We start from the raw sequence: 58,539 nt of genomic DNA, 5'->3' as shown, positions 1-58,539 counted from the left end.
CTGGGTCGCTGCATCTTGATCACCAACATGAGCAGGATTCCTGAGATTAGGATTGTCCATAGAGCAGCATCTGTATTTACAAAGGCAGTCGTATGTGGAGTGCAATGGAGTCAGTTAATGGTTTCTGTGGGGGTGTGTGGTGGGGGGAATGGGGGAGCTGGTAGTGAGTTTGGGAATCTGATGGCTTGTGGGAAAAAGCTGTCAGATGGGAGGAGGTGGGGTGCCCCCGGCCTCTCGGCCTGGGGCTCGGTCACTCAGGCACAGCTGGCTGCCGGCGGAGCTCACGGGCGCGTCACTGCAACTCCCCCTGGCTTCTGCTCCGCGGCTGCTGAGTGAGCCCTCATCTGGGACTCTCCTCAGCTCTTACTGGGACAGTGGCGCGGCTGCCCCTCTGTTGGTCTTCCTTGGTCTCTTGTGTTCTGGGGGCCTCTGGATGTCTGGAGTTTTGATCTCCTCCCTACCTGCTTCATACCCTGGAGGACGGGGCTGTGGCCCCCCCACACTCCCTAGCAGATCGTTACATGGAGAAACCTTTGGAATGCAAGCATGCTGATCCACACAGGTATGCACACAGGTGTACACACGGGTATTCACAGACGCGGACTACAGCTTTCTTGGCTGCTGCCTCAAAGCACATTGTGTGCTGTCTATCTTGCGTGCTGCACAATATCGTTTATTATTTAGTATCTAATGATATATATTGCTAGCTAGTTTGTGATGGTGCCGTTTTTTTTATTATGTTGCTCTTTGTTGTTTGCTTTCTCTTCTGTTTTTTTTCTCCATACAGTTGACCCTGCCTCACACCTTCTGCCACCCTCTGCAATGACTTTTTATATTTCTTTGTAAATAAGATTTCCTCCCTGCAGTCTGTCATTCCACCTCCACTTTTCAACCCCTGTGTTTCTCCCTCGTGCCACTCTGCCTTTAACCAGTTTGAGCTAATCTCTCTTTCTCAGCTGCATGAAACAGTCTGCAAGGTCAAGTCTACCAACTGTTCCACTGACGCTATTCCCTCTCGTCTTCTGAAGCAGGTCCTGGACTCAGTTGGACCTGTCCTTCTGGTCCTGATCAATGCCTGTCTCAGCTCTGGTTGTTTCCCAACACTTTTTAAGCATGCAGTTGTTCAACCTCTTCTCAAAAAGCCTAATCTGGATCCATTTATACTCTCCAATTATAGGCCCATTTCCAATCTGCCCTTTCTGTCCAAAGTACTGGAACGAGTTGTCCTCAGGCAGCTCCAGTCATTTTTAGACAACAACAGTCTCTATGAGAAGTTTCAGTCTGGTTTTAGAGCTCGTCACAGCACTGAAACCGCCTTACTGAGAGTTTTTAATGATTTGCTTTTAACTGTAGACTCTGGTTGTGCTGCTGTCCTAGTAACCTTAGACCTGACAGCAGCCTTCGACACTGTTGATCACAACATACTGTTATCCCGCCTAGAACACTGTGTCGGTTTGAAAGGTACTGTTTTAAAGTTTTTCCAGTCCTATCTGGATAACAGGAGTTTTTCTGTTCACCTCGATGAACTGTCATCTCCCAGAGCTCCTTTAACTTGTGGTGTACCTCAGGGGTCCATTCTAGGCCCCCTGCTGTTTATTCTGTATTTGCTCCCTCTGGGCGATGTGCTGCGCAAACATAATGTGTCCTTCCACACCTTTGCTGATGACATTCAGATCTACCTCCCTCTGAGGTTAGACTGTAAGGACTCTCTGCAGCCGTTATTCTCCTGTTTGTCTGACATTAAGACTTGGATGGCTCTTAACTTTCTACATCTAAATGAAAGTAAAACTGAAGTCATTGTGTTTGGGCTTCCTAAAGACCCTGACCTTTCCTTTGATTTTATGGGACCCCTAACTTCCGAATGTACTTCCTCCATTAAGAGCCTCGGTGTTACTTTTGACAGTGCTTTTAAATTTGATAAACAAATCAGCTCCGTAGTCAAGGGATCTTTTTATCATCTACGGATTTTAGCTAAAGTCAAGTCCTACCTGTCCAGGAACGATCTAGAAAGGGTGGTCCATGCTTTTATTACTTCACGGCTGGACTACTGTAACTCCCTTTATGCTGGTTTAGATCGTTCCTGTCTGCATCGCCTCCAACTGGTGCAGAACGCTGCTGCTCGCATGCTGACCGGTTCCAAAAAGAGAGACCACATCACTCCGGTCCTCTGCTCTCTCCACTGGCTCCCAGTTGCTTTTAGGATTGATTTTAAAATTTTACTGCTGGTTTTTAAGGTTCTTAACGGTACTGCACCTCCTTACCTGGCAGAGCTTCTTAGCATTTACCGCCCCAGGAGATCTTTGAGGTCAGCAGACCTGATGCTTTTAGATGTTCCCAGGTACAGACTAAAGACTAGGGGAGAGAGGGCTTTTGCTGTGGCTGCACCCAGACTGTGGAACAGTTTACCTCCTCACATCAGATTCTCCACAAGCCTTGGAACTTTTAAAACTGCTCTTAAAACTCACCTCTTCTCATTGGCTTTTAGCAAGGTTTAACTTATTGTTTTAATTTATTGTTTTATCAGTGAGGTGTTTTATGTACTTGTATTTTATTGTATTTTATATTTGTATTTTATTGTACAGCACTTTGGTCAGCCTCGGTTGTTTTTAAATGTGCTTTATAAATAAACTTGACTTGACTTGACTTGACTTGACCCAGGTGTTTTGTTTTGTTTTTTGTTTGTTTGTTTTTTTTTCTTTCTCCCCCCCCCCCCCCCCCCTTCTCACCGTCTCTTCTCCCCTTTGGTTTTCTTTCTCTCCCTCTCTTTCTTTCATTCTTTCTCCCTGTCCTATCCCCCAGTCATGTCTGTCCCGTTTGTAGCAACTGAAATTAAAATAAATTCATAATTATAATAAAGGTCAATCAAATGGACCAATATGGCAAGGCCATGATGATCCACTTGGTAAAATAAATCCGCTTGGCATCTTTCTTGGCCTTAAGCGGAGGAGATTATCCCCACTGCGAGAGTCACCACATTCCCAAACCAGAAACCGTGGATGGACAGATCGATCCGCACTGCAGTAAACGCCAGGACCGCCTCCTACAGCGCGGGTCTCGCCACTGGCGATATGAGCGCCTACAAAGCGGCCTCATACGGTGTGCGGCGTGCGGTGAGAGATGCCAAACGCCGGTACCGGGAACGTGTGGAGTCCCACTTCCACCAGGGTGACACACGGAGTATGTGGCACGGACTACGCACCATTACGGACTACAAAGCCAGGGACACTGCGCTGATCAACGCTGACTCTGCATTCACCAACGAGCTGAATCAGTTCTACGCCCGGTTCGAGGTTAGCCAGGCGGCTAATGCTATCTACCGCCTGACTACCGAGGACAGTGACGTCATCAGCGAGAGACCGGTGACCAGCATCGCGGAGCATGACGTCCGAGCGGCACTGAGGAGAGTGAACACAAGGAAAGCGGCGGGGCCAGACGGCATCACCGGCCGTCTGCTGCACTGCTGTGCTGACCAGCTAGCAGGTGTGTTCACTTACATCTTCAACGAGTCCCTGGCGAAGTCTGTGGTCCCCACATGCTTCAAAAGATCCACCATCATCCCTGTGCCCAAGAACAGCAAACCCTCATCCCTGAACGATTACCGGCCAGTTGCACTGACCTCGGTAGTAATGAAGGTGTTTGAGAGGCTGCTGAAGAACATCATCTCCTCCTCCATCCCAGACACCACAGATCCGCTGCAGTTCGCCTACAGATCCAACAGATCCACAGAGGATGCCATCGCCCACGTCCTACACACCACTCTCAGCCACGTGGACAAGAAACAGGGTAACTATGTGCGAATGCTGTTTGTTGATTACAGTTCAGCGTTTAACACAATAGTGCCCTGCAGACTGTTCACAAAGCTGAGGGATCTGGGACTTAACAGCCGTCTGTGTGCATGGGTGTTGGACTTCCTCACTGGCAGAACTCAGGTGGTGAGGGTGGGCAGGTGCTTCTCCAACAGCATCACCATCAACACAGGAGCACCTCAGGGATGTGTCCTCTTGCCACTGCTCTACTCCCTCTACACTTCAGACTGTGTGGCCACCCATGGCTCCAACACCATTGTGAAGTTTGCTGACGACACAGTGGTGTTGGGTGCCATCTCCAACAACGATGAGGCGGCCTACATGGATGAAGTGAAGAATCTGGCATCGTGGTGCCAGGACAACCACCTCCAGCTGAACGTCGGCAAGACCAAGGAGCTGGTGGTCTACTTCAGAAGGGGTCAGCACAGAGACTACAATCCCATTATCATCAATGGAGCTCCAGTGGAGAGGGTGCAGTCCTTCAAGTATCTTGGTGTCCACATCTCCTCAGACCTGACATGGGCTGCCCACATTCAGGTCCAGACCAAAAAGGCTAGGCAGCGCCTGTATCACCTACGGCAACTGAGGAAGTTCAGGGTCTCTCCAAAGATCCTCAGGATTTTCTATACAGGCGCTGTGGAGAGCATCCTCACACAGAACATCACATCCTGGTTTGGGAACAGCTGTGTGAAGGACCAAAAAGCTCTCCAGAGAGTGATCCGTACAGCAGAACGCTGCTGCAGGATTGCTCTCCCCCCGCTTCAGGACACCTACACCAGGAGATGCCGGACTAGAGCAGCGCAGATACTGAAGGACCCGTCCCATCCTGGCAACAAACTGTTCCAACTTCTGCAATCTGGTAGAAGGTTCCGCATCTTCCGGGCAAGGACAGAGAGACTCAAGAGGAGCTTCTATCCCGAATGCAGCTGGTCAGAACGCTCTCTATGGTGCCCCTGCAGAACACGGTGAGGGTGGGAGGAGGAAGGTTGGCCCGCTTCAGGCATCTCAGGAAGTGGAGACACTGCTAGGCCTTTTTGGTGATAGGGGTGGTGTTGGTGGTCCAGGTGAGGTCATCTGAAATGTGAACTCCCAGGAACTTGGTGCAGTTAACAGTCTCTACTGTGGAACCGTGGATGCTGAGTGGTGTGTGGGTGGAGCGAGTCTTCCTGAAGTCGACAATCATCTCCTTGGTTTTGTCCACATTCAGTGACAGGTTTCGCTGCGCCAGAACACCAGCTTCTGAACCTCACCTCTGTACGCCAACTCCTCGTTGCTGCTGATGAGTCCAACCACGATTGTGTCGTCAGTGAACTTGATGATGTGGTTAGAACTGTGTAAGGCAGTCGTGTGTCAGGAGACTGAACAACCAAAGGCTGACACAGCCCTGAGGAGCTCCTGTGCTGAGCCTGATGGTGCTGGAGATGTTGCCTAATCGGACAGACTGAGGGCTCTCTGACAGGAAATCTAGTATCCAGTTGCAGAGAGAGGTGCTCAGTCCCAACTTGCTGAGATTGTCAAACAGTTTTTGGGGGATAATGGTGTTGAATGCTGAGCTAAAGTCTATGAACAGCATTCTGACATCGGTGTCTTTCTTGTCCAGGTTAGAGAGGGAGAGGTAAGGTGTAGTGGAAATGGCATCCTCAGTTGACCAGTTAAGCCAGTATGCAAACTGCAGCAGATCCAGTGTGCAGGGGAGGTTGTTTTCCACATGTGCCATGACAAGTCTCTTGAAGCACTTCATGATGATAGGGGTCAGGGCGATGGGACGGTAGTCATTCAGACAGGATACTGAGGATTGCTTTGGCACCGGGATGATGGTGGTGGACTTGAAGCATGCTGGGACGATCATCTGGCTCAGCAATAAGTTGAAAATGTCTATGAAGATATTGGCCAGCTGATCAGTGCAGTCTCTCAGCAGACGACCTAGGATGTTGTCTGGTCCAGCAGCTTTCCGTGGGTTGACCTTGGTGAGAGACCGCCTCACGTCGGCTGCGGGCAGTGAGATGGTCTGGTCGGTGGTGGGGGGCGTGGCTTTCTTTGCTTGAGTGTTGTTCAGTGCATCAAACAGTGCGTAGAATTTGTTCAGTTCCTCAGGAAGTGTGATATCTACATCACAGCCTTTTGGTGCAGGCTTGTACTGTTTGACGGCCTGAATGCCCTGCCACAAACTGTATCTTTTGTGCATGTGCACTCTTTGCTTTTTAGATGGCGCGAGAGAGGTTGGCTGTGACTTTCTGACCAACAGACCCCAGCATTTTAGGTCAGGCCATAACTACTCTACCACCATCACACTCAACACAGAGCACTACGCTCCCATTGCTGTAGATATACTCATAGGACGGCTAAAGAAGATGCAAGTTTAGTGATCTGTTTACCTCACACCGATACATTAGCATATATATATAAATATAGCACTTCTGTATATATTTAGCAAATCTGTATATTTGTTCATAGTACATCTGTATATCTGCCCGTCTGCATAGCAATGTAGAACATCTATATACTATACAGATTATCTGCATTTCTGTATATCTGTACATATGTATACACAGTGCATCTGTACATTTGTCTGTAGTTCATCTGTATATTTGGTCTCTCTGTCCATAATCTCTTCATAACTATTCCACCCTTTATAGTACCCTTATCGGTATACAGTGGGGCAAAAAAGTATTTAGTCAGCCACCGATTGTGCAAGTTCCCCCACCTAAAATGATGACAGAGGTCAGTAATTTGCACCAGAGGTACACTTCAACTGTGAGAGACACAATGTGAAAAAAAAATCCATGAATCCACATGGTAGGATTTGTAAAGAATTTATTCGTAAATCAGGGTGGAAAATAAGTATTTGGTCAATAACAAAAATACAACTCAATACTTTGTAACATAACCTTTGTTGGTAATAACAGAGGTCAAACGTTTACTATAGGTCTTTACCAGGTTTGCACACACAGTAGCTGGTATTTTGGCCCATTCCTCCATGCAGATCTTCTCGAGAGCAGTGATGTTTTGGGGCTGTCGCCGAGCAACACGGACTTTCAACTCCCGTCACAGATTTTCTATGGGGTTGAGGTCTGGAGACTGGCTAGGCCACTCCAGGACTTTCAAATGCTTCTTACGGAGCCACTCCTTTGTTGCCCGGGCGGTGTGTTTTGGATCATTGTCATGTTGGAAGACCCAGCCTTGTTTCATCTTCAAAGTTCTCACTGATGGAAGGAGGTTTTGGCTCAAAATCTCACGATACATGGCCCCATTCATTCTGTCCTTAACACGGATCAGTCGTCCTGTCCCCTTGGCAGAAAAACAGCCCCATAGCATGATGTTTCCACCCCCATGCTTCACAGTAGGTATGGTGTTCTTGGGATGCAACTCACTATTCTTCTTCCTCCAAACACAACGAGTTGAGTTTATACCAAAAAGTTCTACTTTGGTTTCATCTGACCACATGACATTCTCCCAATCCTCTGCTGTATCATCCATGTGCTCTCTGGCAAACTTCAGACGGGCCTGGACATGCACTGGCTTCAGCAGCGGAACACGTCTGGCACTGCGGGATTTGATTCCCTGCCGTTGTAGTGTGTTACTGATGGTGACCTTTGTTACTTTGGTCCCAGCTCTCTGCGGGTCATTCACCAGGTCCCCCCGTGTGGTTCTGGGATCTTTGCTCACCGTTCTCGTGATCATTTTGACCCCACGGGATGAGATCTTGCGTGGAGCCCCAGATCGAGGGAGATTATCAGTGGTCTTGTATGTCTTCCATTTTCTGATGATTGCTCCCACAGTTGATTTTTTCACACCAAGCTGCTTGCCTATTGTAGATTCACTCTTCCCAGTCTGGTCCAGGTCTACAATACTTTTCCTGGTGTCCTTCGAAAGCTCTTTGGTCTTGGCCATGGCGGAGTTTGGAGTCTGACTGTTTGAGGCTGTGGACAGGTGTCTTTTATACAGATGATGAGTTCAAACAGGTGCCATTCATACAGGTAATGAGTGGGGGACAGAAAAGCTTCTTACAGAAGACGTTACAGGTCTGTGAGAGCCAGAGATTTTCCTTGTTTGAGGTGACCAAATACTTATTTTCCACCCTAATTTACGAATAAATTCTTTACAAATCCTACCATGTGAATTCATGGATTTTTTTTTCACATTCTGTCTCTCACAGTTGAAGTGTACCTCTGGTGCAAATTACTGACCTCTGTCATCATTTTAAGTGGGGGAACTTGCACAATCGGTGGCTGACTAAATACTTTTTTGCCCCACTGTATATCAGTACATTTGCCCGTAGTACATCTGTATATATGCTCTCTACATCTGTATATTTGCTTAACTTATCTGTATATAATCTGCTCTAATTGCACTTACTAAATTCAAATTTTATTTGTCATACACACAACCATACACAGTACGATATGTGGTGAAATGCTTATTGCTGTGCAATGCCCTCAACGCTCTCGTACTACACTTGCACTTCTGATTAGATGCAAACTGTATTTTGTTGCCCTGTATTTATATATATATGTAATGACAATAAAGTTGATTCCTATCCTAATCTCTTCTTTTTGTACTGAAAATCCTCCATACTCAGAATCAGAATTGTGTTTATTGGCCAAGTATATGCGCAAACATATACAAGGAATTTCGTTCCAGTAGAAGCTTGTCTCTCAAGCACAACAATGATGTATATCACAACAATATGTAAAGGACACATTGTATACACACACACACACACACATGGATAGATAGATAGATAGATAGATAGATAGATAGATAGATAGATAGATAGATAGATAGATAGATAGATAGATAGATAGATAGATAGATAGATAGATAGATAGATAGATAGATAGATAGATAGATAGATAGATAGATAGATAGATAGATAGATATCGCTAAATTCAGCGATTACTTTCCATTCTGCTCCCTCTGTTTGTTTGTTTGTTGTTCTTTGCTGATCATTTTGCAGTCAATGTTCAGTTTATACACTCTGCCCAGAAAGAAACTTTAATAATTCTCTCCTCTGTGTGACACCTCAGTAATTAGACACTTTTTTAAGCCATCAGTTAGGACAGAACCAGCTGAGATTAATTTGCACAAAGTGTCAGGATTGATTTCTAATAACTGATAGATTTCACCTGGTGCCATGGCTTTCCATGGCTTTTCCGCCTCCCTTTCTTCATGTGTTCAATACTTTTCCTTGTGTCCATCCATCCATCCATCTTCTTCTACTTATCCAGGGCCGGGTCGCAGGGGCAGCAGCCCAAGCAGAGAAGCCGAGTCCTCCCTCTCCCCGGCCATCTCCTTCAGCTTGTCCAGGGGAACACCAAGGCGTTCCCAGGCAGCTGAGAGATATAATCTCTCCAGCGTGTCCTGGGTCTGCCCCAGGGCCTCCTCCCGGTGGGACAAGCCTGGAACTCCTCACCCATGAGGCGCCCAGGAGGCATCCTTGTCAGATGCCCGAACCACCTCAACTGGCTCCTTTTCTACTCTGAGCCCCTCCCAGATGGCTAAACTTCTTATCCTACCTCTAAAGGAGAGGCCAGCCACCCTTCAAAGGAATGCCGCTTGTATCTGCAATTTCTTTCTTTCGGTCACTACCCACAGCTTGTGACCATAGGTGAGGCTATGGATGTAGATCGACCAGTAAATTGAGAGCTTCACTTTTATACTCAGCTCTCTCTTCATCACAACAGACTGGTACAGCGTCCGCATCGCTGCCACCGCAGCACCAATCCGTCTGTTGATCTCCCCCTCCCTTCTCCCGTCACTCGTGAACAAGACCCCGAGATACTTGAACTCCTCCACTTGGGGCAAGAACTTGTCCCTGACCCAGAGTGGGCACTCCACCTTTTTCTGGCTAGGGATCATGGCCTCAGACTTCGAGGTGCTGATTCTCATTCCCGCCACTTCACACTCAGCTGTGAACCGTTCCAAGGCAAGCTGAAGGCCACCACCTGACGAAGCCAACAGAACCACATCATCTGCGAAAAGCAGAGATGAGCTTCTGAGACCACCCAAGTGAAAGCCTACCGCCACTTGACTACACCTAGAAATTCTGTCCATAAAATTTGTAAACAGAATCGGTGGCAAAGGACAGCCCTGGCGGAGCACATCACCCACCAGGAATGAGTCAGACTTATTGCTGGCTTCCTCCCCCCCTCCGCGAATCGCTACATTAATGTGGTGGAGGGGTTTGTGTGTCCCAGGGATCCCAGGGGCTATGTCTTCTGGGGGCTGTTTTGCCAATAGGCAGGGTCTCCCATGGAAAATTGGTCCTAGGTGAGGGACCAGACAAAGAGCAATTCAGAAGACCCCTATGACAAGACCATCAAGGGAACAGTTTACCCTGCCCTGGATAGGGTTATCAGGGCTCCACCCTGGAGCCAGGCCCGGGGAGGGTGCCCAAGGGCGAGCATCTGGTGGCCAGGCCTTAGTCCATAGGAGCCAGCCAGGCACAGCCCAAAAAAGGGACGTGGGCCCATCTTCCTGCAGGCCCACCACCCGCAGGAGGCAGCGTAGGGGTCGGGTGCATTGTGAGCTGGGCGGTGGCCAGAAGCGGAGGTCCAGGAGGACTGATCGGCTACCAAGGCTTTTCCTTGTATCAGTTCTCAGTATTACACATAATTTATGGACATCTATGGTTTATTTCAGCTGATATATACTTGATGACTGGTACTTGCTTTGTGCTTTGACTAGTTTTTGAGTTGTATAAACTGATTTTAGATGATTTGGTTCTTTGGACCTTGGTTTGAAGTGATTTTTCGCAGATTGGTTTGAAGGGGTTTGACACCAGTTTCAAATTCATTTTGGTTTGGCTTTGGATCATTTTAGATTTGGTTTTGAATAATTGTGGACTGAGTTGACTTGCTTTTTCAGCTGAATTTTAGATGCAGTATTGGCTGATGTAGGGTCATTTTTGGACATTGCTTCAAATTTATCCTTTGTAAATCTGTTTGGACTAACTTTAAACTGGTTTAAACATTTGCTTAGTTGTTGGTTTTGGAGTAGTTTTAGACTGCTTTTGGACTGAGTTTCAGATTGGTCTTTCGGGTATTGTAATGTTTTAGACACTTTTCTGACGTGCTTTTTTTTCAATATACTTAATTCTGTCCTTCTTACATTGGTTTCGATTGACTTTTTTTTCTAGTTTCACACTATTCTTGACTGGTTTTAAAGTGTTTTACCTTTGGCTTTAAAGAGGTTTTAGACTGATATCAGACTTGATTGAGGGCTGGCTGTATTCTGGTTTCAGACTTTGTTTCTGGTTGTTGTATTTAACCCAGTTAGAAATATTTTGGAGTGATGACTCTTCTGTGGATTTAAACTTTTCTGTTTTATCACGTAATCCCAGACCGAATGGTTGAAGCTAAACTGTTACTGTTGTAATTATGGATCAGAAGTTGTTCTTCTGGCCTTTGTACTTTTGTAACATCAGCTCCATTAATGCCTCCTTGTGGACTGAGCTTGCTTTGCATATGACGGTGAAACAGGTTCTTATCTGATTTCCGATCTGACTGAGACACATTTAAACAGGGGTCTGAGTGAAAATGAAAGTCTTATCTGCATTAAACCCAGACACATCAACAAAGCAGCAGTGTAGATGTAGATGAATGTGGCAGCAGAGCAAACGGTTAAATTCAGTTTTATTTATATAGCACTAAATCACAACAACCGTCGCCTCAAGTCATCACGCCCTTCTATTACTGGTCATTGAGACACTATGTGCACTATTTACCTTAGACATTTACCTCGAAGTTATATAAATAACCACAGCGCACTGAGTCATCATTGTTTGAAATCCATGGCTTTCTTTCAGCGTCTCTTTCAATGGCTAAATTCAGTTCTCACACACATTGGGGGGAAAGTTTGCTAAGTTTCCTGCATTACCTGGTGACATGTGTAGGAAATCCCCTGTGATGACATCACACAGGTAGAGCAATGCTGACCCCTCCCCCTCACTGAGAGGTAAATAACTGGGAAGAGTGTTTCTACCTTTGTGAGGATCAGCTGTAGCTCTCCAGTGTGAAGTAAGAACAGTCCTCATTTCTAATAAAGCTCAAGGTGCTCCTTTAATAGGGATGATTAATAGGTTATTTTAATTTTACGAACTTACACTAAGGACACTTTCAAAGGGAAAGATATTTGTTTTGAGATGCAGCCTAATAAGTGATGTTAAAGGAACTACGGGCTTTGATTTACGGCTGGTTTTCATGTAAAAAACAAAACAAAAGTTAAAAATTATAAGATGTTTATCTTTATCAGACCGAGATGCCTTTTTACTGCTTCAAGAAGAGATGACATGAAACCAAGAGTAAAAGCAAATCCACGAGCTGGAGAACCTCCAACCAAGTTATATCTGCAGATTTGTTTTTCAGATCAACACACTGACCCCCCTCCCCCAACCCCCCGACACACACGCACAAACGCGCACACACACACGCACACACACACGCACTCGCACACCTCATACCAAGTATCTGCATATACGAATTAGCAGAGAGCTGAAACTAAGCCTGCAGCTCTGATAGTAGGTTAGTAGGTCTGCAAGGTCTGTGTGCGGTCTCTGCACATGTTGCACCAATTAAAGTGGCTGTGTCACCCTGAGAATAAGAGGCCATCATTTTATATTTAATCTAATCTCATAAAAAAAGTCAGTTATGAAACGAAATTTTGATTTCATGTAAAGTATGTCAAATTAGTAGACCTGCAGCTTGCAGTGTGTCGTAAAGAGCTTTGAAATAAGATCCAACCACAGGGCTTTTTTTTTTTTCAGCCCTAATGTCAGTTTTGGGGAATTTTTCAGGATTGTTCTCGTCACTCGTCACTGGTTGTTTTGGATTTTTTTCTGTGGTTTAATTTTTTTTGTGGCATTTTTATTCTCTGCAGTTTTTAGCACTGTGTATTGTTTTTTGTGTAGTTCTTTGGCACTATTACCTGTTGTGTAGCAGTTTAGCACTGTTTATTTGTTTTTTGGGGTAAGATTTATGTCATTTCTATTGGTTGTAGAGTAAAGGTCGTTGGTTTTCAGCGCTTTCTTATTCTTTCACTTCATCTTTTTTGTTTGTTTGTTTGTTTGTTCTTTTAAGTTTTGGGTGTATAATTAGCTCTGTGTATTAGTTTTGTCCCTCTTTTTTGGTCATTTAGGTGGTTTGTTTTTTGTGTGTTTCAGCATTGTTGTTTATTCATCGTCCACAGCTCTTTAGCTCTTTGTTTGGTGTTTAGCAGTAAATACTTACATTGTTACTGCTGGGTTTTGTTTATCAGTTGGTTGCTGTTTTTCTGGAATTGTTCTTTGGTAGTTTTGTGTTGTAGGCTTTTTTTTCTGGTCATGTGTTTGTTTGTTTTTAGGATTTTATTAAGAAATTGTCAATTTTCACCCATTTTAAGGCCCAAATCTTTTTGCCAGAAGGCCTGAGTCTGCTCAGGTGTTGCTGCTTTACCTGTGGTGGAGAAAGTACATGAATATCTAAATGTATTTCACCAGACAACCCACCAGTCTTTGATTTAATGTCAACATTTTGATGTTAAAGGGCTTTGTACATTGACACAGCGTATGAGTCAAGTCACAAACACCCACTCTTTTTGTTCGCTTAGGTCGCGGTGTTGCATGTTGGCAGCGCTTCGATGCACCAGAACACGTCAGAATTCTCCACTGTCCTATTTTCCAAGCGCCAATGCTACAATAAGCTTTAACCACTGCTCACCCTGCCTGTGACTGTTACCCGTAACCTCTCAACACTTAAGAGGCCAAATACGTGCCAAGAGAGTTGCGTAATTCTGTTCAAAATGGCGTTGATTCAGTCTGGGTCAGATTTGATTGGCTGTCGCAAAGATTCAGATCAGTGTGACGCATTTTAATATGCCTATACCATGAAAGCTAATAGACACACAGAGGTGATGTAGGTTTTAACATTTTATTAGCTTTTATTTTGTTTAATTTCATTTTCATTTCAGTGACTGTCAACGTCTGAGGTGACCCATAAACTCAATAAACCAATGTGCTAATGCGTGCCAAATGATTTTTCTGTTTTTGTGACTCTTTATGCTTGTTTTTTGTTTTTTTTTTGTTTTTTTTGTTTTTTTTTTTGGGGGGGGGGGGGGGGTACTGTTGTTGTTTTAGCATTTGTTGGTTCTGCGTATTTTTAAAATAAATGGGTGTACACTGCATGACAGCGATGTTGTCCACACTACGGACAACATTGGAAAGTCCCTTGCGGCGCCTCCGTGATGTGCTGGATCTTCAAAAGAGTGTGACGAGCAGTAGACTCATTCCAACACGGGACATTTTTCCTACCTGCAGCTCTCAAACTTTAGACCTCCTCTCCGTGACACCTGGAGAGTTTGTATCACTGCTGTTAACCTTTGGAATATTTACCTGAAGCTTGAATAGAGCACCTAACAAAACAATTAAGTATTCTGATTCTGACGGTCGGTTTCTCAACTTTGCATTCCTGTTATTTTCCTTTTACATTTGGTACTCTCATTGGCATATTTTTGGGCAGGTTGGAAGCTTACAAGGAGACCAGGGTTTTTTTTCTTATTTTCTGTCAAATATGTTTTTGGTTTTTCCCCAAAACGTGTAAAACTTGTGTAAAAGTGAACAGAAATCATGTAGCCATTGTATTATATGATTAAAAAATGAAATAAGGGGATAAAATCTTAAAAATGTTTATTTCAAAATCTTATACAGTTCATTACAGCCAACAGCAACAACATCAGCATTTAAATACTGTAACAATCAGCCATAACATGGCAACGTGAGAGTCCAACGCCAGAGTCCTTTCATAGTCGGCATTAAAAAATTGTCAATAAATGTTATGATCATCAATAAATAAATCAACTCAGACCATTGACTAATCATACTTCAATCAATATAAATATTTTAACTGTATATTTATAAAATGTTAAATATGTCCTCAAATTAAATAAATGAATAAATAGAAGTATAAAAGCTGCTGGTATAAAACTTGGTGATAAATATGGCGGTGTTAGGCATCAGTGCTGTTCCTCGGCTCCACGCAATAGTCCTGCAGGTAGCTGAACAGGATGTCAAGCTCGCTGATTGCTTTGGTGATGCCTTTCATTTTCTCCATCTGAAGCAAACAGAAGCAAACACAGGGTGAGTTATAGGACATCCAAATATGCAGCAGAGCACCAAATCTGTATCAGTCCGCTGTTACAAATAGTCCCAAAAAGAAGCCAAAGGGAAGCCCTGCAGTTTTCAGGTATTTAGATCTGTATGTGGGCTCTTTGTCAGATTCATCAGGTTGAAGCTGACCGTTAAATTCCTGTACTATGATCATGCGGATTATCTTCTATCTTTAATCCACTTGCCATCTGGTGAATACCAAGTTGTACAAATCATCACATTACTCACTGTGTCCAACTAACAGTTTGGAATTAACTTATGAAAATGTAAATCCTCAAAGCTGATCATAAAATTTTGTCCCTTAAAACATGAATTCTGACTAATTTCTGTCATTTACGGATTAAAAAACACTGAAAACAACCTGAGAGATTGATAAAGTGTCAAAATTGTTGTCAGTTTAGTCTCTTTTGCAGTTCTGCATGATTTATTGGATTCAAATAACCCTGATTTATTTTACAGCGGCCCTTTGTTTCTGAAACAAGCTTTTTTTTATCTCCCTCCCCACATCTCTTTTACCCAGCTTTCTTCCTATTGGCTGCCCCTCTTGCGTCTGAGATGACCATGATAGTGTTTGGAGCAGTTTGAAACCACCCAGGGACTTCTTGACCTCATTACAGAAAGCAGGTCAAAGCATGACGAGTCCACTCTTAGTATTGAGCCCTCCTCCGAAGTTAATCGCCTCCTGATTTCATGATTTTTTTTTTATTCCTTCTGTGCTTCTTCTTTATAAAACAAACCTTCAGAATAAAGTTGCATTTTAAAAGAAAGTTCAATCTTACCTTCTCAAGCTTGGTGCGAAAATCCACTGCATTTTTGTGGTCGTGGTACTGAGTGACATTCTGCAGAGGTACATCGAGAAAGTTAGCAACTGTTATCAGTCCCATCTCTTCTATTTATGTGTGCACGAAACCACAGAAAGTCGTTATCGATTTTAGGATCAACCACAGCGCCGCCACACATGGCTGCAAAAAGTTTGTAGTAGCTCCATCCTCCAAATGAAGGAGGAGAACTTTAAAAGCATGCAGTGATGTGGGATTTTGTCCTTTTTACAGTGGAGTTTGTGCATGTCTCGTTTAACATTTCCAATAAATACCACCCCGGTTAAAACACCTACTTATAACTTGCTAATTTGTTACACATAGAAGGCGTTTGCTTCCTGCACTGTCTGCTAAAGTAATCCATCAAGTGGAACACTTACGCAGCCGTGGGCTTGCAGGTCGGTGCTGATGCGGTGGAGGTTGGTCTTTAGCCGGTGCATTTGGGCATGGTCGTTGTTGGTGTGGTGCAGGATGTTGGTCAGGTAATAGTCCAGGATGTTGGCGTGCAGGCAGCAGATCTCCAAGTGGTGCTAAAGACAATGAAGGGAGATGAGAGGTCAGGCTGTTTCATCGTCTTGAGTGGACATATTCAGAGTACTCTGTTACAAGTACTGCTTTCAAGTCAAAGTACTGATACAAAGAAGCTGCTTAAAGTTTAGATTACTCACATCTTTAGCATTAACTCTGGGTATCACTCTCATACTGGTGTCGTCCTCGTCGTCTTTCGGCTGGATCCTCTGATACTGCAGAGACACAGAGACGTTTATTTGGATTTTCTTCATTTCATGCATTCAAGTTGAGTCAAAACAGGATCCTAAACGCTGATGGTGATGGATAATCAGCCCAGTTTGTTTTTCTCAAATATTGAACTGAATCAACTTGATTTTTAATTGTGGTTCACTCAAATTTTTTTCCTCTGGTTGATAAAATCCCTTTTAAAATGTGAATCAATGCTTAAAACCCTACGGAGCAAGATTAGTGCCAAATTAGTAAAACATTTATATGTATCAGAGATGAAATAGGCTTCCATTTATATTTTTTTGTTTTAAAAGTGGTTAAGTTTGTGCAGCATGTGGGTTAAAGTGAACACATTTACAGATTTTAGCTCCTGATTGCAAACTGTGGAGTACAAATAGTGCCAAAACTATAACCCTTTTTTTATTTTATATTTTTTAAATAATTATATATACTTTAAAGTTCAGTGTGAGACTTAAAGCCAAAATTTCTGGATTAAAGTTGATGCGTCCCTTTATATTTTTTTACCGCAGTCATTCATAAGGCAGCAGTAAATTTGAAGAATATCACCACAATTTTTTTTTAAATGCAGAATTTCTCTAATGTAAAACTACATTCAAATGTAATTCAGAATTATGTTTCTGTAACATGTCTCAAATTTACAATCAAATTGACTACTCACATGTTCTGACACTTGCCCGACGTCCCGATAGGTCTGCGGATGTCTGAGCACCGGGCTGAATGGACGGTCCACAGGGTGTGCCCGAGCCTGCTCGTCCCAGCCGAAGAAAAGCAGAAGGAGAACTGCAGCTGCAGCGGGACGGAAGAAGGAGGCGACAGTGGCAGTGTTGCGCGTCATAGTACAGGTGGATAGGTGTATCTCAGTCGTTTTAGATTGCAGAGAGAGTCTGAGAGTTTCAACCTGCAACAGAGAAACATATGAAATTAGAACAAAGTCCTGAAGAAGCTTCACCTTAAAGCAATAATTTTGCTTCTCAGAGAGAGCCCTGACCTGTTAGCAGGTGCTGCTGTGGAGAGAAGGCAACTCTGAGACGTCTTTTATACACCTCAAACCTCCGCCCCCTCGTCAGAATGTAGGCCATCAAAAAAACCTCATCAAACACATACGCGCACGCACGCAGGTCAGTGTGTTTACTGTCACACAAAAAGGAAATTAACTCTCACTCAAGGTGTGCTTGCGCAGGATCAGCAAAGAGACATTAATTATAGTTATCCAGTGACATCATTTCCTTCTTTCAGTATTGGTGTGTGTGTGTGTGTGTGTGTGTGTGTGTGTGTGTGTGTGTGTGTGTGTGTGTGTGTGTGTGTGTGTGTGTGTTGTCGTCGTCCCTGGTGGATTAAGAACTGGAATTTACACAATTGCTTGGAAGAAAAAGAAGAAGAAAAAAAACACGTCTAACCGGTCTGTGACACCTGTTTAGATGTTGCTTTATTATCTTAGTATTATGCAACACTTACCAAAAAGCGCTGACATGCAGGCTGGGTAGTAAAATGTTTTAATAAATCAATTTAAATAAAGCTGTGGAGAGGCTTTGTTTTCTAATGTATGCATTAAGATGCAACAGACATAAGAACTCCAGGACAGAGCAAACGCAGCCTCTCACACTCTGTGACAGCATCATCCTAGCTTTTCATTAGCAACATGGACATTTTTCTAAGTTTATGCTTTAAACTTGCAGCATCTTCTTCAGCCGGATGGGCCGCCATAAACAAAAACTCGTTTATAGAATTCGTCATTCAACATTCACTTCAAATAGACCAGCTTCTACAGATATTACACACATTTAAAGCATGACTTTTCATCATAAATGGTAACATGGTTTCAGTCCTTGATAAAAAAATATATATATATTTGCACCTAAAATTACATTTAAGGAAAATGTGTATTGTATAGAAAATCTTCGACTTCAGCTCACATAACTCTTAATATTGTAGGAGTATCAGTATATGTTTAAGACATGGTTAAACACTCCCAGGCTGCACCGTCAGATATTAGACCTGTGATACATGGTGAAAAATTGTGTATATTTTAATTAACAAATTAAGAAAAAAAATACAAATTAATGCATCTTTCCATCCACTAGAATAGAATAGCCTTTTATTGCAACAAAATTGTGAGCACTCAAACTGCTGGAATAAAATATATTACACTAATAGATTCAAATGAGTTTATTAATATATATAACGCAAACTGCATATAAAAAATAGCCATTTTGTAAGGAAGAAGACTCCCTACTACTATTTACATTATAATCTGTATAGCACTTTAGGAGCACCTTTAACATGATTAAAAAGCACCTTATCTAGCACTTTGTTTAGCATCGCACTTTAAGCATGGATTTGCACAGGAGAACATTTCCACACAAGAAGTTTAACTATTTATTGAATATTTTTTGGGTATTTTAAAATCAGTTGGTAGCCTTTGTTTCAAGTCCTGTACAGCTGCTCCTCATTAAGGACTGTGGTGGTTGTCTGTGAAAAGGTTGTGACTTAGAGAAAATAAGGTTTACCAGTAAGGAGAACTAATGGAGATGTGTGTGCGGAGGTCTAGAATTAAAGGGGGCGCAAAGAAGTGATTGTAAGATGTGATTACTCACCTGTGTTTCCTGTGTTCTCTCCAAGGTGTTTGGGCAAATGTTTCCCTGGGGGTCCAGACACCATTTAAAGGTTCTGGGAGAGACCGTGGGTTAAGTGAGTGTGGGGAATCTTTTGAGCTCATCCTCTGGAAAATATGAGATACATTTTAGTCTGGATTAAAACAGACTGATAACAGCTAGCCAAATAGCAAAGCATGGCTAAAACTTGATAAACTAGCTGAAATATATTAATCTTTTTGAAGAATATTAGCATATTTTAGACATAGCTGACAAAGCCAAAGCTAAAATATGCTCCTTTTTACACAAAACAAAAATGGATTTCGAGTTTTGAGCAAAAATCTAACTTTTGTTATCTATTGCTATGAAAATTTGCTTTTTTTTTTTAATAATAGCTGTTTATCAATGCCCTATAATCTAAATGTAACTATTTATTTATTTGTTTTTAACAAAATCTGCATTTGTAGCTATTTTTTTAGTATTAGCTAATTTATTTTTTAACAAGATTTTGTAGCTGTTTTAGCTTTTATATATGTTTTAGCAGCAGCAAACCTTCTTCTTCTGCCTGTTTTGCACAAATTGAAAATTTATATAAAAGGTCAGAATGGAGACAATTTAAAAAAATAAAAATAAAGAAACTCTGGGGAAAAAAACACTAGTTTAAAAACTTGACTTTATTTGTCCTGCAATAGTATTTAGCCTTCTTCTAATTAATATACTTTGGTAACTGTCTAAAAGTATCTGAATGGAAATTGCACCACCAGCTTAAGTAGGCAATAAACATTTTTTTTTTTAAACATTTCCTTTGAAAAGTAGGTCACGTTTTGTGCTACATTTGGTGGAAATTTGATGACAGCATGCTTTAGACCATTATTATGCAACAGATTAACAACATCCTTTCTCAGGGTGTGAAAGAGAATATTACCTGCACATCCATGTTTGCAAACGATATCCCCAAGGGAAGCTTATAAATAAACAAGTAAATCGGAGAGAATAAAAAGGGCCCCTGAGTCTATCCCTGGGGGACTCCATGACACACTGGACCATTAACATTGGCTGTGTCTCTGTATCAGTGAGACACTGCTCCACAATCTAGCTCCAGATCAAGGATATTGTAATCATGCCTTCTTCCAGTGGTTGAATAATGACCTTGGGTCATGTGATAGATGCCAACACCCAGTTCCCCTCAGCGCTTACTGAATTCTGGGATGTTATATTTTCCGTCTTTGACATGAGGGATCAAGTGGCCTGCTCCTTTATCTGGTTTCTTTTATTTTGTTGGCCGTGGGTGTGAGAATGCCTCCAAAACCGATGATGGTATTAAGACTTGCAGCTAACACAAAGGTGCTGAGTGTATCAGTCATCTGTTGACAATTTAAGACTTTTATAACAGTAACAAAAGTAATATTTTTCTGTTTTTACCTTCAGCATTTTCCTCTGATAGCTGCTGAGTTTGTTGTGAAATAGAGGAGCTGTGCATCAGATGAGGCACTGCATCAGCCTTACATAACAATTTTGACCTGTTGCAACATGTTTTCTTTTTTTTTGCAAAACTGCAAACACAATCGCGTTCGAAGTGAATGACATCTCAGCAGAACTGCTGGGAGTTTTGATACAAGTCCAAGGATCCAAACAGGATTTTTCTATGCATTTAAAAATAACCAAGGAAGCTGCTCCAGAAGCTGCATTTATTCTAAAAATCTGCATTTGCTGTTTGTCATCATTTGAAAAAAAAGCTTTCCTAACTACTCATATCAATTCATATCGTATCAAGCAATTTATAGCACAGAAAAGATGTATTTTGTTCTTAAAGGAATGGACCTACAGGCAGTGCAGAATTATTAGGCAAGTTGTATTTTTGAGGAATAATTTTATTATTGAACAACAACCATGTTCTCAATGAACCCAAAAAACTCATTAATATCAAAGCTGAATGTTTTTGGAAGTAGTTTTTAGTTTGTATATAGTTTTAGCTATTTTAGGGGGATATCTGTGTGTGCAAGTGACTATTACTGTGCATAATTATTAGGCAACTTAACAAAAAACAAATATATACCCATTTCAATCATTTATTTTTACCAGTGAAACCAATATAACATCTCCACATTCACAAATATACATTTCTGACATTCAAAAACAAAACAAAAACAAATCAGCGACCAATATAGCCACCTTTCTTTGCAAGGACACTCAAAAGCCTGCCATCCATGGATTCTGTCAGTGTTTTGATCTGTTCACCATCAACATTGCGTGCAGCAGCAACCACAGCCTCCCAGACACTGTTCAGAGAGGTGTACTGTTTTCCCTCCTTGTAAATCTCACATTTGATGATGCACCACAGGTTCTCAATGGGGTCCAGATCAGGTGAACAAGGAGGCCATGTCATTAGTTTTTCTTCTTTTATACCCTTTCTTGCCAGCCACGCTGTGGAGTACTTGGACGCGTGTGATGGAGCATTGTCCTGCATGGAAATCATGTTTTTCTTGAAGGATGCAGACTTCTTCCTGTACCACTGCTTGAAGGTGTCTTCCAGAAACTGGCAGTAGGACTGGGAGTTGAGCTTGACTCCATCCTCAACCCGAAAAGGCCCCACAAGCTCATCTTTGATGATACCAGCCCAAACCAGTACTCCACCTCCACCTTGCTGGCGTCTGAGTCGGACTGGAGCTCTCTGCCCTTTACCAATCCAGCCACGGGCCCATCCATCTGGTCCATCAAGACTCACTCTCATTTCATCAGTCCATAAAACCTTAGAAAAACCAGTCTTGAGATATTTCTTGGCCCAGTCTTGACATTTCAGCTTGTGTGTCTTGTTCAGTGGTGGTCGTCTTTCAGCCTTTCTTACCTTGACCATGTCTCTGAGTATTGCACACCTTGTGCTTTTGGGCACTCCAGTGATGTTGCAGCTCTGAAATATGGCCAAACTGGTGGCAAGTGGCATCTTGGCAGCTGCACGCTTGACTTTTCTCAGTTCATGGGCAGTTATTTTGCGCCTTGGTTTTTCCACACGCTTCTTGCGACCCTGTTGACTATTTTGAATGAAACGCTTGATTGTTCGATGATCACGCTTCAGAAGCTTTGCAATTTTGAGACTGCTGCATCCCTCTGCAAGATATCTCACTATTTTTGACTTTTCTGAGCCTGTCAAGTCCTTCTTTTGACCCATTTTGCCAAAGGAAAGGACGTTGCCTAATAATTATGCACACCTGATATAGGGTGTTGATGTCATTAGACCACACCCCTTCTCATTACAGAGATGCACATCACCTAATATGCTTAATTGGTAGTAGGCTTTCGAGCCTATAAAGCTTGGAGTAAGACAACATGCATGAAGAGGATGATGTGGACAAAATACTCATTTGCCTAATAATTCTGCACTCCCTGTATATACAGCAGGATGTACCCACCCTTTCATGCTGTTCATGCCACACGTCTCAGTGTCGCAGCGTAACTTTTCACACACTGATGGATGCAGACGCCATGACATCAAATCTAATTTCAAGTTCCATGTTTGGAACTTCACAAATTAGAGGTTAAGCAACCAAAAGCCATGAGAGACGGCATGCTCCTACGGTATTGATTTGTCAGTGACAAGGGAGCCCTGCAGGGTGATCTTCGCCAACGGATGTGGTCTCTGCTGCTGCTTCTCTAATGACCTCTGACATCAGCAAGGCATTTTCTCCCAGGGAACTGCTGCTGACATTTTTCCCTTTTTCAGGCCTTACTCTGTAAGCACTACAGATGGTCATGTAGGAAAATCCCAGCAGATCACTGAGACCTGTGCGTCTGACACCACCAACCAAGCCACTTTCTTCCTCATGCCAATGCTCAGTTTGAACTCATCTCTACATGCCTAAATGAGACAATTAAGATTTTTTTAGGTTCACCTAATAAAGTGGCTGGAAAATATATATTGTGTTTTTTTGGTTTTTTTTATTGGATCACTTTTTATTTAAATCTTACCCAGTGACCCAATGAGTAAAAAGGGAAAAATGCTCTAATCTGATCTAGAGGAAAAATTACCCACCATGCAGGTTATTTTTCCTCTGTGCAGGACTTTCACAAAGTATGATGACATCGCAGGAGAGCTAACGCCCACACGCTCCTTCAGCTTTACATTGTTTGCTCTGTGCTGTACATTGTTATGAGGGGAATTCAGTAGCTGCTATTACACCATTACGAACAGGCATCAGGTGCCAAACTGAACCAAGACAAAACTGAAGGGGTGTGGCTTGGACATCCGACCAGACAACCTAAAATGATGATCTCTCTATGTAGGGAGATTAAAATTCTGGGTATATGGATTGATAATACTGACTCTAGTTTACTAAATTGGAATAAGAAAGAAAATGAAATTAAAATGGAAATTATGAAATGGGAAAATAAAGATACAAATTATAAAACACGTATTAATATTGTAAAAACACACATAATTTCGAAACTTCTTTTCCTTGCCGCAATTTTTCCTCCCCCGAGAACAACTGTAATGAAAATAAGTAAGATGTGCATTAAATTTATCTGGGGATCCAATCGAGAAGTGACTAAGAGAAAATTTATGTACAAGAGTAGGAAGCACGGGGGCTTGGGAGCCCCAGACTTAGAGATTGTTTTGCGAATTCCTTTTATAAAAATTACTCAAAGCGCAATTTCTCGGGGTGCCCCGTGGGTTCGAGGGAAGGAGCAATTGTGGCAAAAGAAAAGGGGCAGGGCCAGAGCGGGTGTTCCATACCACAGACTTATGTTCGGTGACTTATCAAGTCAATGGGAACAATATAGTTTAAATTTTCTCCAAGATAATACGAAAAATATCTATAAAAAAATTAATGAAACCAAAAATGAAGGTGTAATTCAATATAAGTATGCAAATGAAGATGAAAACCTTTCAATAGTTAAAAATATACAAGACAAATTATTATCTGAAAGCATGAGAGACGTGGTGTGGCTCATCTCGCTCGGGCGCCTCCCTGTGAGAGCGGTGGTAAAATGGAGTTGTTTTGTTACCACCATGAAATGCCCTATGACAGGTTGTGATGAAGATGAGACCCTAGAACATCTTCTATTGGATTGTTATAGGACAACTGAGATCAGGCAGAAAATGACAGAAATTGGCTATGATGTGGATGTTAATATTAAAGCAGTTAAATATGGTTTGTTTAAAGAAAAAATGTGTGACGACAAAAGGAGACTCTTTTGGTTAGTAATGTGTGTAATAAACACACATATTTGGAAAACTCGTGCCAAAGGAGTGTTAGAACAAAAGATGATAAGTAGTGATGTGGTGAGTAAACATATCATTACAGACCTTCGGAGAAGACGAACAATGGACCTGAAACTTGGGAAAGTTTTCCCCTGGAACGAATTAAAACTGTAAGTCTTGTGAGCGTTGTGTGGACTCAGATGCTAGATTTTCCTCCTTGTTTCTCCCTTTTGTATGTGCTCAAGGTTTTGTATATGTAATTGTATGTGTATGTGCATTTTATATGTAAACTTGTTTACTTTAAATAAAGTTGGAAAAAAAAAAAGTAGCTGCTATTCGCTTGTTTGATGTTTTGGTATATCCATTGTGTTTGTACAAAGCAAGCTGCTCGGTATTGTATCCTCTCTGACTGAAGGAAGTGATTTAAATATTTGCTTTTCCTCCCAGGGTGACATCACCTCAATGCTTACAGAGGAACAGACCATTAAAGAAGAGACACTAGGTGTGGAAAAAAAAAAAAGGTTTTCAGGAATTTTTCTGTTCTTTCCTGGTTTAATGAAAGTGACTAATATAAAATCAGACATTTGACCTATAGGAAACAAAGCAACATGATTGATTCATAGGAACCTTTTTCATGCCAACCTCAAAAGAAACTTCATGTTTTTAGCTTTATTATTAGTAACAAAACATGAAACAAAAAAATAAAATTCTCTGTGTTATTGTAGGTTTTTACCTTAAAATAGAAAGCACAACTTTTGTTTGTGATTTGGCGCTATGTAAATAAAATTGAACTCAATTATATTGAATCTATGTACAGTTGTGTTCATAAGGAACTAAAATAAGCTGTCGCTGTGTGTCCCTTCAAAGTGTGTCACTGTCACGACTTTGGTGGAAACTTTTGTCCGACTGACCGGTCTGACCTCATTCCCTCAAAACCTGAGGAAGAATTCATGCCTGTTTCACACCAACATGTCTACATTTTTTCAAAGGTTTTAAAGTCCTGGAGTTTTAAGGAAAGTCGAGTAAAAGGAAACAAAATTGAGTCAGTGTATTATCATTTTCATTTGTATTTCTCTCAAAGGTCAAAGGATTACAGTAAAATCAATAAAACACACGATTATCGCTCTTATTTAAATTAATCTATAAAAACCTCATCCTGACTACATTAAAAAACATGCTGGGTCATCTCTTCCCCCAGAAGTCCTCCCGTCTCTTCTGAGCGCGCTCCAGAACGGCAGACGCCATGGAGCAGGAGGCTCCAGAGCGCCATGACAGCACAGAGACCCTGTCGTCTGGGTAACAGATGCAAAAAGAAAAAAAAAGTCAAATAATTGTCATTTTAATTAGAAGGAGTTTATCTTAAAAGACATTTGGTTCACCTTCGTCTGAGCCACAGCCTCCGCCCGGACACGGACGCTCCCTGAACCTCAACCCCAGCTCACCTAAGAACATGCACAACAACCAGATTCATTGATCAGTCGCTAGCAAAGACACACACACACACACACACACACACACACACACACACACACATGCACATGCACAGATTGCCTCCTGTGGTACACTATCTTTCCCTGTGTTCAGGTCTCAATATGAAATCCGAGCTGTTGAGAAAAATGAAATCTGAAAAGAAAATGAGAAGGAAGTGAGGAGCGGAGGGGAAGGCCAGGCCATCCGCCTGTCTGCAGCAGGAGGAGCTGCTTGTATAATAAGATAAGATAAGATAAGATAACCTTTATTAGTCCCACACGTGGGAAATTTGTTTTGTCACAGCAGGAAGTGGACAGTGCAAAAGTTATGACGCAAAAATTAGAATACAATAAGAATAAATACAGTACACAGCTGTACAGAATAGAATAAAATAATATACTATATACAGTAGAATAAAATAGAATAAAAATATACAATAAGATAAAAATAGAATACGAATGCTATATACAACTGAGTAAAAATACAACGATGCCAGAAAGGATTATTGCACTTAGTGTTATTGCACATGTGTGGATGTGTGTGTTTGTTCAGTTAAAGTCTTTGTTGTGGAGTCTGACAGCAGTGGGGAGGAAAGACCTGCGAAATCTCTCCGTCCCACACCGTGGGTGCCGCAGTCTCCCACTGAAGGAGCTGCTCAGTGCTGTCACAGTCTGCTGCATGGGGTGGGAGATGTTGTCCAACAGGGATGACAGCTTAGCCGCCATTCTCCTGTCACTCACCACCTCCACTGGGTCCAGAGGGCATCCTAGAACAGAGCTGGCCCTTCGGATCACCCTGTTCAGTCTCTTCCTGTCCCCAGCAGAGATGCTGCCGCCCCAGCAGACCACACCATAAAAGATAGCAGAAGCCACCACAGAGTCATAGAAGGTCTTCAGGAGTGGGCCCTCCACCCCAAACGACCTGAGTCTCCGCAGCAGGTACAGCCTGCTCTGCCCTTTCCTGTAGAGGGCGTCTGAGTTATGAGTCCAGTCCAGTCTGTTGTTCAGATGAACACCAAGGTACCTGTAGCTGTCCACAGCCTCAATGTCCATACCCTGGATGTTCAGTGGTTGCAGTGGAGAATGCTTGTGCCTGCGGAAGTCTACCACCAGCTCCTTGGTTTTACTGGCGTTGATCTGGAGGTAGTTCAGCTGGCACCAGTCCACAAAGTCTTGAGTCAGTCCTCTGTACTCCTTGTCGTCCCCATCAGTGATGAGGCCGACTATTGCAGAGTCATCAGAGAACTTCTGCAGGAAGCACTGGGTGGAATTGTGGGAGAAGTCTGCAGTGTAGATGGTGAAGAGGAACGGAGCCAGAACCGTTCCCTGTGGGGCCCCCGTACTGCAGACGACCCTGTCCGACACACAGCCCTGAGTCCTCACATACTGTGGTCGGTCGGTGAGGTAGTCCAGGATCCAGGTAGTGAGGTGATGGTCCACTCCAGAGTTCTCCAGCTTGTCCTTCAGAACCGAGGGAAGAATAGTGTTGAAGGCACTGGAGAAATCAAAGAACATGATTCTCACAGTGCTTCCAGCGGTCTCCAGGTGAGCGAGGGAACGATGTAGGAGGTGAATGACGGCATCATCCGCTCCAATGCCAGGCTGGTAGGCAAACTGAAGTGGGTTCAGTGATGAGCTTGTTAGGCGCCGAAGCTGAGCCAGGACCAACCGCTCCAGGGTCTTCATCAGGTGGGATGTCAGAGCCACCGGCCTGTAGCTGTTGAGGTCCTTGGGGCGTGAAGTCTTTGGCACTGGTACAACACAGGAGGTTTTCCAGAGCTGTGGGACTCTTCCCAACCTCAGGCTCAGGTTGAAGAGGTGCTCCATCACCCCACACAGTTGGTCCGCGCAGGACCTGACGACCCTCGAGCTGATGCCATCTGGGCCCGCTGCCTTCTTGCCATTAATCCTCCTCAGTTCCCTCCTAACCTGGGTGGTTGAGAGAGACAGGCTGGAGCCTTGTGTTGAGTGTGTATTGGATGCTGTTGTTGGGGGTGGGGAGGAGTGAGCAGTGTGAATAGAGGAGGTGTGAAGTGTCTGAGGTGGAACAGCAGCAGTGGGGGTGGGTGAGTCTGCAGCCGATGTTGCAGACTGCCTCATGGCTGAATCAAATCTGTTGAAGAAATGATTCAGTTCATTTGCCCACCTCACATCCCTCCCAGGCAGAGAGTTCTGCTGTTTGTGGCCTGAGATGGTTCTGAGGCCTCTCCAGACTTCACCAACGTTGTTTTGCTGAAGCTGGTTCTCCATCTTCTGCCTGTAGCTGTCCTTCCCATTCCTTATCAGTCCCCTCAACTCTCTCTGCACCCTTTTCAACTCCTCTTTGTCTTTGGATTTGAAGGCCCTCCTCATCTGCTTGAGGACAGCTTTAATTTCTGGGGTAATCCAAGGTTTGTTGTTGGAGAAACACCGTACAGTCCTGGTAGGTACGGTGTTATCCACACAGAAATTAATATAGTCAGTAATGCATGTAGTAAGGACTACATGCATACAAGTAATCAGGACTGAGGAGTAATTCATAAAAGTGTGCCAGTGTTACACCACGCTCTCCACATTAAATGTAACACTTTTCATGTTTACTCAAAAACTGCCAAAGCATGTAGTTCCTCCAACTCCTCTTGAGGCTCCAGCAGTCAGTCAGTCAGTCAACACAGGCTCACATGATAAAAATCTGTTTACAGCAGAAATAAACATGTTCACAGCCTGATACAAACACTGTTTTATCTCTGTAACTATTGTCTTCTTTCATAACAGATCCACAGGAGCTGAACCTTTATTTAGCTTACCCCGGTTGAATTGAAGGCCTACAGTCTGTATTATTATATATATATATATATATATATTTTTTTTTTTTTTAATTATATTATTATTATTATTACTATTATATTGGCCTCTTTGACTGGCATGTATTTTATTGATTGAAAGGTGCTAGCTGTCTGCTAGACTTCACCTCATCTAACTGGAGTCACTGAACTCTACCTCTAGACCATGTTTGTGCTGTTGATGTTTTTTGTATTATTTTTAATACAATTATCTGACCAATAATATGACTGCTGTATTGTAACTGTGCCAAAAGATCGTCCAAGAACTCGGAGCTCCAGTTTTGATGAGTAAGTCTATGCTAACTAGCCAGCATTAATTATTGGCTTAGCACTCCAACCTGTTGCTCAAACACAGTCACTTGCAGCTACAGAGAACAACAACGTGGTAGCCAGAATGCTACATTTAAATCTCCAAAGTGGAGACTCCATCTTTAATTTACAGTCTCTAATGATTAACCTTATGTGTAATTTCATGAAGGAAGACCTGTAATCCCTCACCTCCCTGCTCACTTGGCTATTCAGCTGCTAGTCTATTCTTCTTTTTCCCATACTGCCAAACTTAATGGTGACATCATTGGTTTAGTCTAATCATTGTCTCCCTCACATTCTGTGAGCCAATGAGCCTTCATGCTTTCAATCTCAGCACTCTTCTATCAGTCTGCCTGTCAGACTGAGACCTCCCTCCCCATCTCTTCTTCACCCTGGTCTAACCACTGGAGAGTTTATTACTAAATTCTGTTGTGAGATAAATCAAGTTGAACTCTTCCAAATGATCACTCCTCACTGAACTATGAACAGTTTATGAATCGTATGTATGAAGGTCTGAGGTCTCATCCGCTTGCTGAGGGGATAAGAACATGGCAAGAGGTCTGAAGAAGACGATGATCTCTAATCCTAACACGGTTTTGGAGGCCACTTCCAACCCTTTAACACAACTTGATCCTGATAGGCTGCAGGAATACTAATAGACTGAGTGACCAATCAAAACTTAGAGGCAGTTTATATAAAATGACACCTTATTTAGAGCAATCCTGCCTGCTGATGAGCTTGTACTTTAAATCTGTTCTAACTGCTCAGTAACAGAACTGGTGGCTTTCTCCAGGTCTTTCCACACCACTGCACAGCCCAATCAAGTGCCTTAATTCCAGTTCTGATGCTCACCGTTGTGCTGAAAGTCCGGGTGTCTCAGGGTGCCCTGGAAACCATGCAGCGGGGCCGGGACAAGAGGCGGTGGCGCTGCAGCAGGTGAAAGTGTTTGCTTCATCCTGATTGGTCTAAACGAAGGGCTGGAGGCTGATTTGTGGTCATGGGCTGGGCTATAGGAGACAGCGATATTGTCTGACCACGCTTCCTTACGTTTGGCTGGTGTTTCTGACCCTGCTGCCATGGAAACAGCCGACCCACATCTCTGAACACAGAAAGAATCACATCAGTGTCACAAGCCGATATCATTTAAGTTCAGATGATCTATACTTTCATCACTACCTGATGTTTGAGTGGAGAAGAGCCATCAGTGCTCCTCAGTTTCCCAACCAATATAGCGCCTCCTGCAGGACAATCACAGGCATTAATGTATTTATGTGCTGGCAGTAACATCTGCTCATTTACACCAATTTATTTATGACTCTACCAGCGTGGCTTTGCATGATTCACAGATCACAATAATCCTTCTTTATCTTACACAGGGCCTTAGTGCGGACCCTCAGTTCATTCTCTGTCTGACAAATTCTGTTTTAGCTCCTCTCCCTTTAACACACTCTTCTGATTGGTAAGCCCTTCGTATATAGGCTCTTTGACATCACACAGCCCTAAAAGCAAAAAACTGTGATAAACTGAGCTTCTGGCTCACACTGACTACTTGACTTCATTACCTGAAACATTGGTCATGTTTAATAATAAAATCCATCAGTAGAACAAAAGATAAATGTCAAAGTAAGTAATGGGAATATGCATAAGTCTTTGGGATAAAAGAATGAGAATTACAGCTGACAGATATCAGAGTTTTTTTTTACGTGTTGGTCTTTCCTCATGGATTCCGATGAACTTCAATCCATTCAGAATGTGTAATTTCAGTTTAGTTAATATTCTTCTCCCAGGTCTTGGCAATCGGGAGACAAAACATGACCACTCTGCTTTTCTACAACTGGTAGGGTTGGTGTTGGATTCCTGACGACTTGGACCTCAAACACTTAAAAAGCAAATAAAAAGCTCAGATAGGAGCCAGTGGGTTTAAGATCTGGTAAAAAACCTTTTTAACCTGCATGCAGTTGATGCCAGATTAAATGTGATTAGGTCACAGAACTCGAACTCGACTCGAACCAGCTTAATGTTACAGGTTACACTGCATCTATTTACTTATTAAATATGAAATTTATCTATCTAATGTGAAGGAAAGATGTCTGCATACCAGCAGCAGGGGTGGTCAGGTCGTGATGAGTCCTCTGAACCGGCTTCATTTTTATCTCGGGAGTTGGCAGCCTTCCTTCCTCTCTATGCGCGCGCGCGCACACACACACACACACACACACACAGTTCCTGAGAATGAGCGAGGCTGCTTTGATCTGAGTGTCAAACTTTTGAGTCACTGTTTTCTTCAGCAGAAATGGAGCTGAATCGAGGCCCTTCTGTCTCCTCTCAGACGTCACGTCGGTTTCATGTGAAGTAACCAGCTAATGCTAGCAGACGACTGAACCTTTAAACCAGCTGCAGCAGACCTCATCTAACCTGTGGGTCTGTCCTGGTCTTTATGATTGATGATGTCATTCCTTGGTGCTGCATTTGATTGGCTGTAGTGTGTTCTCATCTACAGAGAGGTGACAGATTGAAGGGAAAAAAAACAGACGAGTATCCAGGATCTCTGACAGTTTATCCTGGTTTTTCCTTTCATTTGTCACCAGCCTCATCAGGCTTATTTCCTTTATTTTTCTGGATAACTCAAACTTCAATCTGACCTTTTAAAATAATTTCTTCTTCTATTTTTTTCTCATTTTTTATCAATAAACTCCTGAGATTATCTGTCAAATCCAGTAGAGACAGTCCCTCCATTACTCCGCTATCCTTTCACAGAGAACAGTGAGAGAAAAGAGAGACTGTAAAGAGGAAACTCACTCATCTGTAGTTTCTTCTTCTTCCTGTTTTTCCTCTTCTTCTTCATCTTCTTTTTCTTCTTCCCCCCAGGCTGTACGGCGTTCAGCAGGAGGTCCCGGTACGGCTTGTTTTTTTATTCGTGTGTCCTTGCTCATTTGCTGTGTTTCTGAGCCTGCGATGGAGGATCTCTTACTGGAGTGACTGAACAGACGACAGAAATCAGCACAGAGCAGCGTTCAGTTCTTTCTTTTACTTCTAACCAGCTGCATCTCTCACCTAGCCAGGTCCAGGGGCTCCACACAGGAAGTGCTGTAGCTGTGGCGGTCAGGTGAGGAGTCGGGGGGAAAGCAAGGGGAGGCAGGGTCATTAGCTGAGACCGTAGTGTCCGTCGGCTCCCACAGAACATTGTGTTCGGATACCAGCTGGCTCAGATGGTCTCTGGAAAAGTTGGTCCCCCAGGCGCGATGACGATACAACAACGCCTTCTGCCTCAACTCCTTCACCTGGAAACAAATAAATGGATCATCCCACCTTCTAAGGAAGAAGTCTTTATTTCCAGACATTTTTTGCTGGCTGTAATAAGCAGCTCATGGAGGTTAAGACTGTAACTGAATTCCCGTAAGAACTTAGTTGGATAGCTGTTTTAAAGCATTATCTAAATGAACTTCAGATAACTGGCCACAGACGCCAGTCGGTCAGAAACTGTATGAGTATCAGAACTGTAAACACTGTGTGCGCGGTGAGTCTGACACCAGCATTATGAAGTTTGCGGATGACAATACAGTCATTGTGCAGAGATGAGGCAAGACTGGAGGCCAGGTGGAAAATAACCTTTCTCTAAGTGCAGATAAGATCAAGGCATGTACATGTGTGATCTCACCTGGTCTTGCAGCATCCAGCAGCTTCTAAAGAAATCACAGCACAGACTTAACTTTGCTGAAGAAATTTGGAATATCGGCCAAAGTCCTTAGCAACGTTTACAGATGTGCAGTCGCTACCTCAGTCACAGTGCAGCTTCAGAACAGGAAGACTTATCTCCTGCAGCTCAGTACATCTCAGGAGCAGCCTTGACGTCACTACAGGACATTTACACCTACAGGATTGTAGGGAGTGTCCATAACATCGCCTACCCAAACTTCTGCCCTTCAGTATATGCTACAGTGGTCTGAAATCAAGGGCAGACTCCTGAATAAGACAATCAGTACTGCCCCTCTCCTACCCTATCACTGCTGTAACTATTATTATCTGCTATTGCACTTTCTCATTTCTACTTCAATCTAGAAGTTTTCAGTAGAAAAATTTACATTATCTAATACTGAAAGCAGAAGATCAGGTGAGGAGCGAGACCAGGAAAATGGTTGTGATTGTTTCACTGGGATTCATCCTCCAGGTTGAGGCTGTCGGTGTGGAACTCTTCTGTAACGTCCTGAGAGGTCAGACACTCAGAGGAAACGACCAAACTGTGGTGCACTTTTCTTCCCATGACTTCATCCACTTTCAAAAATCAAAATAAAGATGATATAATCCAGACATGAATGGTAAATGGGCTGGTACTTACATAGTTCACCAGTGTGTGAATGTGAGAGTGAATGAATAGTGGAATTGTAAAGCGCTTTGAGGGTCTCGAAAAGCACTATATAAATGCAATCCATTATTAATATTATTATTATAGTGCCTTTCAACTCAATGCTCCGTGCTCAAAGCACTTTCTACCACAGATTATTTTTAGAGCCTAACTCCTGCGATAAACGAGGGACCACTGTATTAATATAGAGATCCTCCAGATTTAAACTGTATTACCCTTCCAGGACCTGAAGCTCAGGAAAGCACTCCACCAACAGCCAAATCCATCTGTTCTCTGATTGGATTGTTAAGTTTGTGATTGACATGACATTGACCAATCAGCTGAAAGGAAGAAAAATTGGGTCAAAATTTGTGCTTGCAAGTTGAAAGTCACACACAGCCAGGGAACTTGAGCGCAGAGTTTTACACATAGTATTTTGCTTTGTATCTGTAAGCAGACCTTAACGAGAAAAAAAATTGCAACTTGTGTAAATATTTTTTACAAACAAGTACAAAATATTTATGACCACAATTTGAGCCCATATTTCTATGCCACTGAAAAGTAAAAAACACCAGAGTGGAGTGGTTTCAACTTAACTTCCACACACATAGGTCACCGCCAACCTATCTAGGGTTAGGGTTCACTTCCAGCCATTTCTGCAAGGCTTTGAACACGCATATGGAAACGCTTTAAGCAGAAAACGTTAAAGTTGAAATAAATGTTAATATCTAGTTTTTAAAAATGTGCTAATTTAGCATGCAGCTAAAACAAAACTTAACTGTAACACTTGACAGGTTCCTGGTGACCTCAAGGATGTTAACTGGGTTAATTAATTTAACAAGATTAATTTGATGAACTTTTAACATTGCTGCCATTGTACATTGTTTTCTTTACTCTGAAGTTTGCATAGGAATGCTATGAAACCCCCTTATGGTCACAGAGGGGGATTTCTTTTTTCTGGATAATTTCTCTGTTTACTTGAAGTAAAGTTTCCATTGTCTGTGACCACATAAAAAGGCTGAGATACAGCATTGTGTGTTTAGCAGAAAACTGCAGCTGTTTGTGACCACAGCGCGTAGTTACTGTCTCAGCTGTGACTGTCAGGTAGTCAGGTAGTCTTCACTGACTGTAACGGTGTTTGGTGTTAATATCCTAACTGGAACACATCAGTTAAAGTCTTAGTGGAAGCTTCTGTATCCCTGAACTCCTGTGGTGTAGTGCTGACACACCACAGCTATCAAACAAGAACCACAGCTTTAAACAGCACGGACAGATACTTCCGTGACAGCATACAATCGACCACAAATGATCTTTAAGTCTGAGCAGTAACCGTAAGCAGCCAAAGCCTCGGCAGCTTTATCCTGCCTTCTAAAAAAGGCAATAAGCAAGAAATGCATCATGTCACATCATCAGTCCTTTCTATAGCATCTGCACAGTGGGATAAAGGCAGGGATAAAGCAAAAGGTTTTGAAGACGGATGCAAAAATTATGTCAAAAATATTCCCTGTTAGGAAAGAACTTTCTAATTGTCACTCTAAAGGAGCTCCAACAAAAGCAGCAGCTACAACAATATTTCTTAATACACTTTATACATTTACATTAAGACTGGCTGAAGATAATTTCAGTCCAGCAGTTACTCACCAGACTGCCTTTAGAGCGTCAGGGTTGCCTGAGGCAGCTTCCTAATGATTTAGCACCTCCTGACTTTTCTTATTGATGTCAAATACACTGTTATCAAGGTGTGTATACACAGGACGAGGTTAAAGCAACAAGACTGACCAGGAACCACTGGATCCCAAACAAATTCAACAACGTATAGAAATAACCATTAGTGACTTTGGTACCTCTCAAAGAGTCTTGAACTATTATACCTAAAGCTTGACAGTGTTACATTCTGAAGAGTTTTTTTCATGTAAAGGATCCTAAGACCATCCCCCTCTGCTGTCTTTGACTACCAACAACATTAGACCCTCAAAAAATTCTACAGTTTGCAATCTGAGTACAAAGAGGAGCTCAAACTACATAGGGTCATGCCATGCCTGAGTCCCTTTCATTCACTGCTAAACTTTACAGAGGCACATGTTCAGTGTGGTGTCCTCTTTTGTTGGCTCATACTGCATCCACTGATCCTGAGACCCTCCACATCTTTTGAGCCTTTTTAGAGACATGAAATCTGATAAATCTGCACTTCAGCTTCAGCTGATTGTTTCATATGTGCTCTGAGAGGTATAATAAAAACTCAGAAAACTCTGTCAGCAGTCCAAACATTTCCAGATCTGTATGTGCTCCAATGAACCCTTCTGTCCTAAAAGTTATACAAAGATGACAAATTTAAATACTTGCATGTTGACTATATTGTGCAGCCTGACAGATTCGACAGTGAATGCTGCAGTCCAATCATGCCCAAGTTACTTGGAACGCAGCAACATGATGAGGCAACAAGAGCATGTGTGAATAATCGGAATAGAGTGGATCAAAAGACAACACAAATTCGTAGAAAGTGTGTTGGTTGGTGCACGTGATTGGCACATTAGCAAATTAATGAGTAAGCAGGAGGGAAGTGCTGAACAACAAGTTTCCTGCAGATTTATGGGAAATGATTTAAAGGTTTGCGCAACCAAATGTGCATTTGCTCAAAAGTTCTTCCGCCTTTCTCAGATCATGCTGGGATCAAAAGTTAACAATGAAGCTGCTAATAAAGATGCTGATCTGCTCTGATTGTGTAATGTGTCACAGTAGATTCTTGTAAAAAGTCACCCAACCCTGACCCCAGCCCAACCCTGGATAACCCTGACCCTATTCTGAAACCTCAGAATGTTTCCAGTCTGAACCTAACCGAGCAACCCAGCACCAGTAAGCCTGACGCTGCACCTCTCTCTGACAACTGTCGCCCTGATGAATTCACAGCTTGTGACGCCAGCCGACAACTTCCCTGCACACACTGGAAGTTTTTGAAGGCCACCGCAGGCTTGGAAAGCTTAACCAGATGGTTACACCTCCCACAGATTCACTGATCTTATTTTCACTGAGCAGCTGTTTCTGTGTGAAAGAATCTGCAGCACAGGTAGCTTTAATCTTCTACTGACTTTATTAGACAAAACCCTCAAAAATATACTCCTGAATGCTACTTCACAAAGTTTCCTGTGAAGAGTGGAGGTCTGGTTTTAAGAGGGCGGAAATTCACAATCAAACCACATTAAAAGACTTTTGTAAATGCTTGCTGTTTACAGCCAGTTATGCAATACATATGTTAAAGAAAGGGACAGAAATATGTGCCCGACGCTGTAAGATCGGTGTACATTTTGACCTTGAAGCACCTCTGTAGTCGTGCGTGGGTTATTTCCATTTATAAATGGAACTGGTCTGACCCACTTTAGATCAAACTAGGCTGCATGCTGCCCACGAGCAAAGATCAGTCTGATGCCCCTGGAATCAAATATAAAGTCAATTCCGGTTGTTTTGGTCTTTTTAAGTGTCAGACAAACTTCTGACTGACAACTAGTTAGCCAGCAAGTGTGCAGAAAAGATGGTGATGGTGAAAACGCTTTATCACTGGACTCCACACCCATCCTTCAAACAGTTAGGCCTTTGTGCAGCGTGTTTTTGTAGATACTTGCCTGCAGAAAGGCCTTTTCTCCAGAAACCCACTTGCGCTGTGTAAGCTGAATGCTGATTGGTTGAGGAGTAGGAAAAGCCAAAATAGCTACCGCAAGGTTGAAGAGGAACAGGAGAAGCTCGAATGAAACGTCAAAGATTTAAAAAGACGGCATGAGACATAGAGACAGCGGTTGCAGTGGACACGTTCACTTTCACTTCAGATCTTTAAAGAACTTCACTCTTCTCTGTAGCTGATGGACCAGCAACACCCAAAGCTGGAGCGGCCCAAAAGCCAGCTGCACCACAGACTCTGGGCACTGCCTCCATCAGGCAGCAGATGCTCTCTGCAGGGGAAGCAGGAGCTCACTATAAGAGCAGCAAAGCAGCAGCATGGATGGAGCTGCAGGAACAGCTTCAGGAAATATTCAGTTGAAACAGGAGAGTTTAAAGTGTTTCATGTTGCTGTGACAACGCTTTCCATCCATCTGGTAGGAGCATACCTGTGTGTGTGTGTGTGTGTGTGTGTATGACTAAGTCTGACATGTTTCCCTGAAATGAAGCTCTGTGGTTTCACTGCTGACACTAGCACTCTGGTTTTCTATCAGCAACATACAAACACACACACACACACACACACACACACACACACACGCACGCACACAGAAACACAAAACAGGAAAACACACACTCTGTTCAGGCAGCATTGAGGGTGATCAGTGATCAATGCTGATGACTGGGGCTTACAGTTAAACATGGTTAAATACTGTTTGAAACACTGAATGTTAAACACGTTATTTTAAATCCTCCGGTGTGTTTGTCCGCTGCTGGATGGTGGAAAATGTCAAATTCAGAGTGAGGGGAAGCTGTGTAACAGTGCAGAGCAAGCACCCAATCTGACCCTGACTCAGGAAATCAGTTAACAGGTTGTGTGAAAGATAAGGAGACAGAGATGAATGGGAACGGTTTCAGGCATCTCCAGACACTTTCAGACCTGTCACATGAGCTCTCCTCAGTGCAGAGAACAAGGCACCGTTGGAGGCCCGACAAGCTTTGGTGTTCTCTGTGAAGGAAGGTTGAGCTGCACTGTGAGCAGAGGGCCCACTGTTAGAGGATGGGCACTGTGATTGGGTCATTTTGTAGGCTTTATTTCTGTAAATTTGTGGTTTTGTCAGTTTTGGTCCTCCATATAACCAGGTAAGAAACAAACTTTGAACCTCTCTCTTCTGTGCTCTGCTATGACCTCTGGTCAGTGTCTGATAGCGTCTCCACCTGCATAACTATACATAAATTAATATGTGTGAAACAGGCTGAGCACTGTGAACGGCTTCGCCGGATCCTGACCTGTTGGGCAGCGCTGTCCATGGCTCCGCCTCCCTCTGGGATCCTGCAGAGGGGAGAACGAAAGCTCGACTCATACTCTGTTAACATCCTGCCAGACACAAACAAACGATTTAATGAATTAGTTTATGAGCACAAAAAATGAGCAACACACACACACACACCTGTATCCTCTCCGCACTTGGCGCGGAGGGGGCATATCTCTCTGAAGAGCATCCCGCTGGAGGCGGGGCTTCTTCTGTGACTCCTCCTTCCTCCTCCTGGTGGTCTGTAGGTTGAAACAGAACAGATGTGTGTGTGCAGCTCATCAGCAGCTGTGGCTGTTTGCTTAAAGAGGTGTTACACTTAAACCTACACCATCACTGATTAATGGCTTTAAAGATGAGTAATGGTATAAATGCCTCTGGGAACAAAGGCTTTAAAAAATATGAAAATAGAGTACACAGTCAAAATGCTCTGCTTGGTCCCTTCCTCAACTCAACCTCTGCTTTCTGCTTATTTACAGTGACTTTCTTAGTCTGACATACATCCATTACAAAGTGCCATTATACTCAAATCTTAAAAAAAAATCACATTTACAGGTCTTTGTGCTTGAGTCACACGCAGAAATCATAAAATTTCACAGAGCCGACCTCACTGAATGCATTCAGGGTTGTTTTAACTGACCTGGAGTCTGCTCTGCATGACCACTCCTGCTCATTTATGGCCCGAGACTTCCTGGAAACTGACACTCACAGGTCTCATTTCTCCTGCTTCTGTTCTGAAAGCAGAGCTTTTAACTGTGACACACTGGTAATGGAGTCTTATCTGCCTATCTGACACTCTTCTTCACCTCGCCAGCAACTCTGTCTGTCATACTCCTCATCTCTTCTCTCTCTCCTAGTCTCCTGCACAAAACCAATAAAATCTAACCCAGTCAGCCCTGGAGGTTGACGCTTGGCGGGACACAAAGAAGAATCGTCTTGCCTGCAGAACAGCAAATGAATGTGGGGCAAAGTCTTCCTACTGCAGAATTACATATAAACTCAAAGATATAAGACAGAAAAAAAAGACATGAACTGGTTTGGTTTCCAAAAACACTCGAGGATCCAAACACACCATTAACCAAAGTATAAAGTGCAGAAATCAGCATCAGGATGCCTCGAGCTGAGCCTCTACCTTTCACACTGCCTGTGCCAAGCAGAGGTTTAGGTTGTTGACCTTCAGGCAGAGGACCATCAGGTTGGTGTGTGACCTTCAAAATACTATGTGACTTTTCAGGGCATAGTTCACTACACTAAGTAGGTCTTCACATCTGCACACATCTGTACCTTGTATGTTTGGAAGAGCGGGACTCTCTGACCCTCCAGGTGTTTCCGAAGCCGGGGGCCAGCAGGTGGCGCCAGACCCTGGAAGCTGCACTGATACTCTGTTTTCATGGAGACAGGGTTTATCTTGAAGGGCGGGACAGACCGGCTGCTGGAGTGCAGCACCTAGAGAGCAGAAGTGATAATCAATCAATGAAAAGATCCACAGCATCCACAGGTGTGATCATCTCGTTTCCACCTTTCACTCTGCGCCCCTGTATCTGTGTTTAAAGCTCGGTGCTGACCCCTGCTGTGCACAGCAGTACACAGTGTGCTATCAAACCACCCAGAAACTCTGAGTAAGCAGTGGCATATTCATCAAAGGGTAAAATCTGTGACAACCACATATGATTACCACAGTAAAAAACTATACAAAACAGTTGATTTACACAGTATCAGCACTTTGTGGCATTCATGTGCGACTGATCTGATCAGAAAATGTTACAGAAATGAATGTTTGTGACTTAATTTTATTTCAGTTCCGGTTGTGAAATAAAAAACTTTACGAATAGAAATTCATTTCATTTCTTTGATGTGAATATTTTACTTTTATGAATGCTTCCATTTATTTAGATACTGTTTCAAATGACTCACTAAAACTGTACGTTTATCATTAAATGCACCACAAAGAAACAAGCATAATTCCTAATATTATCTATTAACTTTTTTACTCTTTTTCTTTAATTTTTCTATTTATTTTATTTCTGTGTTTTATTTACAGTTGTACACAGATGATAAACTTTTGCAACTTTTAAAAATAAGATGCTTTCATAAATTTAACGACTAATAAAAACAAGACAAAAAATGCAGCATGTTAGAAACTCTACAAAATGACTCTGATTGGCTGAGACTAGTGATGTGTCCTGTGTGTCGAAGCTTCGAATCGTGCGTCGGGTAATCGCGGGGGCGTTTTTCTGAAGCGCGTATCGAGGCTTGCTTTGATTACGTATGCAGTGACGTTCGAGGCCTCGCGGGCAGTCCGTACCACGTGACTGATTCAGGGACTGGTTCATCGGTTCGCGCCAGATTCGAAATAACATGGGCAGGAAAACAGCTGATTCCCCATCACACCATGTTGTGGAATTGGATTACGTACGTGCTACATAGTTACTTGTGCATTTCTTCTTCGATGGAACCAGCAAGGAAGAGATGTTTTTTTATTTTATTTTGTCTCTCCTAATAAAGTATGCACACAGTAATAAATATCACAAATGATAAACACCAAAATATAAATAAACAACACTACACATCCTATAATCTGATTTCTGTCTTTTAGTTTATTAAAAAGTGAAGCACCAAACACTAGTTTGTGTCATTATCCAGATGTACATAAGGTTTATACATCATTATAATCAAAGAGCCCGCTTCACTTGAATTGTCCACTTGATGGCGCAGTAGAGCAAATGAATCATCACAATGCTTCGAACCATGAGTCGACCAATTGGATGGAAAGCTTCAGTTCATCATGAGGCTTCATCTCACCATCACTAGCTGAGACTTTTATGAAACTCACTGTCTTTGAAATTATGATCTCGAACTAATTTACTGGAAATATATTTACAGTTTTTATTTTTCTTGCACTCGGCAGTTTTTATTGATCGGAGTGTGCTGGACACAAGGCCCCTCAGGGTAACTTCCAGGTCACACCTGAGGAGCACCGCATGTTTGGTTTATGAGCCGTCGGTGGGCCTGCTCTGCAGCAGCACACCTGGATCTGTGGGAGCTCAAACCTAGGTGTGCATCTGGTCTCACCTGCTCTGCAGTCAGTATGGGCGAAGCAGCAGCGGCTGTTGGCTTCTTCCATCCAAATTGTCTGTGATACTCTGAGTGTTTCCCTCCTGACCTTTGACCTCCTGATCTCAGCCCCACCTTTTGTCTCAGCGCATAATCAATCTACAGGACAAGAACATGACATGCTGTTGGATAGTCTTCAAAGAAACAATGAGGATTTGTCAGTTTTTGCAGACTTCACCTCAGCCCCTGATGGCGCTGGCTGCCCGTTAGCTGCTGTTGTCACAGACTGGCTGGGCTGTGGTTGGCTGTCAGGCTGCAGGGGACGGGGCTTCACTGAGGAGAAAAAGAACATGAAACTGCGTGTTGAACATTCAGAACATTAAAGGTCTGTCGGTCATCTGGAGCTGGTTTAGTTTCTCTTTGCTTTATGATATTTGAATCAGTCATCACGTAGCTGCTGCTCCATGTATTTACTCACCAGGTTTTCCATCAGCTGCCGGTTCCTCAGCAGGTCGTGGTCCGGCTGGAGTTTCCGGCTCTGTGGGGGATCCGGGATTTGCTGTTGGTGGATTGGGCTCTGGGGAGGGCATCCTCCTGTGGGCTGAGTGGCTCCTAAAACCTGGCAGTTTGAGAATCATCAAAATTTCCGGCTCGTTCTTTCACTGATAAGACAAACACGATCAAATGAAACATCCTGGAGAGTCTGACCTTTTAGTTAAAGCTGTTTTAGCAAAATGAACTAAACTTCAGGCTTAATCTGTAGTCAGAGAACAGTGTGAACGACTTCTGCTTTCCTCCTGCTGTTCAAATTGGCCTCTTTGTGGAGGCTGTTAGAAAGAGCAATGAAGGTAAACAGGACTTTGTGACTGAATGCAGTCATCCTTGAACTCCAGTGTGACGCTCACATTAAAGACACGTGTGCCACAGCTGGATGTCAAAGCTGGATCTGCAGCCTCTTCTACTTCATATACACCTTCATTATGCAGCAGCAGCATGAGGTTCCTACCAGCAGAGGGCGCTGCTCTGTGAGCCAGAGAGTGCTGCTGCTCATCACCTGGAGGATGGAGCAGAGAGGTGGAGGACTGAGCTGGGCCTAGAGGCCTCCTCAGGCGCTGAAGACCCGGCTCCCTGCTGACACCTGACAGACGAACATCTCATGTGGTCAACCACTTCATGTCAGAGCTCAGGTGCAGCTTGTGTTTGTTTTATTGTGGTGGTTTCGTGTTTCTTACCCATCTCATCGGAGCGAAGACCAGCCAACGGCATGCAGCGCTGAGGAGACGCATTTCTGGAGCGGGAAACACCAAAGCTCTTCTGATACTCAGTCTGACTCTACAACAAAGACACAGAGGTGCAAAGGCTCACAGGATGGAAACAGGTACAAGGTATGATTGAAAAAACTGCTGATCAATTAATCATCAATAGATTAATTATTTTTTAATATAAATATTGGAACTTGTTGCTGTGCAGGTAGATTTAAGGTCCTTACATCCACCGGTTAGTTTCAAAATAAAACTCCGCAGTTTATAACAGTTCAGCGCCAGTTCTTCACGTCTTTATCTGAAAAATCATCTTTCAAAATAAAAGCAGTAATATGGTGCACTCTTAAGCGAAACAGCTTCAGGTCGACGTGTTTTCGGTGTTGCAGTGAGGTGTATATTGTGTTGAATGATTTGGATGGTCTGACTTCATCGGATTAAATCCAGATTAATCCCTCCTCTGCTATCACATGCAGACTGAGGGTCAGGATAACTCATTGTGCAGCATCTGCTGCTAATGCTAACACCTGTTGCGTTGTTTACCTTGAATCGGACGGTCATGGCGCGCTTGCTGCTCTCCAGACACCGCGAGAAGTCACCCCTCTGTCATCACGCGACAGGTTAACTCGTTAACTAGTCGGTTAATGTGCTATAACTAGCTAACTAGCCTGACCAACATGCTGCTAACGACCGGCTCCGCTTCTCTCTTCGGACTAAATCACGGAAACAAGCTACCCCGGTTGCCATGGCAGCTTAGTGTCGTGCGCAGGCGCGTCCACAGCGGGGCGGCGTAGGACGGTGCGTCACTGGACCGACATATTGCTCCGGGATATCTTATGAAGGCAGAGGTCCAAACAGGGTAAAACCACCATTAAAGCACTTGGATGTGTTACAAATGCTACAGCGCTGTCTACGAAACCGGACGTTTACTTAAATAAAAAATGTTTTAACTTATTATATAATTATGTATAATAATATATTGCCTAATATTTATTTTACAATCCTGCAGCTTGTAAACATCAAATTAAAATAACGTAATTATTTCAACACGTGTACTGACCTGTCAATCACGTGGCTCAAAGTCGTCAAAGCGGCTAAACAGAAAACTGGACAGCTGTAGCTCAGATGTGAAGGTCTAATAAATGGGTAACAGATTCAACAGACAAATATAATTCTCATGAATTTACATTATTTTAATTATTTCGTTTACGTAAACCAAGATTTAAGTCAGTTTAGTCGGGTAAAATGACTATTATTTATTGTGATATTTTAACAGTGAGATGTCCCACAGGAGGTACTCACCTGTGAAAAATCATACCATGGTGTTTAGTTTTCTCCTACTGGAAAAGTCGAAATGCAGCATAGACATCTGGTATTTTATATAGAAACAGAAACGGACACGTTAAATCCAGCTGAAGCAAGTGCAGTTCCTCCAACGTCCACCAGAGGCTCCCATTTAAAACCATCCACCCTACAGCCTGGTTAAAAAAAACATGCTGCCTCTATTAACATTTTTCTTTTTAACAACAGCTTTGCAGAGAATTATGTTTTACAATGATTTATGTTCACTTCAGGCTCCAAAAGTGAACAAGATGGTAATGTTTAGGCTTCATAATGCAGGAACAGTTGACAGCATTGACATCACTAATGATTCAGGTCATTATCTATTAAAGCATATATTATTTCATTCATTAATCTTCAAAGAGAGATTCTGATCTCAGTACCACCAGATCTGATGGTTCTTCACGGTGAAGATGTTACGGATCAGTCGGTCTTCTGTGGGTGACGGTAATGTGGGGTTTACACAAACCACTTGTTCACCACTTTGGTGGTGATGTGATAGATGTGATAGAAGTATTAGATCTTATGAATTCTATGACACTAAGCTTCTAGTTCCCACAGCTGCCACCTTCCAATACCCATGTTTCCCATGTTTCACACTGATGCACACTCCCCAACTTCAGGCTATGACATATATGCTCTTGATGCAGATCCCCAACATCTGCCTCCACATCCGCACACAATGCGGCTCAGGTGGTAGACCAGTTGGAAGATTGGCGGATGGTTCCTGATGCTGAACTCAAGAGTTTCCCCTGGTGCATCCATCAGAGTGTGAGTGTGTGTGACTGGTTGAATATGTCCAGTAGTAGGAAGTGCTCTCTGAGTATTTAATGTCCATCTTAGTGGCTCCTTGGTTGTCATACCTGGCAGCTTCATCTCATCCTGTTTGTGCAAAGCGAGGTGTAGGCCAAAGTCCAGGTCGCTGAGGCCTTTCTAAACAGCTTCAGGGTGACAAAGAAGAGGAGCAGAGATAGGACACAGCCTTGTCTGTGATGCTGAAGAAGTCCCAGTGACCATTTCTTGGTTTTGCAGCTCAATCGTCGACACAGATCTTTGAAGATGGTAACTAGAGCTCGAGTGATTTGCGCCGTTTGATTTCTACGAGTGGCTGAAATTCAGAATGACTCCACATCACAGGTTGCTGTTACAAAATTGCACCACTTTTATTCATTTAAGGCTTTTTAGTTTTTAACTTTACATTTGGCTTCACTGCCCCCTCCCCTCCCCCTGCCTCCCGCTGCCACTGTGGGTTACCGTACTGGGAAGAAACCAGTTCAGACCATTTCAGCACCAGTGTTTAATCTCCCAGCAGCTTACTGGGTGGTTTTTTTTTTCCTTTATTTTTTCAAAGCTGATACATCACTGGTTGAACTGGTTTCTTTTACATTTCACTGGTCATCATGCCATACAGAGAAAAAGAAGCAGAATTATATCAGTACTGAGAAAAAAAAAATAAAAATAATTTCTTCGTATTGTGAACTGCTCATTCCAGTTTGCATTCGGCTGTGGCTGCCATGGTCACTTTGACCTCACATCAGATTGAGGACTGGAAAGCAGAGTGAAGTATGTAAATGTGCCTCACATGGTCTGTGACACACTGTAATGCAGCTGTAAGAGTGAACTTTAATGCTTAAACACATGAAATGTAGTCAGATTTTTCTTTTAGTCACATTTACATGTTCATATCTGCTTACAGCTGCCGTACAGCAATACCACTTCTATTAAATGTTTATATGCTGCTCTTAAATGCCAAATACGGGCACTTAAAGTGAAGTGTTACCATCTGCACCTATTTACTGTAGCTGTCAAGACCTCAGTGCGCTTTAAATGAAGTGTGTAAAGACTTTAACACACGTCTGTTTCTGTCCAAACACTCAGTCCTGGCTTCGCGTCTTCAAAGCAACAATTGCAGCTACTTTTCAGTCTGCAGCATCGTTGCAGATGTGTGAAAATAAGGCCTAGCTCCCTTTCTCGTGTTTTCACACAGTTGCTTCTGTTGATTCGCACACGATTAAGAGATCTAAAGAACTTTTTTCCAAAACATCAGACTTGTTTCTTCTTCTTCTTAAACCACACTGACGCCTTCAGAAGTCACAGGAAATGACAAATGGCACCACAGCCTCTTGGCGAAGGCCCGAAAGGTCAGAGTGCAGCCACGGCTGGCCAGCGAAATGACTAAAAGTTGTTTCTGAGGATGAAACTCCCGCTTTAAAGCCAGAACCCTTAACAAACTCACTTTGAAGCAGTTCTAAACAGATTAAAGGACATTTCAAGCATTTATCACCTCATTTCCCCTCTTAATGAATTACTCATAACCATAATCAGCTATAATCACATAAATGAATACATAATATGAAGCGTCTCTATTGATACATGAAGAAATATTTTCCAACACTGAGAATACACTGCAATGCACAATGTATATGTGAATAAACAGTTAAAATAAACATAATCACACCATTATATGTAACTAAATATGCTTGCTAATCATCATTAATCATCAGTCATTAACTGCTAATACACCAGTTATGGATACTGTGTAGGAGAAGTGATAAAATATACTTAAAAATGGCCTCATATTGTTTTAAACTGTCATGAAAGTGGCTTATAAACATTATCAAGAGTACGATGGGGTGTATTTTTTATAATCCGTGTTTGTTTTTGGCTATAAAAGGTGCTGTGCGCTGCCCCTTGTGGCGTACACAGAAACACCTATTATACCTGCAGCTTTCAGAAATAACAGCAGTAGGTGTTTTCTGCTTTACGACCAACAGAGGCAGTAATGAGCCCCTCCTCTGTTGATATTACAAGAATAAAGCTGGAATCATCATAACGTGCTTGCAAGAAACAGTTGGCGATCGGCCTGCCGCAGCCACAAACAGCTCTCTGGCCCGGAAGCTTCTGCTTGTGTCATGCAAACTGTTGCAGCAGCACCTCCTGGAGGTCAGACCCGGTACTGGCAGAAACATCAACATGCTACATGACTGAAGACACTGGAGGAGACCCAGAATACTGACAGCAGTACCCTGCTGATAGTACAACACTGTGCACAGCAGCACTCACAGAGGTCACGGGTCCAGCAAGCGTTTCCCGTGAGCTGACCACGCCCACAAACACATATTCAAAGGATTTCTGTGGGTTTAACCCCCTCCGGCTGGACTGCAGCCATGCTACTATTAAACTGAAACACTGAGACTTTAAGTTTGTTCTTCAACTGATAAGAAAACACCTCCATCTATCGATGCTAACAATTTAACATTTAAGTATTACTCAGCACGGTGCATGCTAAAGTGTTAGCACGACGTACCAAGAATACAAGAAACTCCGCCTTATCCTGATTGTATTTGGGAATCCATCCATCAGAAGCTTAAAGGGGACCGATTATGCTGTGTTAGTTTTTTGTTTATTCTTGAAATCTTGACTCTCATAAGCTTTACTTTGTTCCTCATAATTTTGACCTTATTTCCAAAATCTTGACTTTTTTAAAATTAAAATCTTATTTCAGTTTTATTCTCAAACTCTTGACTTTATTGTTGAAATACCTACATCATTCTGCAACTTTATTCTGACAATACAAACACATTTTTTCCCTAATATGTTCCTGGTACTCCTTTCTAAACTTTAATGCCAGATATTTATTTTAAACATGGCCATAGTTTTAAATAATGGGATGAAAACGTGTGAAAGTTGTACCTGTACACACAAAGCTCAGGCTTCAGTTTGTTTTTGGTGCTGCCCCTCTGCAGGCTCCCATCAGTGGACCGATAAGAAGAAGGCGGGCTTTCAGGGATGGGGATGTCCTTAAAGCGACGGGTTAAAATGGCTCATTTTAAGCAGATTAGCCCAGAAGCTCCAAAAAGGGCCGGGAAAGGACAGTAAGGGCATTAATTTACTTTTAAATCAGGTAAAACTGCTCTAGTGGAAATAATATAGAGCTGAAAAAGAGCATGACAGGCCCCCTTTAATATCTTATCAGTTAAAGTGACTAAAGGACCAATAATTCAGTGTTTCAACCGCGCAGGTCAAAAAACGATCATTACAGAAAGTGGCCTGCTTCACTGTTGTTACGTAGCTCACATACACTCACAAACACACACACAAACACACACACAGAGTTAAGGTACTGGACCAGTGTGAGTCTGCTGTCAAAAAGGCAACATGTCCGCCCTGAGCAGCAGATCAGGAGTCAGCTCACCATGCTGCTATGGCAACAAGCCACCTAACATCTTCCCGTTATATCTATATTCTTCCTGATTCCGCCCAGTTTGTTAACTTTAGGCTAATTTTAATTACGGCACTGCTATTAGCACAGTAAGCTAACCTCTTGACCTGCTGCTACAACCCCCAACCCTGCCTCACCCCCACCCCCACCCCTCCCGCCCCAAAAATCAAAAACATAAAATGACTTAATTGTTTTCACAAAGAATCATAATAATAATCACTGTAATAATAACCGCTGTATGAATCCACAGGTTTCACCAAAGCCACACACACACACAGTCAGCCGTGTCGGCGTCATCGTCATCACCGCGGCGATGCCGACACAGCTGACAGTCACACTGCGTGTGATTGGCTCAGGGCTGCCGGAAAACAATAAGGCGAAAGAAACGGAAAAAAAAAGTTTAAATTTTTTTAAAAAGAAAAGAAAAAAAAGCAAGAAGCCACTCCCCACTGCAAAGACAGCCTAGCAGAGAGCATGATGGGAACCGTAGTTTAAATCAAGCCCCTGCATTCCCGCAACAGCAGAATCATCATCATCATCGCCACCACCGTAGCAGTCCTTTGATGTTCTGTTTTAATGTTTCCAAGGCAACAGTCTCCTTTACATAGTGTGATGAAGGATGGGAGAAGAGATCGTCATGGTAACAGAGTGGCTGATGCTGATGATGACATGGTTGTGTTAAAGGGGCGTGGCCAGCTGGAAGATGTCCTGTGATTGGTTGGTTGGTTATCAGGTGAGCAGGAATCTGGACATAGAGAACCAGAGTGTGTGTGAACAACAACGTGTGTGATAAACTCAGTGTGTGTGTGTGTGTGTGTGTGTGTGTGTGTGTGTGTGTGTGTGTGTGTGTGCGCGCGCATGGGACAATAGAAGCTACCTGCCATTAGAGAAGCTGACAAGTGGGCTTTTTGCGGGTTTTCCCTGGAACGGGACTCTTCCTGTTGATCTGTCGGACAAGGTCGTAGAAGATCTGCAAACGAACACGAAGAAATGAAACCTACACTGCCAAAAACTGCCAAACATTCCCCAAACTACTAATAAAATGCCAAAAACTACTTAAAAATGTGTCTGTGAAGGTTCTCAGTCATCCAGGTCATCGTAATCTAAGGAGCTTGGAAAGAAAAGTGTGTGGACTTCTTTAAGTGGCTTGAAGACGTTTCACCTCTGAGAAGCTTCTCATCCGAGAAGCTTCTTCAGTTCTAGGGTCAAATGGTGGAGACTCCCAGATTTAAGCTCTGTGGGAGTAACCCACCAAGAGGGACAATGGACCCCCTAATGATCCTCTACCTAATCACACGAGCCAAGGTGTGAAAATGGGTGTAGGTCACAATCAGCCAAGGTTTTGGGTGAGCTCATTGTGAAACCTAGCCCCACCCTATCATGTGATTTCCTGAGGTCAGATGGCCCAGGATGTGAGTGGGCGTTAAGGCGTCTGGGAGGGATCTCAAAACTGGATTATAGATGCCAGACAGTTGGTGTTGTAAACCACTGCCTCTGTTCAAAGATGGTCGCTCACAGTGGACATAAATGGCCTCTTTTACTCCTCTTTCAAATGTACACATTTTGGACAGAGAGGATGGTTTGAAAGAGTCTAAATGCATATTTAGACTATAATAGTCCTAAAATGCTCATGTCCCCAAAACCAACAGAGCAGCAGCTGAAACACAAATGCTAAGGCTTCAAAATGTCTGAAACTAACAATGAAATCCATTTTTTCTTTGTCTATGACAAAAACTCTGGAGGAATAGTCTGATGTTTGTATTATTACAGCTTCCAGCGTTTTTGAGCCAGGACCGCACACATCACAGTGATTCTCTCGTGTTGCACGCTGTAAGCTTTATTTCAGTTTTTTACAAACTCCAGATGATGTGTACATCATTTTGCCGAATCAATGGTGCTCAAAACTCAGAAGCCCAAAGATATTTAGGTTTAAATACAGCTCTGAGTAACTGTGTAAACTTTGCTGTGGGTGTGTTTTGTCACCTCGTTGACGTTAATCTTGCTCTTGGCCGAGGTCTCAAGGAAGGCGCAGGAGTTCCACTGGCGAGCGAGACCGATGCCTGACTCTTTGGCCACCACACGCTCCACCTCCAGATCGCATTTATTTCCAACCAGGATCATGGGAACCTAAAGTGGCGCGCCAAACACTCACATTCAGACAGCTGTTTGCAGCACATTCAAAGATGATCACTGGATTATTTTAACGGGAGAAAAATCATGTGAAAACCAGAGAAGAGGACATCAGTGTTTCATCTGGTTTTAAAAATCTGTAACGTTTGACGTGAAGTCAGAATGTATGTTTCCTTAATTTTTTTATTTATATTTATCCATTTTGTAAATCATCTGTTTCATAATAAAATCATCATGTTTGAAATTTTATTCAGTGATTTTATTGACTAAATCAATGCAGAATCTTAAATTCATGTTAATATAAATACATTTCTAACTTGAAACATATTAAAAATATTGGGTTTTTAAAAAATGTTGTACAAAACAATGTTTTCTTTTTATTAATACTTTCTTTTTTAATTCATTTTTTTTGTTTTATTCTCATTTTAAATGTAGATATTATAAATTAATTTGCTTGTTTTATTTTATTTGTTTAAAAGCTTGTTTAGAAGCATTTTCTATTTTTTTTAATTACAAATTTGCTTTTTTATTCTTTTACATTTAAATTGCAAATTTGCAGTTTTTTTATTTTCTTCTTTCTCCACTAGATGCTGATTAAAAATAAAACTTTTTGGAACCTATGTAATGTAACTCATGTCTGGCAGGGGGAGCAATGCTAAAGGCCTCCACACAGGCTGGCTGATGGTGGCGTGTTAAAACAAGTGACCTCTGTTTCATGAGAATAAATTACACATACACCCATCAGCAGTCAGTTAGCTAGCTTAGCATAAGCCTGACAGCAGGATTATGTGGAGGTGATAGAGTCCACTTCCTCTTAAACTCAGATTTAACTGCTTTATCTCAAATTACATTTTTATATCATTGTAAACTATTTTTGGCTGCCACCAGAAACTTCTCCCTTTCTCCACTGGTTTTCTAGGCAACTTCCTCTGAGCCAAGAAACAAGAGTTTTAAATACAAACATCAGCAACTGACTAACTACAACCGGACAAATTACTCAGGAGCTCCTTAACTATGCTACAGACTCCTTCATCTGACAAAGAAGGCTCCAGAAAACGTTAAGAGGAGCTTCAGTGCTTAACTTAACTGAAACCATGACTTAAAACTGCATGTTAGGGTGAGTTTAGGCAAAGTATAGGGTGCTGTGGTTTCTTACATCTTCCGTGTCCTTCACTCTGAGGATCTGCTCTCGGAGGTCTTGAAGGTCGTTGAAGGTGGACTGAGCCGTGATGGAGTAAACCAGAGCAAAGCCCTGGCCATTCTTCATGTACAGGTCTCTCATTGCTGTGAACTGCTCCTAAAGACAGACAGACAGGTGGTCAGGACTCAGTCAGGCACATCTCATGGTCAAAAGTATGTAGACAGAGCCAGGTCTTACTGTTCCTGCTGTGTCCAGGATCTCCAGCATACACTGCTGTCCATCGACCTCGACTTGCTGCAGAAACAAAAGAAATGAATCATAACTGTGGATTATAACTAAAACTAATTAAACTATAGATGCTTCTAAAAATGTGTGAGGATGAAGAGGTCCTACCTTCCTGTAGGAGTCCTCTATCGTGGGGTCGTATTTCTCCACAAAGATTCCCTGAACAAACTGGACAGTCTGGAGATGGACAGACGGACGGACATGAGTAGCGGGACAAAGAGAAGTAGGACAGCAGTGTTAATGGAGCTCTGTTCAGCTCCCCATTGGGAGTCATTAGAGCGGAATTAATGTGACACTGTGACACGTCTCCATTATATCATGGGGAGTAAAGCACTTCATTGTAGTGTGACTGACACCGCCGTGTTAGTGTGTCAGTGATGGCCGGCGCAAAAACGAAGCACAGTGACATCACTGTGCAGCCATTTACACAGGAATCTGCACTGGAGCACTCCAGCCATGCAAGTCCCAAAGCTGCAAACACAGTTTTACCTCAATGTACAAACGTGAATGCACAAAAATCAGTATATGAATAATACAAACACTAGTGCAAGAACAGGAAACGCAATTTCCCGCAACGTTACATCACCTCTTATTAATTTTTGACTCTTCTTATAAAGTTTTGTAAAACATAATGACTGAAAATTGTTTTTCTAGTCTTTCATACACACATTTTGAATATAATTATCTTTATATAAGTTTTATTATATCTTTATATAATTAGTTATATTATTTATTTGTCTATTTATATTGTATTTTTTATCTTTAATCTTTATCTTATTCAGTATTCATAAATATATTTTCTATCTTCCTATTCATTCTTTATCAATTTTTATTTATTTTAAATATTTAAAAAATAATAATTTATTTATTTTTCTTCTATTTTTCTTCTTTTCTTTCATATATTTTATATAAATATTTGTCACTATTTCAGTGGGGGGTTTTATATACATATTACAAGTATTTATTTTCAGTTTTTCTATTTCTTTATTAGTTTTTGGTGGGGACTATTTTCAGCAGCGGATTAATCGACATTGAATATTTGAGTTAAAATAAAGTGCAAGGTGTTGCCATGTGGCTCTGAGCTCATCAGCAGGATAATTTCAGTGTTGATTACATTTTATTTTTGGCACTCACTGACATTAAATAGAATAACATCAGACTCTCACTTTAATGCAAACAGCTGATTAACGTGGATTTTTTTTTTTTACTTACCAGAGCTGACTTGCCGACGCCTCCTGATCCTAAAACAACCAGTTTGTATTCACGCATCCTGACTGTCTGTCTGCTGGGTGAGAGACACAAACACAGAGGAGGAGACCGTTAACAGGTCGCTATTGGACATCCAGTCACAGCTACCAATCACACAGCAGGATTACAGTAAGCCCCACCTCCTCCTATGATGCACCTGGAGATGTAACACCATCAATTACAAACACACAAATGAAAACTTCCTGCCCCTCACTGGGAGATAATGATTACCCAGCATGCATGTGGTAAGTTACTGAAAACTGCGGAGTCACATGATCTCACAGCTGGTGGTGATGTCACTGCTATTGAATCCTTCCTGGTTACTGTTGCTATGCGTTCATGTCTCAGTGTGTGGATGCATACCAATCATTCCTCGCCATGTGTGTGCAAACCTTCACTGTCACGGCAACAAGAAGCAACACGATGCACAAACACACACACACCCAAATACACACACGTTTAAGATTGTTCATGAGGACCCCCGCTGACACGATGTGTTTACAGACCCTAAAACCATTTCAAATTTTACCATCACAGCCTGTAAACAACACAAATACAGCTACTAACTGACAGCCAGAAAAGACTCTATAAGTGAGTAACACCAGGTGTAATCTAATATTTAAAGTCGACCCTTATACCCTGCCACATATCTCCTGCTCCGATGGTGGATGTTCATATTAAGCATGGCCAAGTTTCTAATAAGGTCAGCATATGTAAAAATAAGCCCCATGAGCCAAAAGCTTGCACTCTAAACACTGTGATTCAGACAGTTTCCACTATTATCGGATCTCTGTGATGTCATAGAGTGCAGATATCCCTAATCTGATCATCTCAGGCTCCAGAGCTCAACCTGCCTGCTGTTAAAACCAGAAATGTATTGACCACCAGGGGGCGGCTCCTCGCCACAAACAGGCTTCTGTTTTTTCATTACCGAGTTTGAGGTTTCATTACGAGACTTCACTGATCAGCTGGTGATGTAACACTGGCTACACCCATCTCATATCCTGTCTGTGGTTCATACATTCTCTTTACGAGGGGCAGCCAATCAGAACAAAGGTGACTTAAAAGAAGGATAAAAGTCTTGCAACCTGGAAACCATGTTAGATCAGGTCTCCAGAAGTTGTTACTTTAATTTTAGAGGCTGCAGGGATATAAAAGAAGAATCGCATGCATGAAAGTTTGGTTTCTGTAACTGTGCAGTGTACAACAAAAACGTAAATACTGTGTCACAAATACTCTTAACTGACCTAAGACAAGACTAACTCAAGACAAAATGCTTCTTAAATTTAAAGCTTTTATTTTGGTAACCAATCTGAGAATAAACACTTATGATAAACAAGTTACCATCAAACATTCAGCTTAAGTTAAAGTTGCTTAATATTTTGGAGGCAACAAGTGTTTACAATTTTTAGGTAAATCCGTTATCTCAAATAATAGGACTATTAATGTCTTCATGTAGTTATATATTTAAGTCACTGCAAGACTCCTGTTGTGACTAATCACACTCAGTGAGTACTCTTGCTTGAAACTTTTGCCCAAATCCTATTTTCAGAGTTTATCTATTCTATTTTGGGGACAAGAAACAAGAAGAGAACGACTCCCAGTGGATTTTATTGTTCAGGGCTTTTGTTCATATTTTAAATAAAAACTAGTGTGGTGTATGGGTCACAGAAAACGCCCTAAAAAACCCTAAAAATGTTAAATGTCTCCATCTCCAGTCACGACAGCTGTATAAATGCGCTAAATGCACACAAGTGATCAGGTGGAGACTGGGAGGAGTTCAAATCTCAGGTTTTATCTACCCTATTGTCAGTGAAGGCATCAGCAGTAATGGATTTCATTGCCTGAGGGTCTGAACAGGCTTGCCTCACTACAACGCTCTGCAGCAAGTCCAGACGGGTTCAACGCTTCGCAAGAAGTAACTCACTGGAGCAGCAGAGGTGAGGCCATCAAGGGGAAAGCTGGATGAGCCAAAACATCTAAAACCCTTCGATCACACCTGAAGCCCTATCTCTGGACATTTACAAGTCCGCCTGTCACAAACCTGCCTCTGCGGGAGAGCACCTGCATCGGGACTTTCCCCCTCATGCTTCACGATGCTGTGCTATGACGAAATATAATGAGACGTTACAGAAACACACACAGACACACAGCAACAGCAGGAAGAAAAAGATCATCACGTCTTCCAATAAATCAGAACTAAGGTTTAGAAAGTACTTTAATTTAAAAAGCTCTCATAACCCATCCATATACTTCCACTTATCCACTTTTGGGTCAGAGCAAAGTGAGCAAATTAAAATAGACACACTCTTCTCTTAAACTTCTTAAAGAATATCAGCTGATTTGCTCTTACCAACACTGCTGCTCATGAAATATTTGTCTTTACAGCTCAGGCTGCCTAAACCTGGTTTGGCACACCCACAGGCATCAAACCCAGAGGAAGTGCCAAACAGGAACCTCGGGACGTGGAAAATTAACCTGAAGTACCAAAAAAGCTGCAGTTTCCCTAATATCGAACAGACACTGTTTTTGCTATAGAAAGATGGAGAGGCAGGTGGCTTCAGCTAATTGGAGTCTGTGAACTGGACTCCAATAATATCTCCAAAACGACCACAAAACACAAACGATGGTGCCTTCACCATCTTTTATACACAGTCTGTGGAGAAAGCAACACACAGTCATGTCCCAACAATACACAGAAGAAGAAAGCTTCCATATCTCCTTATAGTCCAAATTTGTAACAATTCAAAAAAGAAATACTGCCCTTTCTGCACACTATGAGTGTATTTCCTTATAAATGAACCCTCACTGTGGGTCTGTTTAAGTTTAACTCCAGTTCAGACTTAATGCATGAACAACAACAATCAAACTACACAGCAAATTATTATATAACTGTAAAATGAGGCGTCACTGAGGCTTTTATGTTGTATTGTGATTGTACCACATAAACGCTGACTGAAAGGAAGACTTTAACCTGAAACTTCATACTTCACGTCAGTGCTTCCTGCTTGTTTTGTTTACATGTGAACAAAAAGAGGATCTGCTGCTATCAACATAGACTGCTGGCCTTAATTTATAGGCTATAAATACATTAATCTTTAGTTATCAGAGCATCACTGCACAGATACACACAGTTCAACCCAACCTGAAACCTGCATTTTATTCTTATATTTCAGTATTTTGCTCACTCGGTGGGCACTTCTGCTTTTTCCAGCAATCACCGAATAATGTTAATCTACTAAAGTGAAGTTGTCAGAGCAGAAATATGGACTCACAATACGCACAGATCCCTGAGTCAAGCAGAACTAGGTGGGGCCTGTCAATACTCAGTGTGTGTGTGTGTGTTGCTGACAGGCAGTACAACAGGAGAGGAATAAAACCAAGCAGTGTCTGTGCAACCAAACTGGCTTTGATTGCAGGTTCCCTCAAGCTCCCAAACTCTGCATCCTCTCATCAATCACTTCCACTCGTTTTTTCTTTTTTTTGCCTCCGGGAGAGCAACGGGGCTTCCCCAGCTCTGTGGCCGCCTCACAATGCTCCCTACCCGGGAAGCTCTGCAAGCAGGCCCCGCTGCCTCAGAAGAGCGGAGACAAAACGCGAGCAGAAGCGGACTTCGGGCTCTACAGACCGGAAACAGACTCACAGACGGACAGACAGCCGCCGTGACGCCGTGAAGCAGTCAGCCCGTGTCTGATATAAACTGTATTCTCATCAGGACAGCCGCCGTCCGTCTGTCTGCCTTTACGTCCATCCGTCTGTCTGTCCGCCGGTCGCTTGCTTCCGCAAACCCAGCCCAGCGCGGCTCCCGACCGGCCTGTCGCCCGTCCCTGCTAGCCGGGACATTTCCCGGTTCGACCCAGGCTAGCTCATATCTACATGAAAGAGGGAGGAAAAAGGAGGGGGAAGCGAGGAAAAAGAGGTAAAAGCGCGAAACGGGAGAAAAGAAGCAGTACTCACAGTCATCCACCCGTCCGCTCCGCTGCGCTCTCCGCCGCTCACTCTCTCTCCTGTTCGCAGTGAACGTCGCTCGACCAGAGCCGCTCCCTCCTGCTCCCGACGCGCTGACGTTAAGCTCGACGCGGCGAACGCAAGAGCCTCCTGTTCGACTTTTCAAAATAAAAGACGTTAAAAAACTGGTTCAAATATGAAATAAATTGTAGTTTTAAACATATAATTCTGCTTCATCTTGAGGTTTTTTTTACATATTATTATATCATAAAGTCATAAAATAAATATAAATAACATATTATTCTTACTTTAATTTCTAATAATTTGGATTTCATTATACATTATTAAGATATCTCTGTTGTTATATTTTATTTTAGACAAGATAACATAAGATATATTTTATTTATAAAAACGATTTGGAAAAAATAGCATTAAATAAGTGGAAATTTATATACCTTAATAAATAAAGAAATATAATTTTGGAATTCTATTTGAATCAAACCTCTAATGACAAATAGTGACAGCTTATTTACAAGGTGTTGCTACCGCAGGTAGCTCTGTATACTTGAATTGGGCCATGATAGTGAGCTATGGCTGAAAGCTACAATTTTTTTTTTAAAAAGTGAGCCTTGAATTAAATGAACTAAAAATATGATTCAAGCATAAATAGCATGGCAATTATTTTCAGCATGAAACAAAAAACAGGCATTTCATGTCAGTATTTTCAATATAAAGCTTTCCTCTGAGCATTGAGTACAAAATGCTGAGAAAAAGTTGTATAAATTTACTGGTGTGAAAATAATTGAAAAAAACAAAACAAAATGACAATAAGCAGCCAGAATGAAATAAATATAATACAACACAGAACTGATGTTCTTCTTCAGAATTTCAAAGTAAAGACACCTTCATAAGCAAAAAAAAAAAAAAAAATACAAAACACAAATAACTAATACCCGGTAACTAACTAGTAATAAATAGTTAAAAATATAGAACTAGTGAAGAAACCAGCTAAGAAGTCAAGAAGTCTTTATTGCTAATAAGCTAAGAAATAAAAACAAATTAATGTCTATAAATGCACTAGCACAAGAAGATAATTTAAATTCTGTTATGAACAGCTAGATTAACAACTAAACACAAACAAAAATGTTATGTTTACATTAACTAACTGTAACCATGAACCTGAAGATTAGTATGATTTGATGAGACTTTGTATTTTTGTATTTTACTCACTAGAAGCCATTCAAAACACGTTTATTTAATATCAAACCAAATTACTTTCTCCACTCTTGTCCTCGGCTTATATGTTTATTTTGAAGGTAGACTGCATTTACTTCCGGTTTCTCCTAGGCTTCGTCACAGCTTTGGTTCAAGACCCCTCTTCTTTTTTCTTGTGACGTTTCAGCCTCGCTCTCAGCTGCTTCCTGTTTCCTGTAAAACAGAACCTCTGTTTCTCTGTGGTTTCTGCTTTTATTTCAATAAAGTCACATTAAACACTTTCAGTTTTCTATTGTTGTTGTTGTCAATGTTGTCAGCATGTCATCATCAGTCCAATTAGGATCCATATACAGGTCAGGTTTTTAGATAAAATAAGATAAAATTGTGAAAACATTTCAGTGGGAATATATCCATCAATTGTTTCATTTAGAACAATCTTTGTATTTTTTTTATATGTAAAAGGTCAGAAATGTTTACAAACA

At 42.3% G+C, this 58,539-nt stretch overlaps 3 protein-coding genes across 12 annotated transcripts; all 3 read right to left on the bottom strand.

The window, feature by feature from the left end:
* Nucleotides 1–14,449: 14,449 nt before the first annotated feature.
* On the bottom strand, nucleotides 14,450–19,256 carry LOC145421515 (uncharacterized). 2 transcript variants are annotated; one of them, XM_080291929.1, is made up of 6 exons: nucleotides 19,118–19,256; nucleotides 17,182–17,421; nucleotides 16,433–16,507; nucleotides 16,145–16,294; nucleotides 15,726–15,785; nucleotides 14,450–14,890 (listed from the first exon to the last, which is right to left on the bottom strand). In XM_080291929.1, exons 2-6 carry the CDS (start codon nucleotides 17,356–17,358, stop codon nucleotides 14,786–14,788), a joined length of 567 nt encoding a protein of 188 aa, XP_080148055.1. In that variant the 5' UTR covers nucleotides 17,359–17,421; nucleotides 19,118–19,256; the 3' UTR covers nucleotides 14,450–14,785. The 2 variants fall into 2 exon arrangements, with proteins under 2 accessions (XP_080148055.1, XP_080148054.1); XM_080291928.1 differs by lacking the exon at nucleotides 19,118–19,256 and adding an exon at nucleotides 17,512–17,650.
* Nucleotides 19,257–25,360: 6,104 nt separating this feature from the next.
* On the bottom strand, nucleotides 25,361–43,288 carry saxo6 (stabilizer of axonemal microtubules 6). Of its 3 annotated transcripts, none has more exons than XM_026146580.2 (16): nucleotides 43,071–43,288; nucleotides 42,501–42,600; nucleotides 42,275–42,406; nucleotides 41,747–41,887; nucleotides 41,507–41,601; nucleotides 41,287–41,427; nucleotides 39,499–39,660; nucleotides 38,353–38,456; nucleotides 38,192–38,279; nucleotides 31,966–32,192; nucleotides 31,711–31,890; nucleotides 31,010–31,092; nucleotides 30,088–30,149; nucleotides 29,764–30,010; nucleotides 25,691–25,753; nucleotides 25,361–25,603 (listed from the first exon to the last, which is right to left on the bottom strand). In XM_026146580.2, the coding sequence occupies exons 1-16, from the start codon at nucleotides 43,086–43,088 to the stop codon at nucleotides 25,494–25,496; spliced, it is 1,953 nt and encodes a 650-aa protein (XP_026002365.1). In that variant the 5' UTR covers nucleotides 43,089–43,288; the 3' UTR covers nucleotides 25,361–25,493. The 3 variants fall into 3 exon arrangements, with proteins under 3 accessions (XP_026002365.1, XP_026002366.1, XP_080148049.1); XM_026146581.2 differs by having other exon boundaries at nucleotides 38,192–38,234; XM_080291923.1 differs by lacking the exon at nucleotides 43,071–43,288 and adding an exon at nucleotides 42,758–42,781.
* A 4,521-nt stretch (nucleotides 43,289–47,809) lies between these two features.
* On the bottom strand, nucleotides 47,810–56,958 carry LOC113008802 (ras-related protein Rap-1b). 7 transcript variants are annotated; one of them, XM_026146585.2, is made up of 8 exons: nucleotides 56,852–56,958; nucleotides 52,859–52,928; nucleotides 51,755–51,823; nucleotides 51,599–51,655; nucleotides 51,377–51,517; nucleotides 50,074–50,217; nucleotides 48,968–49,060; nucleotides 47,810–48,835 (listed from the first exon to the last, which is right to left on the bottom strand). In XM_026146585.2, the coding sequence occupies exons 2-7, from the start codon at nucleotides 52,913–52,915 to the stop codon at nucleotides 48,974–48,976; spliced, it is 555 nt and encodes a 184-aa protein (XP_026002370.1). In that variant the 5' UTR covers nucleotides 52,916–52,928; nucleotides 56,852–56,958; the 3' UTR covers nucleotides 47,810–48,835; nucleotides 48,968–48,973. The 7 variants fall into 7 exon arrangements, with proteins under 7 accessions (XP_026002370.1, XP_026002371.1, XP_080148050.1 ...); XM_026146586.2 differs by having other exon boundaries at nucleotides 52,859–52,931; nucleotides 56,852–56,933; XM_080291924.1 differs by lacking the exon at nucleotides 56,852–56,958 and adding an exon at nucleotides 54,939–54,997 and having other exon boundaries at nucleotides 52,859–52,931.
* Between the last annotated feature and the right edge of the window lie 1,581 nt (nucleotides 56,959–58,539).

This window comes from Astatotilapia calliptera, chromosome 17 (genome assembly GCF_964374335.1).
Source record: "Astatotilapia calliptera chromosome 17, fAstCal68.1, whole genome shotgun sequence".
Lineage (NCBI taxonomy): Eukaryota > Metazoa > Chordata > Actinopteri > Cichliformes > Cichlidae > Astatotilapia > Astatotilapia calliptera.
Note: the sequence above shows the minus strand (reverse complement) of the source record. Positions and strands in the feature narration are given on the sequence as shown.

What these genes read in the sequence shown, in the direction of transcription:
- LOC145421515 (XM_080291929.1), bottom strand. Translation starts at nt 17,358, where the DNA reads ATGACGCGCAACACTGCCACTGTCGCCTCCTTCTTCCGTCCCGCTGCA. An exon ending in TCGGGCAAGTGTCAGAACAT is followed by an intron (nt 16,508 to 17,181) that starts GTGAGTAGTCAA and finishes GTGTCTCTGCAG; the next exon opens with TATCAGAGGATCCAGCCGAA. An exon ending in CCAGAGTTAATGCTAAAGAT is followed by an intron (nt 16,295 to 16,432) that starts GTGAGTAATCTA and finishes CATTGTCTTTAG; the next exon opens with CACCACTTGGAGATCTGCTG.
- LOC113008802 (XM_080291924.1), bottom strand. Translation starts at nt 54,982, where the DNA reads ATGAGGGGGAAAGTCCCGATGCAGGTGCTCTCCCGCAGAGGCAG. An exon ending in GCGTCGGCAAGTCAGCTCTG is followed by an intron (nt 51,824 to 52,858) that starts GTAAGTAAAAAA and finishes GTCCATCTCCAG; the next exon opens with ACTGTCCAGTTTGTTCAGGG. An exon ending in TCCTGGACACAGCAGGAACA is followed by an intron (nt 51,518 to 51,598) that starts GTAAGACCTGGC and finishes GTCTGTCTTTAG; the next exon opens with GAGCAGTTCACAGCAATGAG.
- saxo6 (XM_026146580.2), bottom strand. An exon ending in CAAGTGCGGAGAGGATACAG is followed by an intron (nt 38,280 to 38,352) that starts GTGTGTGTGTGT and finishes TGTGTCTGGCAG; the next exon opens with GATGTTAACAGAGTATGAGT. An exon ending in CCTGACCACCCCTGCTGCTG is followed by an intron (nt 30,150 to 31,009) that starts GTATGCAGACAT and finishes ATTGTCCTGCAG; the next exon opens with GAGGCGCTATATTGGTTGGG.